The sequence below is a fragment of the Carcharodon carcharias genome, chromosome 2 (genome assembly GCF_017639515.1).
Source record: "Carcharodon carcharias isolate sCarCar2 chromosome 2, sCarCar2.pri, whole genome shotgun sequence".
Classification (NCBI taxonomy): Eukaryota; Metazoa; Chordata; class Chondrichthyes; order Lamniformes; family Lamnidae; genus Carcharodon; species Carcharodon carcharias.
Window position 1 is genome coordinate 217979681 of NC_054468.1, and position 72089 is coordinate 218051769.

The 72089-nt window shown below is 44.8% G+C and overlaps 1 protein-coding gene across 1 annotated transcript; it reads right to left on the bottom strand.

Annotated features, from left to right (window-relative positions):
- Positions 1 to 3885: 3885 nt before the first annotated feature.
- Positions 3886 to 56647, bottom strand: zgc:174356 (uncharacterized protein LOC100137120 homolog). The gene is made up of 6 exons (XM_041182696.1): positions 56511 to 56647; positions 44797 to 45529; positions 42906 to 43003; positions 15607 to 15745; positions 5304 to 5387; positions 3886 to 4046 (listed from the first exon to the last, which is right to left on the bottom strand). Exons 1-6 carry the CDS (start codon positions 56610 to 56612, stop codon positions 3886 to 3888), a joined length of 1317 nt encoding a protein of 438 aa, XP_041038630.1. The 5' UTR covers positions 56613 to 56647.
- Between the last annotated feature and the right edge of the window lie 15442 nt (positions 56648 to 72089).

A 72089-nucleotide genomic window follows, 5' to 3' on the forward strand; every position in this document is an offset into this window, starting at 1 on the left:
AAGATTCTGCTCAACTTCTCCATCTCAAGGTATACCTTCCCACAGCCAATTGGAAAGCCAGCAGACTTTTCATTAACTGGTCATCAAACAGCATCTGGTCAGACTAATAACCTTTTAGCCCCCCATCCAATATTTTTAAAACTCACAAATAAAAATTTTCTTTGCATATTTTTAAGAAACAATTTTTTATTGTTTCTATTAATTTTCTCCTAAGTTGTTCCCGGGGGATAAGTCATTAATTCCTGAGGACACCCGGGCAATGCTGGAGGGCTGGTAACCCTAGGGGTAGGGTGGATTATGATATAATATTAACAGGTCCATTGTTTGGTCTAGGGCAGGACTGGCAACTAAAAATTACTTATCTTTCCAAAATGTTTTTAACTATTAATCAAAGTTAACACTCGCCATAATAATGGGTGAGTAATTATTCAAAAGGAAGGCTGTAGCAGAAAAAATGGATAGAATAATGGGAGTGGACTTGTAGGTGGTGGGGGGCAGGGAGGCAAGGGTGGCAAAAGTCAGGCGACATGGTGGGGACACGGTGCCAGTCACCTGTCTGCCTCTGTTGGTACTTCACCAGTGGTGATGGAGGCATTAGGCAGCCTACAAGTCCTGGGGCAAACTGAGGTCCTTAAGTGCCAATTGATGAGCACTGAAAGGTCTCCTCTTGCCGCTGTTATTTTACCAGTGGCTGAGTTGGGGGGTGCAGGGTGGTTTGTGGGTGGGCGGGGCACCCTGCCCTGCCAAACCCAAGCTCCCACTCCCCCTCACTGGGAACTGCTGGTGAAAACTCCCCACTTACCTGGGTTAAAAGGAAAATACTGCGGATGCTAGAAATCTAGAACAAGAAGAAAAAGACCTGGAAAAACTCAGCAGGTCTGACAGCATCAGTGCAGAGAGGGATACAGTTGACGTTTCCAGTCCGTATGACCCTTCATCAGAACTAAGAATTATAGAAATGAGGTGAAATATAAGCTGATAGAGGGCGGTGGGACAGGTGGAGCTGGATAGGGGGCCAGTGATAGGTGGAGGCCAAGAAGAGACTGCCAAAGATGTCGTAGACAAAAGGACAAAGGGGTGTTGACGGTGGTGATATTATCTAAGGAATGTGCTAATGGGGCCATTAAGGGTAGCAAGCAGGACAAGCTAGTGGCAAATGGCCCTAGTAGGGGTGGGGTTGGGGGAAAGGATCAAAATGGGCTAAAAGGTGGAGATGAAACAATAGATCGAAATAAATTTAAAAATAGGTGGGAAAAGAAAAATATATTTGTCAAAAAAAATTATAAATTATTGAAAAAGGGGGATCGGAAAGGGGATGGGGATGGAGGAGAGAGTTCATGATCTGAACTTGTTGAACTCAATATTAAGTCCAGAAGACTGTAAGGTGCCTAGTCAGAAGATGAGGTGCTGTTCGTCTAGTTTGCGTTGAGCTTCACTGGAACATTGCAGCAGGCCAAGGATGGACATGTGGGCATGAGAGCAGGGTTTAGTGTTGAAATGGAAAGCAACAGGGAGGTCTGGGTCATGCTTGCGGACAGACCGAAGGTGTTCCGCAAAGCGGTCACCCAGTCTGCGTTTGGTCTCTCTAATGTAGAGGAAACCGCATTGGGAGCAGCAAATGCAGTAGACTAAATTGAGGGAATTGCAAGTGAAGTGCTGCTTCACTTGAAAGGAGTGTTTGTCTCACCTATTTTTAAATTTATTCCGATCTATTGTTTCATCTCCACCCTTTAGCCCATTTCGATCCCTTTCCCCACCCCACCCCACCCCCCTCTAGGGCCATCTGCCACTAGCTTGTCCTGCTTGCTACCTTTAATGTCCCCATTAGCACATTCCTTAGGTAATATCACCACCATCAACACTACTTTGTCCTTTTGTCTATGACATCTTTGGTAGTTTCTTCTTGGCCTCCACCTATCACTGGCCCCCTATCCAGCTCTACCTGTCCCACCCCCCTCTACCAGCTTATATTTTACCTCATTTCTATATTTCTTAGTTCTGGTGAAGGGTCAAACGGACTGGAAACGTCAACTGTATCCCTCTCTGCAGATGCTGTCAGACCTGCTGAGTTTTTCCAGGTATTTCTCTTTTTGTTCCACTTACCTGGGTGTCTGACTTCAGTGACGACTGTTGTTGGGAGCTGGATGCACTGTCAGGGTTGGGACTGGACTTCTGCTGAGATGGGATTGGAAGTCTTGCCTCAAGCCAATCAACGATCCAATGACCGTAAAATTGGCTCGGGTTTTCTGGGGAGCAGGGCTTCCCACCTTAGGCAAGTGGGAAAGAAGGTTTCTACAATATGTCCAAGCCTAATTTATGGATCTGTATGCTTTTAGTTGAACAAGAAAGAAAGCAGTGATGGATATAGTTCCAAAGATAGAAATGACGCAAGTAGATAATGTAAGTGTAAAGGAGTATCCAAGAAACAATGATCATAACATTATTAGATTCAATACACAAAAGCAAAAATATGAAAAACAAAAGGAAAAAAGATACTTGACTAGGAAAAAATGTATTTCGTATTAGATAAAAAGGGAACTAGCCCTAAACAAATCAGGAAAAGAAAACCTGGCAGATCAGACAGTTGTCAAACAATAGGAAACAAGCAAGAGATAATTAAGCAGTAAATTAGGTCTATTCCCACAGGCAGTAAAGAGGGTACATCAACGCACAGATAAAAAGTAAATGACAAATCTAAGATTCATAAATATAAAATACAACAAAGCAGAGTATAGAAAATGTAACGGAGAGGCAAAATAAAAGATTAGAAATGGAAGAAGGGCAAGGAGAAAAAAATCACAGGGGACTTAAATGGAAAATTGTGATAGAATGTAGTAACACAGAAAAAGACTTTTAAAAGTTTAAGATAGGGAGGGCCAGCTTAGAGAGAGAAAGAAAACCTTTCACGGAAGATGAAAGCAGAGTGGAAATATCAAATGAGAATTTTATCTTCGTTTTTGCAAAAGATAATGGAAATTAATGAGTAGAAGAGGATGAGGTAGAGCTGAACTGGAACAGCTGAGTCAGAGAAGTAGCTAGATGTGGTTTACCGGTATTCAGAACTACTACAGGCTAATATTAGGTGTGGGTAAGCAGCTACACAGCTTATAATTGGGATAAGATTACTTGCTTAGAAAAATCAAGTTTAATTAAGGACAGCCAATATGGATTTGTAAAAGACAGGTCACGAGTGACAAACCTAACAAAGTTCTTTGAGGAACTAACAGTCTGCACAGTTTTGGGCAGCATACTTGAGGAGGAATGTAAAGGCATTGGAGAGGTTGCAGAAAAGATTCACAAGAATGGTTTCAGGGATAAGGATCTTCAGCTTCATAGAAAGGTTGGAGAAGTTGGGACTATTTTCCTTGAGGAGTGGGTTGAGAGGAGATTTGATATATGTATTCAAAATCATGAGGAGTTTGGACAGGGTAAATAAGGAGAAACTGTTCCCATTGGTGGAAGGATCAAGAAAAAAAGGGCAAAGATTTAAGGTGATTCGCAAGAGAAGCAATGGTGATATGAGGAAAAACCTCTTCATGCGGCAAGTGGTTAGGATCTAGGATGCACTGCCTGAGAGCGTGAAGGAGACAGGTCCAACTGAGGCTTTCAAAAGGGAATTGGATCATTATTTGAAAAGGATAGATATACAGTGCTATGGGGAAAAGGGAGGGAAAATAGATGAACTGCTCCTTCACAGGGCCAGGACAGGCACAATGGGCTGAATGGCCGCTACCTGTGCTGTAACCATCCTATGATCCTGTGTTTATATTGAAGGGGCTGTCTCTTTCCATTTTGTTACCAATTATTTCATCTGGAAGAATTATTTACAAAAATTATATATCATACAGTCACACACATGGGGAGCTGATGAAAATAACTGTCTACTTACTGTATAAGGATCAATAGAATCACTTGGAAGCTTGCCATCACAATGAAGCTAAATCCAGGCAACGATGTGAGTGTTTGAGGATAGAGTGCACCAAATATAGTTGTCCCAATTATAACACAGATTGTTTCTGTAGAAGCCATGCAGGAAAACATTGCACCTACCAATAATTGAAAAAAGACACAAGTATTTGAAATATCAAATTTTCAGTCAGAGAACTAGTATTCAGTTGCAAGTGAACACAATAGCAGGTGAATGATCGTTATCTTTTAGCCTTTGTCGGTATGGTGCATAATTAAAATTAGAATTGATAAAAGCATAACACAAGGGGCCTGTAACAAAGATTGAATATTAAAATCTTGGCAAAAGTACAGAAATTGGTTCAATATTGATGCATAAGTGTCAAAGGTTCATCTACTCCACTGTGGTAAAGTAGCCATTCATTTCAGGCATTAGCAGTGGCAATTCTCATAGCTGGATAATTGAGTGGGAAATGATGCATTTAAAATCATACTGAATGATCTATAGCACATGAGTCAAAAAAACAAGAAAAAGTGAGGCAAAGCACAATAAGCAACATGGGGGTGGGGGGTGGTGGGGGGAGAAAAAAAACCTTATGTAAACAGAAGATAATTTTACAACAAAAAGAAAAATACCTGGAAAAACTCAGCAGGTCTGACAGCATCTGCGGAGAGGACTCGAAACGTCAACTGTATCCCTCTCCGCAGATGCTGTCAGACCTGCTGAGTTTTTCCAGGTATTTTTTGCTTTTGTTCTAGATTTCCAGCATCCGCAGTATTTTACTTTTATCTTAGTAGATAATTTCACAAGCCAATTTCAGTAGTGGGTGTACCGACACCACATGGACTTCAGCGGCTCAAGAAGGCAGCTTACCACCACCTTCTCATGGGCAACTAGGGGTGGGCAATAAGTGCTGGCCCAACCAGCGAAGCCCACACCCTGTGAATTAATAAGAACAAGAAACAGAAGTTTATCCCCAGTTTGATGAAAGCAGTTTAGTAAGTCTGAAGAAACGAGTAACAAAGCATTTTAGGGCCTTTGTTCATAAATGGACAACCTACCTGGAAAGCTTCTGGTTTTTTACTGAAGGGGTCAAAGTGTAAGACCTTCCTCTCAAATGGTTTTTACCTTCTTTGTGTAGTTTTGGTAAAAATGCAAATATGGCTACATCTCCATCTCTCTACAGCACAACAGAAAGGAATCACCCATGTCTCTGCCAGAGTTACTTTATAAGATTTATACAGAAAGTATTGACTGCTCATGAAAGCTTTAGTGCTTTAATATTAAAGTGAGATTAAGATCGCGTTTTAAACCATTTATAATGAACGCAAGTCAAACTGAATTATAACAAAATCATTAAATTTAATTATTTCACAAGCAAACCTGCAGTATTGACCTTGTTCATTTCGTTCCACAATTCTGGATGCCACAGATTGAAGCACAGCTCCAGTGAATCCAGAAAGACTATTCACTACAGCACCTGAAAGAGTCATATTTGAAGCACATGATCAATGTTCTTTTTTTAATTAGTGCACAAAAATAATTTTTTTTTAAACTTACGTGAGTACAAGTGGGAAGAGTTGTAAGGGCCCACAGAGAAAGAAAGAAAAACATTTTTATAAATTGAGGCACCATTTTTTGACTTTTCATCTTTCTGACTTCAGGATGTCTCAAACCATTTTACAACCAATCAAGTACTTTTTGAAATATAATCTGTTCTAATGATATTGCTTGATTGGTAAATATTGACCAGGACATCAAGAGAACTCCCAAACCCCCTTGAGCAGTGTCATGGGATCTTATATGTGAAGGGACAGTTTGACATTTTATTCAAAGGGCACATCTCCAACAGTGCAGTACTCCCTCAGTATTGCACTGAAGTATCAACATGGATAATGTGCCCATGTCCTGGGGCTGGATTTTATGGGAGGTGTACTGCTTGCCATCACCTCCCCCACCCCGAACTAAAATGTTGTGTTGATCGGAAACTGATCAGCACAAAAAAATTTGCCCCTTGGCAACAACGTGCTGCAGGTGGCAACAAAGTAAGTGTGGGACTTGGCCCATCACTGGATGGAAGTCCTGCCCTGAGAATCAGAGCTCTGTCACGGATGCTGCTGGGACTGCAAGCAGGCCCAGGATGAAGGACTTAATGCATCCCAGACTCAAGGATGCCAGGAGCATTGGAAAGGGAGGGTTCGGGCACCTTAAGGATGGGGGCGAGGAGGGTGATGGTGTGGGTCTTGCAACACAGGTGGGAAGGAAGGCAGGAATGGGGGGTGTATTATATTCAGGTGGGGCTCCGTCAATGTGCCAAGGCACCCCGCCCCCCCCACCTCACCCCCACCCTCTTCCCCCCCACCCCCCAAATAAAGATAATAACCTCCTTCATTCCTGCCCTTTTAAAAATCTTTTTGAAAGAACGGGCTGCCTACTCCTGCCTGCCTGCCCACGTCAATCATGTTATGTCATGGGCAGCATAACGTTGGCTTGAAAATAAGCTCAATTCACCCTTAATTATTTATTTGTATAAGGCAGGTGGGGCTGCCAACTGCAGTGCCTGCCCACCACCCGTGTTATGGGAGAACAGCTCGCGGGTGGACCAGATGGTGGTGGGCTAGCCACCCCTCATATTTTGTGTGCCTCTGTGCCGAAAACACACCCGGTTGGGGGGGCTGTAAACTCCAGCCTCTGGACTGTGACTTGAACCCATGACCTTCTGGCCCTTTATAAGTTGTCTAAACCATCCAGCGTTTTGCAAATTTTACCCAAGCAGGGGGTTTAGTTTCAGTTTATATAATGGTTTTGACACATTTTCAGATTCAAAAGGTTAACTCCCAGAGACAAACAAGCTACTTGGACCTTTGATTAGGATGGCTCCCAGGATGGGATATCAGACAAGTCAGCCTCCACAGACTTCTGACTGCTTGCTTTTACATGTTACGTCAGAAGGAGATTGAGAGCTTATCATATCACCTGCCTTTATTATACAATGACGTTCATTTATTATGGCCAGCAGGATGCTTAATTAAGAGACCTACTGGAAGAGATTTTAGCTCCATTTGTCCAGCTGGGGCAGAGTTAAAATGGAGGTGCTGTATTTACCCCTTTATTTCTGCTCCGCGGCTGACTTTTCCCCAGTGTCTTCCACTGAATAACCTCTGGAATCTGGTGGCCGCCTCATTAATCCATATAAATCAAGGCGCAATGAAATACTAAGTGCCCCAACGCCATTTCAACCACTTAACCCAGTTAAACATGACTTACAGCTGAAGCGGTTCAAGAAAGGTTAGTGTTAGAACTAGCTTGTGGGCCCATGAGGAACAAGAACGGGTGCCTATTTGGTGCCTGCAGCATACCCTCAAAGTGGAATGGACCTCCAGCCGGCACTATTGGGCGGTCACCAGCATACTCCACCCAACAGTTAAAATCTGCCCCAGTGATTCCACAAGAAAGGGCAGCTTTTCATTCATAACAGCAACTTTACTCAGCAGTTCAACAAGCCAACCCTCAGCAACTAGAATGTTGAGATCTGAGGGCACAGTTTTTTTTCACACCTCCCTGATGGACACACAGTCAGAATGTGTCAGAGGCAAAGATCTCTCCCTCTATAATCAGCCCAGGTGATTGAGGCCTCGGGTATGAATATGCATGTCTCTTAACAGAACTAATTAGGTGTTGAATAACTCAGGGACAGCTGGTAAGTTTAGCCTGTAACTGTTGTTTATTTTGTTATTTTTATGGTATAAAGAACAGTTGAAAAATTGAATGTTGTGGTGAAAACAGTATTCTGTTTACTTACATTTTTGGTGCAAACTAAAGTGGGTTTACAATTAGTGTGCCACTAGAGTGAAGACAAGAGGACTCACGCAAGAGCCTGTGCACAATTATAGTTACCAGCAATCACCCAATGTCATGCTCTTGGTGAAATAGATATCAGGCAATTAAAATTTGCAAATGATTAGAATAGGCACAGGGTCTGCTATTGTGAATGGCATGTGGCAGCGAGCCTGGGAGAACATTTACTATAGCAAAATTTGTAAAGTCAAAGATCCAAATATTCTGCAACAATTTTAAGCTTACATCTTGCTGATCCTGTTGCAAAATACTGGAAAGTAATTGCTTTAAATGACGAATAAAGGTGAGACTGTTCATCTTCCCTAAAGTAATGTTGGATGATTGTCAAGAATTTTTAGCTCATTAAATGCAAGTTCTTGCATGAAGATTCAGGTGTCTGTAACATACTGGTGGGACGAATAGCTGGGCCAAATGATGCAGCATTTTGGAATTTACAAGCCAAGAATTCCTGGTAATGCTACATCAATTTTACATTATAGCACATGAATAGGTTTAATCTATGAACCTATTCCTGTAATACAATAATTCGGCTTTCAAATACACTCCCTTCTTTTTCCTCACTGGGACTTGTAACCATCTGCACCATAGCACATATTTGACCTTCTGCCTCTGAAAAATCCATGGAGCATTTTATTGGTTACATAAGAAAATTATTCATGGCCCTTGTCTAACCTCAATGTTTTCTAATTTCATTCTCAGCCTGTGCCAAAATATCTTCAAAGTGTAACTTTCCATGTATCACACATTATCAAGTATCTGCAAGTTTGCCTTTCCTGAATATTCATTGCACACCAAGTTTAAAGTAAATTTAATCCATGCCAACAGGCTTCCAATGAATTCTGTAATAATAGGCTGAACCGGAAGAGATTCTTAATTAGATTCTGAGATATCTCACAGCACACCGTCCAGAACATTAGTGACACAGCAGCGTTACACAGGAAGTAGCTTGGATTTATCCATGACAAAGTTTCAATATCAACCTTCTCTTTCAACATCAGGCCATCTTGGCACAAGAATCTGAAACACATGTAAGAGATTTGTAAAGCCTATGCAATGCTAATGCAAGGAATTACAACTTTCCAGGATCTCAGCACTCCTCCAACTCTGGCTTCTTTCACACCCCCGATTTTCATTTCTCCACCAGGTGCCTTCAGCTGCTTAATCCTGGAATTTTGTCTTGAAACCTCTCCGCCTCGCTGTCCTCCTTTAAGATGCTCCTTAAAACCTTTCACCAAGCTTTTAGTCACATGTCCTAATGTGTGTTGTTATACAGAACTCTGTATAACAGAGGGATCCTATCCTATCAAGGAAAACCAGCAAAACTCAATAACCGCAAGAGGTGTTCCAGGGAACAGGAACATCATCTCAAAATTAAATAAAAAGGAGCGAGATATGAACTCAGGGACTACAAATCCACTAAGCCCAACATCCATAATTGGGGGAAAATATTAAGAGCATTATGCATAATGCTATTAATTTTCACCTAAGGAACGCAAAGGCCTTTAGATATTAAATGATAAATACTGACCAGGTCAGTAGAACTCTCTGTCCTTCCTCAAAAAAGTGGAATCTTTTATTTCCACCATAACAAGCAACCATAAGCTCAGTTTAACCTCTCATCTAAAAATCAGTACCTCCAATACTGCAGCACTCCCTCAGCACTACAATGAAGCGATGAACCTGACGTTATATACATTAGGCTTAAACCCACAAGCTTTTGACACAGAGCTAAATGTACTGCCACTATGTCATGCAGACACTTTAGCAAGCATCAAGGTAAGAAAAATTCCCCTTCTCACAGGTTATTGTATAGAACCTGTGCCCTACTTGAAGAAGGACTAACTTAAGGAGTTTTTGCAGGGGAGTGGTGAGGAGTGGAGCACAGTAGATGCAAATGTTCTGCAATTTACTGTGGAATGGGGGTGGTGGGGCAGGGGGAACTATAAAAGAGGCATTTTTAGATAGATAGTCCAATTATTTTTTTAAAAGTCGGGAGGTGTGTATCAGCCATGTTATACCCCAGTGAATTTGAAAATTCCACCTTGCAAGGTTCCACTGCTGTTAAGTCTAGATGTTTCCTAACTAAAATACTGGCTGTTAACGGCTCCAAAAAGCCAGTAATTTTAGTTAGAAAACCTCTGACCTGATTATTCCAAAGCTGTCCTCTCCTGGCTGGCTTCCCACATTTTATCCTCCATAAGCTTGAGTCATCCAAAACTCTACTGCCCTTGTCCTAACTCGACCCAAATCCCATTCAGACTTCACCCCTGTCCTTGCTGAACTACACTGGCTTCAGGTTAAACAACGCCTCAATTTTAAAACTCTCATCATTATTTTCAAATCCTGGCTAAGGTCCTCCTTATCTCCGTAATCTCCTCCAGCCCTCTGAGATATCTGTGCTCCTCTTAAACTAGCCTCTTGAACATTCCCGATTTTACCGCTCTGCCATTGGTAGCCGTGCCTAGGCCCTAATGTCTGGAATCCCTTCACTACACCTCTCTGCCTCAATACTTTGCTTTCCTCATTTAAGACACTTCTTAAAACCTATCTCTTCTGACCGAATACCTGACGTGGCTTTGTTTCATAATGCTCCTGTGAAGCGCCTTGGGACATTTTATTATGTTTAAGGCACTATATAAATATAAGTTTTGATAAACAGCACCACCATTGGCTGTTAAATGTGAGTAATTATTTTTTGGAACAATTAACTAGCATCAAAACTGTGAAATGTAAAATCCAGAACAATTCCAAAATAAAAACAAGTAGTTTTAGAAATGAATGTTGGCTGCAAACTAAATTTTTGTTTTGAACAGTGAATTAAGCAGGAATCACTGCATGATATATCGCAGACTATTTTTTATTTGAGGGCTCCCAGCACGAGGTCTATTAGTTTCTGCAATTTCTCTCTCCTCCTGCTCAAAAAAATACTATTTTAAAACAAAACTGTGAGAAACAAATTTAATAATGCTACTCATTCCAATTACACAATAGGAAAACAAACATTCAGATTGCCCAAACCCAAACCTCTAACAATGGAGGTTGCCTGCAATGGTACCGTAACCTGTGCAAACAATTGCTTGCAAATTGATCAGCTCGAATCCCTTGATGGTAAAATATCACTGGCCTCTCAGAACTTAACCAGTAGGCATTGTATAAGCTATTTTTTTTTTTTTAAAAAGAGAAACGCACATCTGCTAGTTCACAGGGCGAGCACATGATAATGCAAAAACAAAAGCAAACATTCCAGAGAGAAGGAAACACTGCAAAAGGAAAGTAGGAAGAGAAAAGCACTTCATTTATTTTTCCATTTGTTGTGAAAAACATTCTAAGATCCCATGGACCAAAACATTTTAAGTTGAGATCCCCATGCAAGAAATCCCTTGGAATATAATATGCAGCTCTAAGGGTAACTGATGATTCCTGTGTATCATATTTATTGGTTTTAGCCTCACACAAACATCTGTATTGTGTCTTTCCCAGCACCATTTCCACTTTTCTTCAGCTGCCTTCACTCTGACTCAACTCTCTATCCCTTCCATGTGCCTGTTGAGGTTTTCTTCATAGATCAGTGCTGGGAGATAAGTCACCATCAACCTGCAGTACCTTTCCCAGCCAATGTTCAAAACAAGTTTTGGGAAAGGGAAATCAGCCATTCCAATAGCAATGGCATGATATGGAACCATACAAACTTGGGAACTCCCTGGTTTAGCTCTAGGTCCGCACTGTGTTAGCTGGCTTCAGTCAGAATGGCAATGGGGAACTACGACTGGGGAACTAGAAAAAAAATCAATGACCACGGATTCCCATTCCTTTTACTACCCAGTAACCTGTGCTGGAAAGCGGACATCAGAAGGGGACCTGTCCAGGCTACGATGGCACCACAGACTAATAAGCTGTTGATGCTCACTAGAAGTAACTGCAAAACGCTAACTCCTGCTTTTGAAAGTGGACCCCAGCATGAAATATCACCTTCATGGATAAAAAAATAAATAAAAGGAGAAAATCAGGAGAAAACTAGCAGTGTAGTTGGAGGCGGGATCCAATGTACTGACACGTCAGATCTGACTCACGTCTCAAGGAATTGAATACGATGCTTAGTTGATCACAAAGCCCCCAACTCTCACTTTCTCTATTCTCCCTCATCTGATAGAAGTCTGTGTACTGCAAACCAGATTTTGCAGGCATTTCCTAATTCAAACAGTGAGTTCTTTGCAGCAGTAATAACTAGTGGGTTAGTCTCCTCTTTTTCTTGGATTTCAGAAATGTGTCAGACAGTCCAATGAGACATCAGTAATATTTTCCCCTCTCAGGAAACTCTCGGTGACCTAGTTTACCTATCTTCTCCTTTGGAATTATTAATGTTCCCAACCACAGACCCTCCAGTATCCTTATAGTTTGAAATGCCCATGCTACACAAGATTCATTCTCCTACCATCTGTCTCAGGCTACTTCTAGTGGGCCTGGTCTGTTGTGCCATCATAGTCTAGACTGATCTCCTTCGGCTGTCCACTTTCCAATATGGGTTACTGGGTAGTAAAAGGAATGGGAACATGTGGTCATTGAATTTTTCTAGTTCCCTAGTGCCCACCCTTACTAGGCAACACATATTATTAACTGTACCTCCAAATGTAACATCTCAGAACAAAAGCTCAGCGTATTCTTGTGGTAATCTGAGGTGCAATACACCTTTAAGAGAATGTGAGCAGATCAACCACGTGACTGTATGACCCAATTGCTGTGTAGCACGGGCTATAATGTTAAGAGTAGTTTAGAGTAGGGTCTGATTGGAGAAGAACTTCTCATGTCAGTGCTCTGTTATCTCTGTAAATAAACAGCACGTGCTTCATTTTATATTGGTCTCTGTGTTTGCAGTATATTGTTGCCAACTCACTAGCCATTAGATAGGTGTGCAACCGCATTTGTGAGCAAAGCAACCTAATTGTAGAACATAATTCTATTCCTACTATATATCAATTGTGAGGCTGATTTTTTCATTATGTCCACACTTTCACCCTTAGGAAAAGGAATAGTTGTTTCTTCCTGTTCACTCTCTTGCTCATTACTCATTAATCTGACATTTAAATGCATGTTCTGAAGTATCAGAATTAATATTAAATAATGAAACAGGATTAAACTGATAATGGGTTCACTTAAGATCACTAGCAAATAATGAAATTGGAAATCATCTCCCTTAAGTCATCCCATAGTCATTAAGTCATTGCTGATTTTTAAATTATTAAACCATTCTTCATTTCTCAGATGGTCTGAAGAGGTCATTTATTAGTTGCAATGGGGCTCGAGTCACTGCAGCCCAGCTCAGGTGTTCATCTAGAATCTCTTTCTTCTTAATAAAAATCTTTGCTCGCTTCACACTACTGTATTTTACAATCTCACAACTGATGCACATTTCTCAGCTGTAGCCCATTTCACTGGATGTTATTCCAAAGCACTGAATTCAGGAGTCACCTGAGTAAATCCTCTCCTTAGGAGGGAGGTCATTCTGCACTGACGACTGAACTAAATTTGAAGAAACCATGAAAACAATGATTCCATTTCTTTTCATGTCAGAATATCTCTATAGCAGAAGAAAATACCACACAGGCTAATCTGCAATTTATCCTTTTAAGAAAGTACTTCACACCCCAGATTTGAGTTACTGGAACAGACAAGTAAAGCCAATTTATTAATGATATGGCACAGGCATTAACATTTCTCATGGTTAATAGCCATTTGCATTGTACAGAAGGACTTAACAAAGGGAAATTCCAAGATTCAAAACCACTTCCATTTAAGGAATGACACTACTTCAAAACACATTTAGCTCACACCATTTGGTTTTAAATTTGTAGTTTCAAATTAGGCTTTAAAGATTTTCCACATACACGTGGAATAAGCTGGCTTTGCAACTATTCCCCATTGTCTATTTCTTTAATATTGCTGAAGCCTTCACCTACTGAATATATCAAAATGTTGCTTGCTCATGAGGGCGAAGGTTCACAGACGTTAAATGAATAATGGAACATCTTCCATTTATGCACTTCTAAAATCAAGAGGAGGATGGCCAGTAATATTCAGCACATCATCAAATGCCCCGTCCAAATTAATAGGTAACTGGCCTTATATGTGTCAGTTAATATACATTTTCACAATGGTAATATATCTATGTATACATGTATCTCACAGACACACATATATCCACACACAGACACACACACACACACACACACACACACATACACACACAAGGATAAAGGAAATGCATGGAGTGAAACAAAAACAATTTAGTGTTTAGAAACATAAAATTTCAGATAGTTGCACCTCAAGACATCAATTTCTGCAAATGGGATATTTGCAATAGGGCATATCTGATCAAAGAATCCTTACAGAAGATGATAATATTCTTTAGAAGTACAACTTATGAGAGCAGAGATCCAATTCTGAAAATTACTCAGGGCAATATTTCCATGAATGTTTGATGCATTTTACTGAATCCTGTGAAGGAACACAGCTATAAATATGATGTTATAACAGAGTCCAGCTATAAATACAGGGTTATGAGGTTAAAAAGAGTGATTCTCCTATGAAGTAGGAATTGAAAATTAAAAGCAAGAGTTCATCTGCTGGTCAAAGGTTTATGAGTTTATAAACGTGCCTGGGCATAATTTTGTGCTCAAGGACACTAACATCCTGTGGGATAGGATATGGTATATCCTCTAACACAAGCCAGTTCCTGGAAAAACAGAAACTGGCCTCTACACCACCTCAGCAAGGCACTGATAAATTGTAAGATATCACAACCTAACAATGGATAACGTTAAGGATAACCCTAAATAACTTGTCAACTGGAAACTGAGTGTAGCAAGGAAGTGATCACCATCTGCATCTCTCAGTACCGTGGTTGCTTGAAGGATATTGACTAAAACGAAGGATGTTGACTAAAATGAAGGATGTTTCCCAGCATGTGTGCTCAGCATGCTTCCTGCTGGTTCAGCTCCCTTATGGTATAAATACTGGAACCACACAGTAGGAATTTTAGATTCATTGGATACACTCCAGCATCTCTCAAGATAAAGGTATAGCTACTGTGCAGAGCGATGATAGCTCTCCTCTTAATTAGGATGGCAGTATCTCTATAGCCTCTGTAGCTTTCTACCTGGAGATTTAAGGTAAATGCTACTTTAAATATTGATGGATATCTTAAATATCTCTTATATGATTAGGATCTGGATTCTCTAATAGAAACAAGACTTAACTTGCTTTTCCTAGAACTATCAATGTTGCAATTACCATCAAAATTGAACTGCATATTCAGTTCTTTAATAATTTTATATAATTTAGAAAATATATTGTCCCATGTATCCAAACTTAAGAACCTATCACCATACACTCTTCAGTGGAGAGGCACATTGTTGAGGAGAGATGCCCAGAACCTTATAATATCCAGGTTGTTTATAATGTAGCTAAAACTTGTTAAAAGGGCTATTAGGAGGACAGTAATATTCTCTGGTGGCTCCTTTCATTCAGGAAGAGTTGGGTCAGTTCTTCTGACCCATTTAAGTGTCTGTGGGACCTGTCTATTTCAACCTTAAGTGAGATTGATCATCCAAGGAGTACACCTGATCCAGAATAGTCCCATAAAGGGGCTAGGATGATAATCCACTACAATCCCTTTGTCTGCTACTTTAGCAGAAGGCATGAATACATGTAAAATGAAATTCAAAAACATTAACAGCTCAATTAGAATAGCAGGACAGAGGAATTTGGTACAAATGTGTTGAAATGTTGATATTATCATACAGCACACCATAATTTCAGACTCTAGTTTTGGAATGCTTACTTACTTAGAAACACCATCCAGGTATGTGTGGAGAAGGCCAGCAGGAGAAGAGACATCAGCCTCATCAATACACCCACTTTGGCTAATGTCATTTCTTTGACGTAGCACAGCATAAATGGAAAAACACCAATCAAGGTAGCTCCCTATGGAGAGATGATATTGTTGAGAAGTGCTGAGATATTGGAACCTCAAAATTCTCTTCAAAAATATATTTTAAAAAACTTAAAAAGCTTTCGACAACATTTAAACCACACATTACAATTCAATGATCCAAATAATTCAGTTATACCTTAATGAAGGAGAACTACTTTAAAAATAATTTTAAGAGGTTTTGAATTTTGCCTGCATTGTTTCTCTGAGACTTCATCCCAGTTGTTTTAGCAGCTGTTGGACTCTATAGCCCTCACCCCTCACCAACCCCCATCCAATCCAATAGCTCCTCCATGCCAACACATGCCCTGTCATATCCCCGTGGACCCTCCATTCCAAAACATGACCCCACCCACAACCCACACCAACCCCTAGCCCCCCCACCCCCCACTCCAAGGCACCTCATCCCTCTATGCCACCTCTATAGCCATTCACCCATTGTCCACCATGGGCAGACCTCGGGAGCCATGCTGAGGTGACAAAATAAAGGAACTTCTAACAATCTAATACAGCTCTCACTCTGACATACTTGATTGCATACTAGTGGACTTGCACCAGATTAGAACTATCTCCTTCAATGTAACATTGATGAAAATAAAGAGAAGTGGACAAAGAAGAGGCAAACAGGAGGTGGAGGAGAGAAGCATTTGGGTGATACTGGATCTTCTCCAATGTGGTGGGAGAGGGGAACTGCATGCCTGGGTTCAGTTCCTGTAGGGGAAATGTCAATAACTAGGTGTTTGGTTCAGGACTGGAGCTCTAGTGATCAGTTACCTCTGTGTAAGGGGCTAAAAGAGGCCATATTTGTTTTTCTGCAGGTTATGAGGTAATTTTATTTTTAGATGTGGGTGCTAAGCTCAGGGGGGATAGAAATAGTTCTGAATTTTTGAGTAATGGAGGGGGGTAGAATTTGTTCTTGGTGTTACTCGACTCAGTGGTAGCTCTCCCATCTCATCAGTCAGAAGGTTATGGGTCCAAGTTCAACTCCAGAGAATTGAGTGCATAGTTTAATCTGAAGGCTACTACACTGTCAGTGGAACCTTCTTTCACACAAGGCACTAAGCCAAGTCTTCAACTACTCTCTCAGATGGACATAAAAGATTCTGTGGCATCATTTGCCCTGGCTAATATTTTTCAGCTATCATCACTAAAAACAATGATGTGGAATCATCTCAGTGGGATGTTTTACAGGGGAGCATATTGCTTTCCTCCCACCTCACCACACCCATTCAAAAATTTGGTTGAGAACTGACTGACTTAAAAAAGAGGCTGCTCCACAGCAATAATATGCATCCGCCCCTCAGTATCCCACACTCGAGAGCTAGCAGCGCCAGGACTCAGCAGTGGATGCTGCTGGGACTGCAAGCAGTCCCATGCCGAACACAGCATGGATACCGGGCTCAGGTAAGTCTAGGATTTTTGGGTGGGGAGGGATCAGACACCCTAGGGAGGGGTGGGAGGGGGGGCGGGGTATGGGTTTTGGCAGCCAGACAGGGGAGGAACAAAGGTGGGTACCATCTTTGGGGGTGCCCCCAAGGCACCCCACCCCCACACGCCAAAAGAAGCTACCCCTTTCTTTCCTGCTTTTTCACCAGCAAGTGGCCTGCCCACCCTCGTCCACCTTCCACAGCCAACCATGCTATAGCAGCGGAGACAGAATTAGGCCCTTAATTTCCCCTTAGGTGCATAGTTAAGGTCCTCACTAGGCCTAAGTGCAGTCGGGCTCGTGGGCGCCTTACCCACCCACCGTATTTTGGGACATAGGTCGGAGATGGGAGGGAAGGTCAGTGGACTGGCCAGACGTCATATTTTACGTTCACCCCTGTCAAAAACAGGCCGGCAGAGGGGAGCGGGCATGAAATGCACCCCCATCATGTTTGTAGGACCCTACCCTGCTCTGTGCAAGTTGGCCACTGCTTCATTCCAAACAATAACAGTTGTTAATGCTCTTTTTTGAACGTGAAGGTTGTAGCAAAAAAATTCCCACGTCTCCAGTGCAGTGGTGCAGTGTGCTGCATTGCCAGAGTGCTGCATTGTTAGAAATGCTGTCTCTTGGGTGTGACGTTAATCTGAGGCCCCTTCTGACTTCTCAGGTCAACGCAGAAGATTCCATGGCACCGTTTCAAAGAAGAACGGGTTCTTGCTGGTGTCCTGGCCCAAATATTTATGCCTCCAGCAACATCAGTAATGCATGGGCCAGAATTTTTACCTCGTCGGGCAGGCGCAGTTAATGGCCAGCCAGTGTGAAACACATGCTGCAGCGCTGAGGGGGCGGGGGGAGGGCGAGCGGCACAAGTTTGCGCAATGAAAGCTCCCTGAGGCACGGAGCTGGTTCAGGGAGCTGAAGGGTTAAAATCTCAAAAATAAAAATGCTGCCACTGTTAAAAACATAACAGGGACACATTACGACTGAAATTTAATTTTTAATTGCTGCTAGAAACCTCATCCCGCCTGTGGGTGAGGTTTCCTAAAAATCCATGGAGAGTGCAGGAGGGCATGCCAGGAGCAGCACCAGTCATACCTGGTGAAGCTGTAACACAGGACGACTTGAGCGCCAAACAGCATAAGCAGCAAGCGATAAACAGGGCTAAGCAATCCTATAACCAACGGATCAGATCTAAGCTCTGCAGTCCTGCCACACCCAGTCGTGAACGGCGGTGGACAATTAAACAATTCACTGGAGGAGGAGCCTCCATAAATATCCCCATTCTCAATGATGGAGGAGCCCAGCACATCAGTGCAAAAGATAAGGCTGAAGCATTTGCTACAATCTTCAGCCAGAAGTGCCGAGTGGATGATCCAACTTGACCTCCTCCGGAGGTCCCCAGAATCACAGATGCCTGTCTTCACCCAATTCGATTTACTCCACTTGATATCTAGAAACAGCTGAAGGCACTGGATGCTGCAAAAGCTACGGGCCCTAACAATATTCCGGCAATAGTACTGAAGACTTGTGCTCTAGAACTTGCCGCGCCCCTAGCCATGCTGTTCCAGTACAGCTAAATACTGGCATCTACTTGGCTATGTGGAAAATTGCCCAGGTATGTCCTGTGCATAAAAAGCAGGACAAGTCCAAACCAGCCAATTTCTGCCCCATCAGTCTACTCTCAATCATCAGCAAAGTAATGGAAGGGGTCATCAGCATTGCTATCAAGCAGCACTTGCTTAGCAATTACCAGCTCACTGATGCCCAGTTTGGGTTCCATCAGGGCCACATTGCTCCTGACCTCATTACAGCCTTGGTTTAAACATGGACAAAAGAGTTGAAGTCCCGAGGTGAGGTGAGAGTGACTGCCCTTGACATCAAGGTAGCATTTGACAGAGTGTGGCATCAAGGAGCCCTAGCAAAACTGGAGTCAATGGGAATTAGGGAGAAAATTCTCCACTGGTTGGAGTCATACCTAGCACAAAGGAAGACAGCTACGGTTGTTGGAGGTCAGTCATCTCAGCTCCAGGACATCACTGCAGGAGCTCCTCAGGGTAGAGTCCTCGGCCCAACCATCTTCAGCTGCTTCATCAATGACCTTCCTTCCATCATAAGGTCAGAAATGGGGATGTTCGCACCATTCGCGACTCCTCAGATAGTGAAGTAGTCTATGTCCAAATCCAGCAAGACCTGGATAATATCCAGGCTTGGGCTGACAAGTGGCAAGTAACATTCGCACCACACAAGTGTCAGGCAATGACTATCTCCAACAAGAGAGAATCCAACCATCGCCCCTTGATGTTCAATAGCATTACCATCACTGAATCCTTCACTATAAACAACCTGGGGGTTGCCATTGACCAGAAACTGAACTGGACTAGCCATATAAATACTGGACAAAGCAGCCCGCTTGTTTGGCACCACATCCACAACATTCACTTCCTCCAGCACCGATGCACAGTAGCAGCAGTGTGTACAATCTACAAAATGCACTGCAGGAATTCACCAAGGCTCCTTCGACAGCACCTTCCAAACCCATGACCACTACCATTTAGAATGACAAGGGCAGCAGATAGATGGGAACACCACCACCTAGACATTCTCTTCCAAGTCACTCACCATCCTGACTTGGAAATATATCGCCGTTCCTTCACTGTCACTGGGTCAAAATCCTGGAACTCCCTTCATAACAGCACTGTGAGTGTACCAACATCAAGAAGGCAGCGCACCACCACCTTCTCAAGGGCAACTAGGTGTGGGCAATAAATGCTGGCCCAGCCAGCGAAGCCACATCCCATGAATGAATGAATAAAAATGGATGTTCCCCCTTGTGGGAATGACCAGAATTGGGAGCACATTATTAAAAAAAGGAGGCATCCCATTTAAGACAGAGATGAGGAGAATTTCTTTCTCCTAGAGGGTCATGAATCTATGGAACTCTGTTCCCCAGAGAGCGGTGGAGGTAGATTCAATGATTATCTTTAAGGCAGAGGTAAATAGATTCTTTGCTAATAAGGGCGTCAATAAGTTTTGGGGGTAGGTAGGAAAGTGGAGTTGAGGCCACAATCAGATCTGCCATGATCTTATTGAATGGTGGAGCAGGCTAGAGGGGCCGAATGGCCTACTCCTGCTCCTGATTTGTATGTTCATATGCAACATTATATAAATGAAAAGGTGGGAAAGTGGTCGGATAAGCAAACTTCCAATGAGGAAATATGAAAGACATAGGAATCTGAATGAAGCACAACCAGTCAGCAAAGGTTATTAAGAAAGGAGAAAGAAAAAAATGGAATTTGTTCCAATTATTTGTTTTAGAATATTTTTGGGTGCCATCATGCTTTTTTCCACTAAATTGAACACTTGCAACAATTATTTAATGTTAATCTTATTGAAACAATAAAGATAAGAAAATAATTAAAACAAATGAATGCATTTTCTGTTTTGAGATTCCTGTAAACAACTTATGCCTCGGAGGGAAACAGTTCCATCTGTTCCTAGGTCCGTCACTGTTGGTTGATGAAACTTGTGCTATTGACCCGCAGCACCATACACCTGCACCTGTATCTTCCAGAAACTTGTACGATCGACAGCAAAGTTGACTCAACCCTCTTCTGCATTCTAGTGCATCAGTGGAGAGTTACTGAGAATTAACACTATGGAAAACCTTTATAAATCACTGATTAAGCTACGGTGTTGTGTTCAAATATTGGCACCATGCTTCAGGGAGGATGACAAGGCCTCAAGAGAGGGTGCAAAGGAGATTTACTAGAATGGTACCAGGGTTGAGAGACTTCAGTTACATGGAGAAACTGAGAAACCAAAATGTTCTTCTCAGGGCAGAGAAGGTGTAAGGGGATTTGAACTGAGACGTTCAAATTATGAAAAGTTTGACAGAGGTGATTAAAAGGAAGACAGACTTGCATTTATATGGCACTTCTCATGGTGTCTCAAAACGCTTTACAGACAATGAAGTATTTTTCAAAGGGTAATCACTGTTCTACTGTAGGAAGCTAATTTGTGCTCAGCAAATTCCCATAAACAACAATGTGATAGTGACCAGATAATCTGTTTTTTTGTGATGTTAATTGAAGGATAAATGTTGACCAGGACACATGGGATAACTCCCCCACTCTTCTTTGAAAGAGTGCCACCCAAGCAGGCCTTGGTTTAATGCCTCATCTGAATGCCGGCACCTCTGACCAAGTAATGCTCCCTCAGTACTGTTCTAGCCTTGCTTTTTGTACTCAAGTCCTGGAGTGGGACTTGAACCAGAAACCTTGTGATCCAGGGACAACTGAAACAGAGCTGAGGTGAGAAAAAATTGGCAGGAGGGTCGATAATCAAAGGATACGGATTTAGGATAATTTGCAAAAGAGCCAGAGGAAAAATGGGGTTTCTTCTTTTAGTGCGGTTAGTTATGATCTGGGACTCACTGTCAAAAGTGTAGTGGAAACAGATTCAATAGCATCTTTCAAAAAAAAATTGATACATTCCTGAAAAGGAAAAATTTGCAAGACTATGGGGAAAGAGCAGGGACACGGAACAAATAGGATAGCTCTTCCAAAGAGATAGCTTGGACATAATGGGCCCTAAACACTTCTGCATTCCCCACTCCCTACATCCCATCAGTGACAGCCTTGCTTTCAATCATCTGGGCCCCAGGTTCTGAAATTCTCTCCCAAAATCTATCTTTCTGCCTGTCTCTCTCCCTTTCAGACCCTCTATAGAACTTACCTTTTTGACCATGCTTTTTGTCACCTAATATTTCTTCTTTGACTTGGGGCCCGTATTTTTGCAGAGTCAGGAAGATTCTGCAGACTTTTAAAAATGGCAAGTGTGACCCAAACACAGAAGTCCCACCCTTATTTCAGAGATATCCAATTTTTGTCAGCAGGGGGAAGAGGTCCTGATTCACACACAAGGGAAACCTGAATTCAGCAGGCTATTTTAATTTAGTGCTGAGTTCAAACAGACCCCATTTTGGCAGTCCCAAGGATCTTAACCCACAATGGGAAAGTCACAAATTAATGAAGTAGACATAAAAGCTATTGAAAAGTGAATAAGGTTGATTGAATTTTTCGAGGAGGTGTCTAGTTGTGTAGATGGGGGTAGTGCAGTGGACTTCAGTAAGGCTTTTGACAAGGTCCCACATGGGAGAATGGTCAAGAATGTAAGAGCCCATGGGATCCAGGGTAATTTGGCAAATTGGATCCAAAGTTAGCTTAGTGGCAGGAGGCAGAGGGTGATGGTCAAATGTTGTTTTCGTGATTGGAAACCTGCAATGAGTGGTGTAGCGCAGGGATCGGTGCTGGACACTTGCTGTTTGTAGTGTACATTAATGATTTAGATGTGAATGTAGGAGGTCTGATCAGTAAGTTCGCCGATGACACAAAAATTGGTTCTGTTGTAAATAGTGAGGAGGAAAGCCTTAGATTACAGGGCGATATAGATGGGCTGGTAAGATAGGCAGAGCAGTGGCAAATGGAATTTAATTCTGAGAAATGTGAGGTGATGGATTTTGGGAGGACTAACACTGCAAGGGAATACACAATGAATGGTAGGACCCTATGACGTACAGAAGATCAGAGGGACCTTGGTGTGCATGTCCATAGAAGGCAGTAGCACAGCTAGATAAGGTGGTTAAAAAGGCATATGGGATACTTGCCTTTATTAGCCAAGGCATAGAATATAAGAGCATGGAGGTTATGTTGGAGCTGCATAAAACACTAGTTAGGCCACAGCTGGAGTTCTGGTTGCCACACTATAGCAAAGATGTGATTGCGTTGGAAAGGATGCAGAGGAGATTCATCAGGATGTTGCCCGGGCTGGAGCACTTCGGCTATGAAGAGAGACTGGTTGGGTAGGGTTGTCTTCCTTAGAGCGGAGAAGGCTGCGGGGAGACCTGATAGAGGTATACAAAATTATGAGGGCACAGATAGGGTAAATAGGATGAAACTTTTCCCCTTAGCGGAGGTGTCAATAACCAGGGAGTATAGATTTAAGGTAAGGGGCAGGAGTTTTAGAGAAGATTTGAGAAAAAAAATTTTCACCCACAGGATGGTTGGAATCTGGAACATGCTGCTTGAGAGGGTGGTAGAGGCAGGGACCCTCACAACATTTAAGTAGTGTTTAGATGAACACTTGAAACACCATAGCATACAGGGTTATGGGCCAAGTGCTGCAAAATGCGATTAGATAGATAGGAGCTTGATGGCCGGCACAGACACGATGGGGCAAAGGACCTGTTTCTATGCTGTATGACTTTATGACTAAAGTCTATTTAAGTGTCATGATATGAAGTATTTTTTAAATTCCTTAATCTTTAAACTTGAAAAGAAAACAAACTTAAGCAGTTAGTGATTGATTGACAGGCCAAGTGGTGTAGATTAGAAAAAAACATTACCATCTGTCCCTTCAATTTCAATAGAGTCCTTTGTGGAGATTTCACAAGGGATATTATGTTATTGTCAATGCTTGGCTGAGCTTCAAAAGTTACAATTATCTCAGCTGGGTGTTCAGAATTCACAGATTGAAGATAGAATTTAATTCCATCTCCACATGGCTCTGGAGGTACAATGGGTGAACGGGTTGGCAGGGAAGGGTCATGGGGGTTGATGGGATGTGAAGGGAGAAGCCTAGAAGGCCTAACAACTTCTAAATCAACCAGAAGCGAGATGGATCTTCTAACCAGCCCTCCCCTCGACACTCACCTGTCGCCATGGCCACCTATTTCCTGATTTGCTTCCAGGGTCAGCAAGCCTGAATCTGTTCCATGAGAGGCCAAAAATCTGTCTATCCCAGTCTTAACTGTATTCAATGATGGAGACCAACCACAACCCTCTGGGGTAGATAGCTCCAAAGATTCACAGCCCTTTGGGTGAAGGGATTTCTCCTCATCTCAGTCCTAACTGATCGGTCCCTTGAGCTGAGACAATGCCCCCGTGTTCTAGGCCTCCTCAACCAACAGAAACTCTCAGCCTCCCCCCCAACCAAGCTCCCCCACAATTCTGCAGGCTTCAAAGGAATCACATCTCACTCTCCCAAACTCCAGAGGGTACAAACCCAATTTACCCAGGCTCTGATCATTGGACCAATCCAGTGAACCTTCACTGCAACGCCTCCACTGCAACTATATCCTTTCTTAAATGCGGAGAACAGAACTGTGCACAGCACTCCAGATGTGGCCTCACCAAAACCCTGTACAATTACAGCAAGACGGAGTACCTTTTAAGCCAAAAGCGGTTTTGTACAACAGTTTTATGTCTGGGTTTTCATTATACCACAAAAGAATCAATGAAAATATTTCCCTATCACTTGTACCAGCAGTTTCAACTCTCAGCGGAACAGAAATGATAAATTTTGATGGAAGTTTTTTTTCCTACTCAAACCCTACTTAGCACATTTCACTAAACCATTGTAAAAGTCATAAATGTCTACACATGGGTTTTGCCTATACTTTTAATTTGGTCTTTATTCAATATTGCTATTAAACTTTGACAAATAAGCTTTTAAAACTAGGCAGATTAATGACTGGAACAATGGATTTTCAATCAATTGTTCAGATTGGTGGGCCCATTGAAATTAGTTGTTCTTTTGCTTCATCATCAAACAAGCATAGGCAATAGCTAATCTATCCAACAGTAATTCCATCTTCAGTGTAGTACTCTTCATCTCCAAGAATTTGGCTGGGTCAGCTGATCTACGTACAAGGATTAATATAAACCTGTTGCTCCAAAAGAAAATAACTAAACAAGAGCCGTAGAATGATTGGCCTCCTCCTGTGCTCTTTCGGCCCATAATATGCCAAGTCAGCTATTTGGTAGAGCTATCCAATTAGTCCCACCCCTTTTTCCCCACAGCCCTGCAATTCTTCAAGTATTTTTCGGCTCCCTTTTGAAACTTACTGCCAAATCTGCTTCCACCATCTTTTCAGGTAAAACATTCGCAATCGCAATAATTTGCTGTGGAAAAGCAGTTTTCCTCATGCCTGCTCTGCTTCTTTTGCCAATCACCTTAAATCTGCGTCCTCTGCTTACCGAACCTTCTGACACTGCAAATATTTTCCCCTTATTTACTCTATCAAAACTCTCCATAATTTTTGGACACCTCTATCAACTCTCCTTTTAACATTCTGCGCTCCGAAGCAAAAAAACACCAGCTTCTCCAGTGTCTCCACGGCCAGAATCTTCGACTCGGCAAGCGGGGTGGGGGGGGGCGGGAGGGGGCCTGCTCGCCGAGGCGCAAAATGACGTGCCGTATCGCCGGGTGTTTGTCCCAACGTCACCGCGCATCATTCAGGTTTCGGCGGGTGCTCACCCAGGTCGGCTGTGCGCCCACCAGACGGTCAAAGGCCGATTAGGGCCACTTAAATATCAATTAAAATAATAAAATGAGCTGCTCGTCCAACCTTAAGGTTGACGGGTGGTGGGCAGGCGGAGAACCCAGGCGACCTTCGCATTTATCATGAAACCTTGTCCACGGGAGGGATGAGGTTTCATGAAGGTGTTTAAAGCTTTATAAAAAATTTTAATAACGTTCATAGACATCTCCCAGCTCATGGGACACTTTCACACGAAGGGACATGTCTTAAACTTTTTTTTTCTTTATTAAAATTTTCAGAACTTTAACTAACCTCCCTGCGGCAGCTCTGTGCTTCAGGGAGATTTCTGCGCTCTTTTGCGCACATGCACGTGAAAGAGCGCACTCCCCGACTCGGCCTACTACCCATCCCCACCCCCCCACCCGCACAGGGAGCACTTAGTGCTTCTGGGCGCACATCACGCTGGGAGGGCCTTAATTGCGATCGGCTGCGTGCCCGCCCCTGCCCACTCCCACCCAACCCCCACAACGGGGAGAAAATTCTCCCCATACTGAAGTCCCTCACTCTTGGTACCATTCTATTAAATCTCTTCTGTACTCTCTCTGAGGTCTTAATATCCTACTTAAAACTTAACGTAATACTCCAGCTGGGGCATAACCAGTGACTTAGCATAACTTCCTGGCTGGTACACGGCTTTTCCCTATTAGTAAAGCCAAGGTTCCTGCATGCTTTTTTTCAAACAGCTCTCCAAAGCTATTCTACAGCTTTCAAAGATTGGTGTGCATATACACTTCCCGGTATCTCTGTTCCTACGCCCCCAGTATATATACCCCAATGGTATATTGTAGCATTTAGTTTATATTGCCAGCCCTCAATCATCCTGCCAAAATGTATCACGCTACAAAAGTCGTTTCACCGCTTTCAATAAATTGTTAATGTCTTTCTCTTCTGAGACCAAAACATTACGCAACCTAGCGTATTTACCAGGTTATGTCAGTACCCTGCCATTCCTGCAGATCAGCTGAACACACACCTGCTAACCTGGAAGAATTTGTGCTTCTAGCGGAGTTCTAAGGTACATGGCTGAGGATTCTGAGTGGAAACATGCACAGCAAGTGGGAATGTGTTATTCTTGGATTCGTGCCCCACAAATGGGAGACGGATATTTCGTACCAGTTGTGAGCATCGCCCTTCTGCTGCTACCACAGTGAATTCCACTGATCCTGCAGACGTTTTCAGATCGCAGAGACCGCAGAAAGGGTGGGTGGATGCACACACCTAGCTGTCAAAACTGTTTTGAAGAACGCAGCCATGAGGTGATAGTAAGTTAGGAATTTTCAAATTTTCACTTGTCAGTTTAAGGAACCAAGTAATTCTGAAGGAGCAAGGCCGGGTGGAGGGGAATGAGGTGCAGCTTTTTGTCTTAGTTCTGCACAATTGGTATTAATGCATTTCTGAAAATATAGTCTGGAGGCAAGCACAGGGTACCCCCCCCCCCCACCCCGGAGAGTATACCTCGCAACTCTGTCAAGAAGATATAACAATGTTATTGGAAATAATTTTAAAATAGAGTTCTAGTGGGCTCTATGTCTACGGCCAGGATTTTGCCCTTGCCGGGCGGGGGTAGTCGGGAAGCCGACCGCCGCCCGCGATCGGGGCCGGACCGCAATTTCACACGCCAATTAAGGCCCGCCCGGCGGGAAGCGCTCAGCGCTGCCTATGTTTGGGGGCGGGGTGGGGGGGGGTAGGAGAGCGAGCACAGAACTTTGTGCGGGCACGCAGGAAAAGCTCCCTGGGGCACAGAGCTGCCTCAGGAAGATGAAGATATAAAAAAATAAAAATAAAGAATTTTAGGGTGTCAAAAAACACGACCCCTCACGTGACTCAGCCACACGAGCAGGGGCATACTAGAAATTAGTATGAAAATGTTTTATCTTTTTTTAAAGGACGGATCGAAACCTCATCCTGCCCACGGATGGGCAGTAAGGTAACCGTAAGGTTGGATGGGCAGCGAAAAATTTAATTTAATTCCATTGTTAATGGCCTTACTAGGCCTGCAAATCGCCAGTGGGCACATTACCAACTCCTGCGTGTGCCCGCCAACCGAAATATCGCACTAGTGCGCGATGACATCGGGATGCTCGCCCAACGTCATCACGCGTCATTTTTACGCTCGTTTGGGTCAGGCACGTACCCACCCAACAAGCTAAAATTTCTGGGCTATGTGTGTGTCTTAATTGGATTAAGCCAGCTAGTCTGAGGTGCTTTGATATATAGAGCAGAATTCTCCCCCCGTTGGTGGGGAAGTTTAGGAGTGGGGGGGGGGGCGGGGGAGTGCTCATCCAATCGGCGCCCCCGATTGGGGACGTGCCGCCATTTTACGTGGGTAGGCCGATTAAGGCCCACCCAGCATGACGTCCGCCAGGAAGCGCTATGTACTCCCTGTGCAGGCGGGGGAGGGGGATTCCCTGAGCCAAGAGTGCGCTCTTTCGCACATGCGCACGAAAGAGTGCACTCATCTCCCTGAGGCTAAGTGCTGCCTCAGGGAGATCAGCTCCATAATGAAAAATCTGAAAAATAGAAAAAGAAATTTCCATGACATGTCCCCTCATGTGACACTGTTACATGAGCTGAGACATGTTCATCACTTTTAAATACACTTTAATTACATTTTTTAAAACCTACATGAAACCTCATCCCACCCATGGATGACGTTTCGTGCTTTTTCTAATGCCCGCCAGGGCCAATGGCCTACCTGTCCACATTAAGGTTGGATGGGCAGGTCCATTAAGTAGTTTAACGACTTTGTCAATTGCCTCAATTGGCCATTGACAGGTCAGCGGGTACACAGCTGATCCTGTTGAGCCCCCGCCTACCTGAAAATTTAAATGGGGCAGGGTGACGTCAGGAGTTCTGCCCAACATCATCCCGCATCATTTTACATTTCGGCAAGCGGGCCCCACCTCTCGCTCACCAACCGGGAAATCCTGGCCATAGTATTTTTGAGATGTTAAGTAGAGAAATGTAAGAAGGATAGAAGGTAAAGTGTAAATTTGCATTTGTTAAAAGAAACCATTCAAGACTGTGGGTGAAATCTTACACCTAGTCAGAATTTGCAAAGCAATGTGTTTATTTTTCAGCTCACTAATAAAATTGGTGGGATAAAAGGATGTTATTGTTAGAAGAGGCAAAGCTGAAAGTCTAGTGATACAATAAAAATGTACAATCAAAGAGAAAGGCATATATAAATGGGAAGGGAGATTGTGTGTCGAGACATTTTAAGATCCAACAAGTGTGAGAAGCCTCCAGCCTGTAAAGCTCAAGTCTGTCTGCAAGGACCCACAGCTGAAAGAAACTCATTTTGAATGTGATTTTCCAGGGTGTGCTTTGCCAGAGGTCTGTTAAATCTATGAGTTTTACTGTTGTCTTAAAGGGGGTGTAACTGAGAGTCAGATTAATTAGGGGATTTTGTCATTATTAGAGTAGTAATTTTGCAGATGTATGTATGTGTTTACAATCTTTCTTATATTAATAAATGTTTAATTTAGTTTTATAAAAAAAACTTCTTGAGACTCAGTGGTCTTATTACTACTGAGTTCAAAGCCTGCATCTCAAAACATACAAATTTCAAAAATGGGTTATAACAGTTGTTCCATGTTTCCCTCTGGGATTTGAACAACTCAGCCTTTTCCATCAGCTGCATCACAATAATACTAATAACAAGTTAGTTTGAAATCCTTCACTCTTCTCTTTTAACAGAAACATTAACTAATTTATTCCATTCAGATTAGCATCCGATAAAACAATTCGGAAGCGAATTTCAGACAAAAGTGCTAAGAAGTTCATTCATTAACTATCCAACAGTAACAGAGAGGATCCAGATAGAAAGAAGCATTTGTGTATTGCTGTCCTGTCACTTATTTAATACTGCAATATCTTTTGAAAATTAAAGGAATATGACACCTCAATTTCTTCCCAGTATCTACAAGGCTCAGGTCGGCAACCAAATTGGAAACTCACCATTCACCTAGCTGTGGACCATCGCAGTGCTCAAGAAGCTTGACACAATCTTGGGCAAAGCTGTCTACTACACAGTCTACTTGATCAGTACCCCTGCTACTGAACTGAATATCTACACACTATGCCTACAGTACATACCATTTACAGCAGCTTGCCCAACTTAAATTGACAGAACCTCTTAGCCTTGCAACATATACAATCGTGAAGGTCAAGAGCGGGAATGTCATGGGAACAGCATCATCAGCAAGTTTCTTAAGTCACACACCATCCTGATTTTAGCATAGATCATTGCTACTAGGTCAGAACCTTGGTGTTCCTGCAAAAACCATCACCAAATCACTACATACTTCAGGATAGTCAAGAATGAGCAATAAATGTGGGCTTACTAGAGTTGCCCATGTACAAGGACCAAAAAAAAAATAAGTTGCATAACTACACAACTCCTCTGCCTAAAACTTTCATAATAATAACATAAATATGACATAATTACTGCACCGAGGAACATCTTGGTATAAAAGCATTAGTGCACAATTCATGCAAAAAAAATCTACACATTAAGGACCATCACAATCTCACAAAGCAAGAAATCTTATAGGTTTTCTCCAAGGATTGTGCAAATATTGCTCAGACTAACTGCTGATTTTGCCAGATGGATGGACCGGGGTTGCCCTCTCCATTATGAAAATGTATAGCTTCTAATTGGGACTTTATATCTGATAGCACCACTGAAAGAGGAAATTCAGCTCATAGCAAACATGGTGCTGCATTTTATGTACCCCCAAAATCAGCAGCTCGCTTTAATAGATCATCAAGGGTCAATTAGTCAACTGACCCTAAATAATACGCTGCCCACGCCATAAAACAATTGGTGTGGACAGTCAGGCAAGAGCAGGCAGCCCAATTTTAAAATAATTTTGTGAAAGGGCGATAAGTAAGAGGGGGCGAGTGCTATCTTCGGGAGCTGCCCTTTGTGAACCAGGAGGCAGGCCCCCTGGCCCCAAAGACCACCCCACACCTCTCTCCACTTTCTTCTTACCCACATGCACCCTTAAACATTCACCCCCGCCCCACTCTCTGGCCTACCCAAACCCTCTCTGCCCAAGACCCTGATCTTACCTGGCCCTGGGATCCATGGGCCTTCTTCCTCCTACTGTTGAATTCCCATCAGCAGCCACTAACGCACTCTTGGTGCTGCCAGGGCTGATGGAGCTGCTGGCCAATCGATTGACCAGAAGCTCCAGAGAGCAGGAATTTCTTCCTAGTGAGGGCCAGAAGTTCCAATCCATCCCTATTTAGCCTGCCCGCAGTGCTTTATAGCTACGGGGTGGGAGAGTGTGGAGCGGGTCAGCTTCATGCCTACTTTGCTTCGGGGGGATGGAAGCTATCCACCCCCTGCCGTATTATTCAACCTATGACCACATTAATGGGGCAGTGATCAGACATGTGACCTTGTATTGATTGTGTACCCTTGTCATCCCCAAACCTCACTAGTTTGGTGATATTGATGCCAATGCTTAAAGAACAAAGGATTGAACCTGAAACCTTCTTGATTTATCTGGCAGAGTAAAATATTGCAGTGTTCATTTCCCACTACAAAGCCATCTAAGGAGCACATAATGGATTCTTAATGATAGCATCTTCATTCAGTAAGGGAATTTTAGAATAGAAGTTCAACTGATGAAAAATGCCATCGATCATGCATATTAGGAAATATCCAATAAATGCGCAGACAGCCTTGAATAGACTGATAACCCTGCATAAATACAATGGCCTGTCACTACAATACTATAAAACTACTACTTCTTAGATCTCTGCTTTTTCCTTTGATCTGTGTCCACTACAGCTGCTATTGCCCCTCCTCCTCCAGTACGTTAGTTTTGTTCTGAAAAAACCGGACCTTAGATCTTATGGAATGCAAACATTTTCCAGTCGGGTTGAGGAGCCATTCTATTTATTACTTTGGATAACTTCTTGAACTAAGGGATGTGGGTGGCATATAACCAGAACAGAAGTTTGCTGTTCTCACCCTTGTTTTAGCCTCTCATAGTAAAATTCCCCTAGGTATGAATCTTGGTGTAGTGGCATCATCCTATCCAAGTCAGAAAGTTATAGGTTCAGCACTGTAGAAATTTCAGCATAGGCTGGCAATGGAGTGCAGTAATAAGGGAGAATTGCACTGTTAGGGGTGTCATCTTTCAGGTGAAATGTTAATATAGGAACAGGAGAAGTAAGCCATTTAGCCTCCCAATCTGTAGAATCGCCCTTCAATGTGACACAGACCAACCTGTAATCTAATTCCATATCCACCTTTGCTTCATGTCCCTTAATATTTTTGCTTAACAGAAATCTATTAATCTTAGATTTAAAATTGACAACTGACTTAGCGTCAACTCCAGTTTGTAGGAGGGAGTTCCAAACTTCTTCCAACCTATGCTAGTAGTAGTATCACCCAAACCTCCCTCCTGAAAGGCCTGGATTTGATTTTTAAGCTATGTCTACTAGTTTTATAGACCTCCCAAGAGGCAAAAATAATCTCTTTTTCTACCTTATCTGCTCCTATCTGAAATAATTGATAAAATTCACTCCTAATCTTCTAAATTTCAGAGAATACAATCCTAGCTTGTGTAATTGCCCTTCATAATTTAACCCTCTGAGTTCAGGTATCATCAGGGTAAATCTACAATGCACTCCCTCCAAGACCAATATATCCTTCCTAAAGTGTGGTGCCAAGAGCCGAAGGCAATACTGTAAGTATGGTCTCACCAGAGCTGGCTCTCTCTGATCAGCTGAAAATTTTCAAGATGCTTACCCACTCCATCTTTAATTGTAGGCTTCAATAATTTGGAACAAAAAATGTTATGGTCTATAAATTCCCTGGTTGCACACTTTTCATCTTTAAGAAATGGAGGAGTGATAAGTACAATTTCCAAACAAAGGGAAATGGTTCCTGAATTGAGAGAACCATGGAAGAACATAACTAAGGCACCTGCAAAGTTCTCGCCTACTTCCTTTAAAAACCTGGGATGAAAACCATCTGGTCCTAGGGATTTGTCATTCGAAAGTCTCAAAGCCCAATTTGCCCTTGCAGGTGGTTGTAAAAGATAACATAGCATTATTCAGAGAAGAACATGTGAATTGTCCCTATATGCTGGCTAATATTTATTCCTCAGTGAACATTATTAAAATAGATTAGTTGGTCATTTATTTTACTTCTGGTTGTGGGATCTTGCTGTGTGCAAATTGACTCTGTGTTTTTCTACCTTAAAAAGAAACTATACTTCAAAAGGTACTCCGCTGGCCATGAACCACTTGACAACATCCAGGAGATGCTACGTAACTTTTTGGCGATGCCAGAATATTTGATTTCCTTGCCTGTGTCTCCCACTCTCAACAATGCTAATTCCTGTTGCAACACAATTCCACTTGTGCAGCGACCTTCCAGCCACAGTACACAACTTGCCGTTCTTCATGGGTAAGTCTGAATGCTAAGAATCAACAAGTCCACGACCATGAAGGCAATGTATCAAATGCAAGAAAAAGCAATCGGGATATAAAAAAATGGAAGGAGTTGAGATCATCATAAATCCCATCTAATATCATTCACCAACCTGGCCTACATGTGACTCAAGTCTTATACTATGTACAACACAAAAACAGAATTACCTGGAAAAACTCAGCAGGTCTGGCAGCATCAGCGGAGAAGAAAAGAGTTGATGTTTCGAGTCCTCATGACCCTTCAACAGAACTAGGTGAATCCAAGGAAGGGGTGAAATATAAGCTGGTTTAAGGTGTGTGTGTGTGTGTGTGGGGGGGGGGGGGGGGTGCGGGGGGAGTTGGGTGGGGGGAGAGAATTGGAGGGGGGTGGTGTGGTTGTAGGGACAAGAAAGCAGTGATAGAAGCAGATCATCAAAAGATGTCACAGACAACAGAACAAAAGAACACATAGGTGTTGAAGTTGGTGATATTATCTAAACGAATGTGCTAATTAAGAATGGATGGTAGGGCACTCAAGGTATAGCTCTAGTGGGGGTGGGGGGAGCATAAAAGATTTAAAAACATTTAAAAATAATGGAAATAAGTGGGAAAAGAAAAATCTATATAATTTATTGGAAAAAACTAAAGGAAGGGGGAAGAAACAGAAAGGGGGTGGGGATGGAAGAGGGAGTTCAACACCTAAGGTTATTGAATTCAATATTCAGTCCGGAAGGCTGAATAGTGCCTAATCAGAAGATGAGGTGTTGTTCCTCCAGTTTGCGTTGGGCTTCACTGGAACAATGCAGCAAGCCAAAGACAGACATGTGGGCAAGAGAGCAGGGTGGAGTGTTAAAATGGCAAGTGACAGGGAGGTTTGGGTCATTCTTGTGGACAGACCGCAGATGTTCTGCAAAGCAGTCACCCAGTTTACATTTGGTCTCTCCAATGTAGAGGGGACCACATTGGGAGCAACGAATACAGTAGACTAAGTTGGGAGAAATGCAAGTGAAATGCTGCTTCACTTGAAAGGAGTGTTTGGACCCTTGGACGGTGAGGAGAGAGGAAGTGAAGGGGCAGGTGTTACATCTTCTCCGTGGGCATGGGGTGGTGCCATAGGTGGGGGTTGAGGAGTAGGGGTTGATGGAGGAGTGGACCAGGATGTCCCGGAGGGAATGATCCCTACGGAATGCCGACAGGGGGGGTGAAGGGAAGATGTGTTTGGTGGTGGCATTATGCTGGAGTTGGCGGAAATAGCAGAGGATGATCCTTTGAATGCGGCGGCTGGTGGGGTGATAAGTGAGGACAAGGGGGACCCTATCATGTTTCTGGGAGGGAGGAGAAAGCGTGAGGGCAGATGCACGGGAGATGGGCCGGACACGGTTGAGGGGGCTGTCAACGACCATGGGTGGAAAACCTTGGTTAAGGAAGAAGGAAGACATGTCAGAGGAATTGTTTTTGAAGGAAGCATCATTGGAACAGATGCGACGGAGGTGAAGGAACTGAGAGAATGGGATGGAGTCCTTACAGGAAGCAGGGTTTGAGGAGCTGTAGTCGAGATAGCTGTGGGAGTCGGTAGGCTTGTAATGGATATTGGTGGATAGTCTATCACCAGAGATTGAGACATAGAGGTCAAGGAAGGGAAGGGAAGTGTCAGAGATGGACCACGTGAAAATGATGGATAACTGACTGCCACTGCTCTTCAAGAAATGCCTACCTTGAAGAAGTTCTGTTCGTCTCTGCGACAAGATTTCCATATCTCTCTTTTGCCTTGCTCACCTTCATTGCTTTCCATTTCTTTCCTGGTGTTTGACAAGGTGTTTACTAAAACCCGCTTTCACAGCCATATCTCCTTTCTCAGTGACTGTCTCCGTCTCCGACTTACCCCATGTGGATTTCAACTGAAATTCCACCCCTCATGTTTCGAACCCACCCAGGATTACAGGTATCTCCGGGACATAAAACGTTTCTCGGACTGCTGTTCCCATCACATTCTGAGATCCACACTCAGTGCCATGCGCAGCCATATGAACACACTCGACCTCTCCCTCCAGCAGCACCGCCGTACCCTTTTTCAAAGCTGCGCGTGCCCCCAGTTTCATTTTATTCTTCATCTCATCCGATGCCTCAACAAGAAACTTTTTCTCTTTCTCTCAAGTGCTAAGGAACGCAAGCTCCAACAACTCATCGACACCAACACCCATCTAGGACCCTCCACCCCTGCCTGTCCCTCCGTCTCCACCCCATCTTCCAATCCCAGCCCCAGCCGTGTATTCACTATACCCCCTGACCTTCCCCTCTCCAATGCTGAACGTTCAGTGCTCAGCAAAGGACTTATGCCCTCACCTCAATGAATTTCAGGCTCGGCACGATGCTGAACTCTTCTTACGCCGTCTTTGTCTCCGGGCTCACTTCTTTGGGCAGGAGTCCTCTCCCCGTTCAACGGATCCTTTTACCACCTCCAATATTCTCCCTCCACCTGGACCCCCACCTTCTCTTGATCTTTTCATTGAGAACTGTCGGCGCGACATTAGTCGTCTCAATTTTTCTGTTCCTTTAACCCATTCTAATCTCTCTCTCTCTGAACTTACTGCACTCCATTCTCTCAGGTCCAACCCTGACATTGTCATCAAACCCGCTGACAAGGGTGGTGCTGTTGTTGTCTGGTGCACTGACCTCTATCTCGCGGAGGCTGAGCGTCAACTCGCAGATACTTCCTCCTACCTCTCTCTGGACCATGACCCCACCACTGAACATCAAGCCATTGTTTCCAGGACTGTCACTGACCTCATCTCCTCTGGGGATCTTCCTCCCACCACTTCCAACCTGACAGTCGCCCAACCTCGGACGGCCCGCTTCTACCTCCTACAGAAACAGAGCTGTCCCGGTAGACCGATCGTGTCAGCTTGCACTTGCCCCACCGAACTCATTTCTCGTTATCTTGACTCCCTTCTCTCTCCCCTTGTCCAGTCCCTTCCCACCTACATCCGTGATTCCTCTGACACCTTATGTCACATCAACAATTTCCAGTTCCCCAGCCCCAACCGCTTCCTCTTCACCATGGACGTCTAATTCCTCTACACCTCCATCCCCCACCAGGATGGTCAGAGGGCCCTTAGCTTCTTCCTCGAACAGAGGCCCGAACAATCCCCATCCACCTCTACTCTCCTCCATCTGGCTGAACTTGTTCTCACACTGAACAATTTCTCCTTCAACTCCTCTCACTTCCTCCAGATAAAAGGTGTGGCTATGGGTACTCGCATGGGCCCCAGCTATGCCTGTCTCTTTATGGGGTATGTGGAACATTCCTTGTTCCAGTCCTACTCTGGCCCCCTCCCACAACTCTTTCTCCGGTACATCGATGATTACTTCGGTGCTGCTTCATGCTCTCGTCGGGACTTGGAAAAATTTATTAATTTTGCTTCCAATCTCCACCCCTCCATCATTTTCACATCGTGCATGTCTGACACTTCCCTTCCCTTCCTTGACCTCTCTGTCTCAATCTCTGGTGATAGACTATCCACCAATATCCATTACAAGCCTACCGACTCCCACAGCTACCTCGACTACAGCTCCTCACACCCCGCTTCCTGTAAGGACTCCATCCCATTCTCTCAGTTCCTTCGCCTCCGTCGCATCTGTTCCGATGATGCTACCTTCAAAAACAATTCCTCTGACATGTCCTCCTTCTTCCTTAACCAAGGTTTTCCACCCACGGTCATTGACAGCCCCCTCAACCGTGTCCGGCCCATTTCCCACGCATCCGCCCTCACGCCTTCTCCTCCTTCCCAGAAACATGATAGGGTCCCCCTTGTCCTCACTTATCACCCCACCAGCCTCAGCATTCAAAGGATCATCCTCCGCCATTTCCGCCAACCAGCATAATGCCACCACCAAACACATCTTCCCTTCACCCCCCCTGTCGGCATTCCGTAGGGATCGTTCCCTCCGGGACATCCTGGTCCACTCCTCCATCAACCCCTACTCCTCAACCCCCACCTATGGCACCACCCCATGCCCACGGAGAAGATGTAACACCTGCCCCTTCACTTCCTCTCTCCTCACCGTCCAAGGGTCCAAACACTCCTTTCAAGTGAAGCAGCATTTCACTTGCATTTCTCCCAACTTAGTCTACTGTATTCGTTGCTCCCAATGTGGTCTTCTCTACATTGGAGAGACCAAACGTAAACTGGGTGACTGCTTTGCAGAACATCTGCGGTCTGTCCACAAGAATGACCCAAACCTCCCTGTCACTTGCCATTTTAACACTCCACCCTGCTCTCTTGCCCACATATCTGTCTTTGGCTTGCTGCATTGTTCCAGTGAAGCCCAACGCAAACTGGAGGAACAACACCTCATCTTCTGACTAGGCACTATTCAGCCTTCCGGACTGAATATTGAATTCAATAACCTTAGGTGTTGAACTCCCTCCTCCATCCCCACCCCCTTTCTGTTTCTTCCCCCTTCCTTTAGTTTTTTCCAATAAATTATATAGATTTTTCTTTTCCCACCTATTTCCATTATTTTTAAATGTTTTTAAATCTTTTATGCTCCCCCCACCCCCACTAGAGCTATACCTTGAGTGCCCTACCATCCATTCTTAATTAGCACATTCGTTTAGATAATATCACCAACTTCAACACCTATGTGTTCTTTTGTTCTGTTGTCTGTGACATCTTTTGATGATCTGCTTCTATCACTGCTTGCTTGTCCCTACAACCACACCACCCCCCTCCAATTCTCTCCCCCCACCCAACTCCCCCCGCACCCCCCCCCCCACACACACACACACACCTTAAACCAGCTTATATTTCACCTCTTCCTTGGATTCACCTAGTTCTGTTGAAGGGTCATGAGGACTCGAAACGTCAACTCTTTTCTTCTCCGCCGATGCTGCCAGACCTGCTGAGTTTTTCCAGGTAATTCTGTTTTTGTTTTGGATTTCCAGCATCTGCAGTTTTTTGTTTTTATCTCTTATTCTGTGTAATTGATTCTTAATACCTTTAGGCCAACTACAGATGGGCACTAAATAATGCCAAGACAGCGTTGCCCACATCGCAAGCAGGATAAATATATTTGACCACCATTTTCGTGGAGGCAGGGTTGGGAGGGTGATTAGTGAGGTGGGGGTTGGGGGGGGTGGGGGGGTGGGGGGTGGCGGTGGGGTGGTGCAGCAACCCAGGCCCCTCCTGACAATGGTGCTCTGGCCATTTTTGTTATTTTAAATTTAGAAGAGTTGGAGTAGGGTGCCACCATCTTGAAGTACCCTATCAGTCCCTTTACCTTCCATTGAGGCCTGCTGTTCTTTTCATGCTGGAAGGCCTCTGCTTGTCACCCCGCCCCCGCTGCAGTCCATGTGGTGGTAGATCCACCCACAGCACTGTTAGGGAAGGAGTTCCAGGATTTTGACACAGCAACAAGTGAAGGAACCCCAATATAGTTCCAAGTCAGGATGACGTGTGACTTGGAGGCCAGTAAAACTTGGGAAATGACTGGTACTGGTCCGAACTGGTCTTGTATATCTTAAAAAGATTCTATGCTTCTAAAATGGAACTCCAGTTCAGACAAGTACCAGTCATTTCCAAGTTTTACTGTTTTTTTCTTTCTTGGGCATTGTTGGGGGAAGGGGGCGGCGGGTGGTGAAGCTGATGGTGTTCCATGCATCTGCTGCCCTTGTCCTTCGAGGTTGTAGGTTTGGAGGATGTTGTCGAAGGAGCCTTGGTGGGTTACTGCAATGCATCTTGTAGATGCTATACACTGCTGTCACTGTGTGTTGGCGGTGGAGGCAGTGAACATTTAAGATGGTGAACAGGATGCCAATCAGGAGGGCTGCTTTGTCATGGATGGTGTCGAGCTTCTTGAGTGTTGCTGGAGCTGCAATCATGCAGGTAAGTGGAGAGTATTCCATCACACTCCTGACTTGAGCCTTGCGAATGGTGGACAGGCTTCAAGGAGTTAGGAAATGAGTTACTTGATGCAGACTCCCAGCTTCTGACCTGCTCTTGTAGCCACAGCATTTATATGGCTAGTCCAGTTCAGTTTCTAGTCAATGGTAACCCTCAGGATGTTGATGGAGGGGGATTTCAGTGATGGCAATGTCAAGGGGAGTTGGTTAGATTCTCTTTGGTCATTGCCTGACAATTGTGTGGCACAAATATTACTTGCCGCATATCAGCCCAAGCCTGAATATTGTCCAGGTCTTGCCGCATTTGGACAAGGACTGCTTCAGCAGGTATGCCAATGGCACCAGGCCACAGCCAGTGAACAGAGAGGGTGGGGAAGCTCAAGAATCCTGAGCTGGGGAAGCAAGGGCATGTGGTGAGCAGGCTTTGGAGCCAAGTGACATCGGGGAGGCCGATGTCGGGAGTAGATCGGAAGCCATGAACAGATGAGAAGCTGGAGTTGGGGGAAGATCAGGTGGGTCAGCGGGATGTGATCTGAGAATTCTTGGAGAAGATCAGAAAGTTCAGCAGGAGGTTGGTGAAGCATTCACCTCCTGGATCCAGCTATCCTTAAACTCTCTCCTAGCCACCTGGTATCCCAACGCCCAGGAAACTCAGACGGCGAAGGTTTGGTTGGCAAGCAGCCTCATCATAATATTTAAAATGTCAACCTTCCTCCCAAAAGTGAGCTGGCTTTCATATCCTGTGGAACCGGACGTCGGCAGATAAGGGTCATGATTCAAAGTTCTAACATTCCACCCAACCCAAACCCTCCCATTTTCGGGAGTCAAAATTCCCTCTTTTGATCTCTCATCTTGAGACAGCAGCATTTTAACTTTCTAGGCATGTTCCCATTAAAGATAGCCCCAGGTGGTATGCATTATTCAAGTACTGTAACAAATTTTTTAAAAAAAACATTACAATGATGAAATCCAAGTAACGCGCCCCACCTGGGATCACTATTTGACTGGGAAATGAGACAATCCCATAAGTAGAACATTAGCAAGGTGTAACCAACCAGATGAAGAAAAAAACGGTTTAATGTGGATTTTTCCACCATGTCATTCGAAATTTGCCTTTCTTTGCATTTTTGATCAGGGAACTTTGTCTCATCCTCCTCTTTGGCTCCCCCCCCATGTCACATGGACCAGCCTCCAGCATGAGACCTGTTCGTGGGTGAATGCACTTCATTAAGATGTAAGCAAAGTTTCTCACTGGCTTTTCCATCTAAAGGAGGCACTTTCCTTCTACTTGTTGGTCTTTTTCACTGTGACTTTAAGGGATAGCCCTTAAATGTATTTAAGCAATTATAACTTTTATTGAGAGAAGGTCCAACAACTCTGTCCCAGTGAAATTCAATATCTGCTGCAAATGGGAAACTACTCCATTGTGATATACTGCACTACCCAATCCCCTAGAATAAATGTGTTAACTAGAACAAACAATACATGCATGCGCAGCTGTATAAGAACTGAAAGTGCCAGGCTAACTGCGTGCAATCTTATAAAGCATGGGGAAGAATTCTCCCCCCATTAGGGTGGGAAGTTTAGGAGCAGGCGCATGCGGGTGCACCTCTGCTTGGCACCCCTGATCAGGGGCGCGCCGCCATTTTACATGGGCGGGCCAATTAAGGCCCTCCCAGTGTGACGTCCGCCAGGAAGCGCTCTGCACTCCCTTTGCGGTCGGGAGGGTGTTCCCTCAGCCAGGAGTGCGCTCTTTTGTGCATGCGTGTGAAGGAGCGCACTCATCTCTCTGAGGCTAAGTGCCGCCTCAGGGAGATCGGCGCCACATTCAAAAATGTTAAAAATAGAAAAATAAAATTTCCCTGACAAGTCCCCTCATGTGACACTGCCACATGAGTTGGGAAGTGTCCATCACTTTTAATTAAGCTTTTAATAAATTTTTTAAAACCCTCATGAAACCTCATCCCGCCCGTGGATGGGGTTTCAGGCTTTTTCTGAAGCCCACCAGGGCTCCCGGCCTGCCCACCAACCTTAAGGTTGGACGGGGAGGTCCTTTAATGAGTTCAATCACTTTTTAAATGGCCTCAATTGGCCGTTGACAGGTTGGCTGATGCACAGCTGATTCGGCTGCGCCCCCCGCTGACCTGAAAATTGAAATGACGCGGGTGTTCCGCCCGATGTCATCCCGTGTCATTTTATGTGTCGGCGAGCGGGCCCTGCCCTCGCACACCGACAGGGAAATCCTGCCCATGGATACATCATATAGAGACACAGACAGGTGACCGTATTCAAGTACAATTGTAGATGGAAAAGGTGTTAACATTAGAAATTCACAGCCTTAGACTCTGCTATCTATCATTGTTAAATAGTGTTCTGCTAATGCAATGTTGCCAATCATTTTATTAATTTCTGGAACAGCCTGGAAATTTGAAAATTTTTTGAGTTACCTAGTCTAACATGGAAGCTAAACTCGAGTAACGAAACATCAGCGAGGACAGGAACAGTGGCTCTCAGCAGACCCCCTCCTCTTTCCGATGCTGGGTCCCTTGATCAGGCATCGTGCCTTTGAATGAAGGACCCCACCCCCCCCACCCCCTCGCCCCACCAGAGGCCGTAAGCAACCCCACACAGGTTTGCTAGTCATGCTCGCTCTACTTGGCGAGCCCACCACCCTACCACAGACCTAATCGAGGTGGAGGTGGAGGTGGGAAGGCGGCGGGGTCCTCATCAGCTGCCTGCCCTCCTGATTAAATAACCCCCGCCACCAAACATACTGGTGGGGGGGAGGGCATTAAATTCCGCCAGACATGTGAATAAATATTGGGTAAATCCAGAATTTGACTCCACTGTGAGTCAGCCCATGGTTCAAGGCATGAATAAGACAGAAGAGAGGATAAGGGAGGGAAAGAACACATGGGCCGGAATTTTCCCCCACCACCCCGGCGGGGCCCACCACAGAGGATGTGGCAGGCCGGCCAAAAGTCCATTGGCATTCTGTAGGACTGGAAGATCCCAATGGTGGGTGGGTCCAGAGAATCCTGGCCCATATGGTTGAGTTCATCTTCAGGTAGCCAATCAAAAGGCGGTGAAGCCAAAGAGCTGGGATGAGGCAGGCCAGTGATGGTGCTCATCACCAAAGTTAATGTTGGCTGATTAAATAGTGTCCTCTGGTCAATATTTACAATTCCCAATTTTGGTTTGGTGATGGGAAAATTTAGGCCGGGATTTTCCGGCCCCGTCATGGGCGGGACCCACCGCGGGCGAGGCAATGCCCCAGCCAGAAGCCCATTGGCTGGCGGTGGGACCAGAAGTTCGCGGCAGCGGCGGGCGGGCGGGTTTGGGAAACCCCGCCCTCCGAGCTGCCTCAGGGAGATTTCTGCACTCTTTCGCACGCATGCGTGAAAAAGCACAGGCCTTGACTCAGGGAATCCCTGCCCCGCGCGCCGGGCAGCCAGCGCTTCCGGGCGCACATCGTGCTGGGCGGGTCTTAATTGGCCCTACATGAAATGGCAGCACTTCCCACCCGCTGCCCCACCCACACCACCCCCCCCCCCCCAACCCCTGACGGGGGGAAAATTCTGCCCCATGAAACCATTTTCGATTGTTGTAAAAACCCACCTGGTTCACTAATGTCCTTTAGGGAAGTAAATCTGCCACCCTTACCTGGTCTGGCCTACACATGACTCCAGACCTGCAGCAATGTGGTTGACTCTTAAAAATACCCTCTGAATGAGGGCAATTAGGGGTGGGAAATGAATGCTGGCCTAGCCAGTGACGCCCATGTCCCATGAACGAAAAAAAAAATACATCCAGCCATATTAGAATTATTTTTCATGCAATATTTGACACATTGCAGTTACAACACAGAAACAGGCCGTTCAACGCAACCAATTCATTTTCATTGTTTAACCCTCCACACAACAGCCACTAATACATCCAAACTGGCAAGGGAGAATAAAATGCAAAGGAAGTATGCAATGTGCAGCCTTGGCAGACATGCTTGGTACTTACTCCCAGAAACATCTTAATTGCGTTGTATATTCCAAAAAGCTCAACTGAGAAGCTTTGCGGTGGATACGTCAGAAATAAAATCAGAATAGACTGTTCACCTGTGAAATAGAAATGTTCAAAACAACTTAAAACATAAGATTATCGGAATATCATCATTTTTTGACAACCCAGTTCGCTATAGGGTCGATAATAGGACACCATTTTGTGAAGGATGAGGAGAAAGACAGCAATTGCAGGTATAATAGCAGGAAAAGGCCTGGAAATATTTAAGGAACACAGATATCATAAAAGGGGAGATTAAATGGGAACAGTGGAGTCCCTCATCCATGTTTCTCTGTGAAAATAACCTTAATTTTATTCTAAACATTCTTGAAACATGTTTACATCATCTTAACTTGAGGATCTTGTTTTGTGTATGAATCAGCTAAACCTTACATAAGCACAGACTATGTGGTAAGGTTCAATGAAAGGTCACAGAACTGAAACATGGTGCTGGATTTTGTGCAGCCAACTGGGCCGGGCAAGGTGACAGATGCGCTCAGAGAATCGCCCGGTATAACGCGCGGCAAAACCCCCGCAGTGGGAAAATAGTTCACAGTTATGTCAGTGGCAGGAGGGAAAGCAAGCGGGAAACTCGCCCATTATTGACTGGAACCAACCACTTGCATCCCATTTAAATGTAATTCGCTGGGATTTTAATGCAGCTTCCCCAATTAAATGAAACTGAAACATGTATCCCATGCTTTCAATAACCCGCCCATTGAACGCTGGTGACTTAAATGTGGCTGACCTGACTGACTGAGAGAATTATTTTAACCTGCAGGACAGTGAGTCACAGGGAGCTACATTGTCTTTGGGGACCTTTTTTCTCTGTGTTCAAACTTGGTAGCCTGACATCCTGAGGGCCTCTGAGATTAAAGTCTTTGCCTCTCTGCACCAAAGGTCTAACACTCAGTTAATGATATTATGCGGGTAGGCTGGACAGGTTAGGCTTGTATCCATGGAATTTAGAAGAATAAGAGGCAACTTGATTGAAACCTTTAAGATTGTGAGGGGTCTTGACAGAGTGGATGTGGAGAGGATGTTTCCTCTTGTGGGAGAATCTAGGACTTGGGGGTCACGGTTTAAAAATAAGGGGTCACTCATTTAAAACAGAGATGAGGGGAATTTTTTTTTTCTCTCAGAGGACGGTGAGTCTTTGGAACTCTTCCTCAAAAGGCAGTAGAAGCAGAGTCTTTGAATATTTTTAAGGCAGAGCTAGATAGATTCTTGATTCACAAGGGGGGGGACGGTGAAAGGTTATGGGGGATAGGCAGGAATGTGTTGTTGAGGTTACAGTCAGATCAGCCATGATCTTATTGAATGACGGAGCAGGCTCGAGGGACTGAGTGACCTACTCCTGCTCCTAAGTTGTATGCTCGTATGTATGTTCATATTATAGAAACTAAGATTAAATAATCCCTGGTTTAGTAACAACCTTTGTTGCACAGCAGCACAACAACAACCTTTGTTTTTAAATCTGCAAATCAACCACAAACGTATCAACTTCCTTGCTTTCGTTATCTTACAGACTTTGCCACAAACCTTGCCTGACACAACTACTAACACTTCCTAACAAAAGTTGTCTTTTAAAACAAAGTAGGAAAAAGGTCAAAGTTTCTTCCTCAAAAGTACAACCAAGGTAGAATTATTAGACATCCCAAGCTGGAAAAGAATCTATTCAAAAAAAACAAAGTTTTTTAAAAATTTAAAATTCAGTCAACAGTCACCAAGGCTGATGAGCTAAGTACCAGGAGCCTGAAGAGCTCCAGCACAAACTCTTACACTTGCCGTTCGGTCACTCGGCTATCTCAAGCAAAAGGAAATATATATGTATACATTTGCAACTCACCTGCAGCACAAATATATATCAAGACAACGCAGAGGAAAATCAGGTAGAGCTTCAACTGGTCTTGTCCTCCTCGTACCTTTGAAAGGGTTTCCCATGTTCTTGAGGCGTACAAAAATATGTTTTTTTTCAAGATCCTATCACAAGCTGCAGGAGCTATTTCATCAGTTATATGCATCCTTTCAGTGCCACGTTTTGACTCCTGTAACCATAGCACAACATAGAAAATAGATACCACTTGGCAGCCACAATACACACCAAAAACATGTGTAAAGGTATAATTCTGAAGTAGCCATCCACTCAATAGATACCCAACGGTTCCCCCAATATAGATCATTGACTGCACAATGCCAATACGCTTGGTACGGTTCCCATCATGCGTGATGTCAGCCATATAACTGGAGACACTGAGGAAAACAGCAACATAATTTCCAAAGATCCCTATTAATGCAGAGGCAAAAATGCACCAGTAGACAGACATGCCTTTCACCTGCACCATCACTATGAATATAGCCCCACCAATTGATGCACCGATACTGGGCAATATCATGCCAAGCTTGCGACCTGCTTGATCGGACCAGGCACCAAGCAAAACTGATGGAGGTATGGACAAAATGGTCAGCACAGCAGTGTAGAGGAGTAGGACATAGGAGGCTTTGGTCTGGATGACTAGAGACTCTTCAGGTTGAAGTAAGAGATTGTTGCATATATCTTCATTATATTGGTCTTCACAAACCTGAAAAACAAAAACACTTCAGCTAACTATTCAACATTATGTTTAAGTATCTAAACCAAGTTAAATATATTTTGTTGATCTGTACTGCACAATGCAAAGTAATGAGAACTTCAACAAAAACAATATCATTTGCATAATGCAGTTCATTGCTGAACAAGCAATCAGTCTTATTGAAAAGGATTAAATCATTTTCAAAGAAAGCAGTTTTTTGCATTCAGCCATGTGTATACATCACATCCATAGTAATTATATTACTTCTCAAAGCACTAAATAATTAGATGGAAGGACAAAACAATCCACATTATTTCTTTTCAACACTTAACATATCACTGTGCTCTAATGCGCTACTGTACTTAATTGCTTTTTGCACCTTGTTCTATAGGTAAGTCAGAATTTCTGTGCAACGTACTTAGCAATTCCTTGCAAGCTGCTGTGCATTCATCTACAGTGATACCTCTGACAAACCTGGATGTTTTCTATGCCTGTTATGATGTTTAGATTATAAAAGCAGGCAATAATATTGCCAGCCATGGGGCTGTGGGTACATCATGGTTGCTGTCATAACTTTTATGCTACATTTAATGTGCATATTGGGCTGGATTTTACAGAAGCATCTAGGCTCACCACCGAATTCAAAGAAAGCTACACCCAAGACCTGGAAATCTCTGCAGAGTGTATGCCCAAAAAATGTTTAAATCTGGCACCAAATCAAGTGGATCTCCAGGGGCAGAATTCTCCCCACGTTGTGGGGGGGATGTTGAAGAGCAGGCGTGCAGAAGAATGCCTCCGATCGACGCCCCCGATCAGGGGTGCGCCGCCATTTTACGTGAGTGGGCCAATTGAGGCCCACCCAGCGTGATGTCCACACAGAAGAGCTATGTGCTCCCTGTGCAAGCGGAGGGGGGGGGGATTCCCTGAGCCATGAGTGCGTTCTTTCGCGCATGCACACGAAAGAGTGCACTCGTCTCCCTGAGGCAAAGTTCTGCCTCAGGGAGATCGACTGTACATTAAAAAATATTAAAAATAGAAAAGAAATATTCCCTGATATGTCCCCTCATGTGACACTGTTACATGAGTTGAGACATGTCCATAACTTTTAAATACACTTTAATTAAATTTTTTAAAAACCTACATGAAACCTCTTCCAGCCGGTGGATGAGGTTTCAGGCTTTTTCTAATGCCCGCCAGGGCTCCCGGCCTGCCCGCCAACCTTAAACTTTAATGACTCTGTCAATGACCTCAATTGGCCATTGGCAAGTCTGCGGGCACACAGCTGATTTTGCTGAGCCCCCACCTATCTTAAAATTTAAATGGGGCGTGGTGACACCGGGAGTTCCACCCAACATCACCCCACTTCATTTTACCCGTTGGCGAGCGGTACCCCCACCCCCTCCCCCCTCCCCCCCACCCCCTGCTCACCAACCAGGAAATCCTGGTCCAGAAGTCCAGCGCCAGTAATGTCATCAAGGTGAGGAAGAGGCCACTCACACTGAAACATACTCACAGACAGCAAACCATGAAGTTAACAGCACTGAATCACTTCACTTTTAATTTAAATTTTCTGATAAATGATCATGATTGCATTGAGATAAACGCTAAAATAAACAGATTTTTAAAATATTATTTTAAAAATGTGGAAGTTTATTACAATGGGGAAACTTTACATACCACAAATATAAAATTAGTTTTTCAGGGCAAGATAGGGTGTTTAGCAATCATTAAGATGTTAGTGTGCTGTTCAAAACCCAATTACAGTTCATTCAGCAAGGTGCATCTTTTTCATGAGTTTCTACAGTGAGACTGCCAGTATAAAAAATAGAAGTTTGCATCAATTCATGATTGCTTAAGGATATCCTTCTGGCAGAACCTCATGGAGAAGTATAGGATCACTGACAGTGACTTCTAGTACAGGGTAAGACCACATCTGAAGTACTGTGTGCAATTTTGGTCTCTAAATTTAAAAAAGGATGTACTTGCATTGGAGGCGGTACAGCGAAGGTTCAGTAAATTGGTCCCCGGGGTAAGGGAATTGTCCTATGAAGAGAGGCTGAATAAATTGGGCTTATATTCGCTGGAGTTTAGAAAAATGAGAGTCAATCTCATTGAAGCCTACAAAATTCTGAAGGGGCTTGGAAGGGTGGATGCTGAGAGGTTGCCCCATTGGCCAGAGAGTCTAAAGCACGTGGGCACAGCCTCAGGATAAGAGGCTCAATCATTTAGGATTGAGATGAGGAGAAATTTTTTCACTGAAAGAGTTGTGAATCTTTGGAATCCTCTACACCAGAGAGTTGTGTGAATGCTCCATTGTTGAATATATTTAAGGCTGGGATAGACAGAGTTTTGGTCTCACAGGGAATTAAGGGATATGGGGAGCAGGTTGGAAAATGGAGTTGAAGCCCAAGATCAGCCATGATCATATTGAATGGTGAGGCAGGCTCGACGGGCCCCGTGGTCTACTCCTGCTCCTTTTTTTTTATGCTCTTATGTTTCATGTTAACCTGAGCATCCCCGAAGTTGCTGTCAGTTTCAGCGGAGTAATATCGGCAACCACCATTGTTTCACCATTGTTACCATCACAATGTCTGAGTCATTATATTTTTGAGTCTTCTCTTGGTCTAGTTTATTCAACTTTTATGTCTTAGTGCACTGTCAGAGGTGTGTGTCAACTCCCGATGCATCACAGGATCGTCTAGTTTTGCCTTGAGATCTTGGAAAGTTTTCAAACAGCCAGATAAACAACCACATAACCGGTTTGGTAAGTGACTACGGCCCACCGGCTATTTTATGCCTCCATGAGATCTCACTGCAAAAGCACATCAGGGCCTTATTTAAAGTACAAAGCAAATTATTATTCATTATTTGTGCAAATGAAAAATCTAAGTGATTATTATAGATTTACAGCAGAAAGCTTTTGTCAACTGGCTTGGACAAAATAATAAAGAAATTGTAATTTTCTTAAGAGCCAAGCCAAATTGGTCAATAATTTGCAGATACATGTGGCATTTCATCTTGCAGAAATATCAACTTTTCCCAAGTTTTTTAAGCAGCCCCTTTGTCTTCTCTGGACAGAATACTTTTAGTATCCAAGACTGCAACTTCTAATTAACCAGCCAAGAAAATTTGAAAAGAACTTCAAATAAATAAAAACTAAACCAATATCTAAAATCTGCATATTCTTGGAAATCACCTTTAGACTCCACATCAAGCAACACTGTAGCAAGTTACAGAATACTGTATTAAGATTGACTTTGGCTTGAGCAGGCAGATAAACTCTAAGTACAATGGTGGTGTTTTAAAGATGGCTATTAAATTAAAACTTATGCATAAATCATCAACTTCATCATAGTGACTTGGAAATATATATACATAATATATATATGTATATAATATATATGTATATATATATAGCAAAGATTAAGACAGAAGCAGTTTACATTTGATAGAACACAGGATGTCAACCACAACCCAACTGTCTGCAAGTCACAGGCAGTTCTACCGATCCGCAGATAAGCCAGGAAGTTTGGTCTGACAACTAATCAGATTAAGCATGGTTGAAATGTCAATTGAATGCACTAAAGTGAGATATGAAGTGAGTCACTTAGCAATTCCGGGCACCCAAAGCACAACTGTGCCTTTGAACTGGCTTGATTGACCATTCACTCTTGGGCTTCCTGAACCAGAAATAAATACTTCTGTCTTTTCTGGAATTTTTAGCTCACTTTCAGTAGGTCTGTAAATTGCAAGTTACAACTGACAAATCTAAGCCGTTCTTTGAAGAAATGAAGGACAGAGGAAGTGCAATGGATGTTGTGTGCATGGACTTTCAAAAAGGTCTTTGTCACATAGAAGGGTAGTTGATAAAATTAAGACACACTGAGCAGTATTTAATGGAGATGAAGGGAGGGGGCGCTGGCACCATCGGGAGAACCAGCACGAGGCCCACATCACCTCTTTTATGCATTAAGTGCCACTCATGCATTAAACTGGACAGCGGCAGGCCTTCTCTGGTTCAAGGAACCTGGGAGCAGAAGTCCCATCCACTAAGATCTGATATCCACCATCCAATCAGTCACCAGCAGCTCTATCAAACAGCAATGCCACCAGGGGAGGTGGTGGCTGCTGCCAGTAGGATACCCGCCCTGTAAACTGTAAAATAGCATTTCAGGCTAAGATGGCCATGCAGAATGCAGTCAATAGTTGAACTTAATGCTAGGAAATCAGAGCTAACTAGAACTCAGGAGGTTGCTTTAAAGAAAATATTCTTTACTGCTAATAAAAAGGCAACACAAATACTGTGCCTAGGCACAGCTTGTTAGGATGGGACGTAGGGGTGGGGGGGTGGGGCAGGGTTGGGGGTGGTGTGAGATATGTGAAGCCTTGGCTGGTCCTGTGTAAGACCAATTTGTTAAAGAAAAGACTGAGAAATTAATGGTGTAAAAGTGGAATTTTGCATATCTAGGCATTCATGCCTAATTAACATGAGATTTTTCAGGGCATGGGACTGTGAGCAGTGTTTGACACCAAAAACAAGTGACCTCTCCTGCATTGTGTCACTCAGAATGGTCAATGGAATGAAAAGAATTGAACTTGATATACAAATGAGTAGTTGGCAAATCACTCAGTAGAATTCCAGATTCTCTAAGCTAGTCAGAAGACTTTTTCTCGTCTCCATTGGTGGTCATCTTTACCGAGGAAATGTACCTTTATAAGTACAAAATATATTCATGGAAAGAGTCTAAGAGACCTTACCCACGTTAAATGATGGGGCTTTATCAGCCACTCACAGGCAGCAATTATTGTGTCATGTACAAGTTATCTGAGGTAGAGCAAGATGAAAGTTAAATCAGTTGGATCACTTGTGTGCAAATGGGGTTCAGCCAAATTACAGGATAAACCAAATTTAACACCATTACCTCAGCTGATTATGATCAATTTGACCATATAGACTCCATCTCCACAATAAACTGGCTAACTAATGGTGTTAAATTTGTCAGCTATCTATAGCATTTAGCCTAATTTAATCTCAGTTTATAACTTGCACAGATATTGTTTTACATTGTTAAGGAACTGAAATACTTAACTGAATCGGCAGTCGTAGGGCAGGGACTTCAGTTCCCAGTGGACCTTAGGTCTCCTGCACATGCGCTGGCCAGGGAGTGGCCGCACGTGTACAGTTAGTGCTTTTTTTCCATTCCTCAGGCGGGGAACTGGCCCTGCATGCCTGTGCAGAAGAAAAGAAGAGCAAACGGTGTGGAAAGCAGGTCAAGTAACCTGAAACGGATAGCCATTCCAGAGAAGATCTTCCAGGGAGCAGGATACGGGGAAGGGAACAGGGAGGGGTCCCAGAACAAAGCTCCAGGCAAGGACAAAGACAGGGATCAGGAAGAGGTCTCAGAAGAAAGTCCCGGATAAGGGGCAGGGACAGGGGTCAGACTGAGGTCCGGAGAAGTCAAGTTAAAGAAAGGAGCTCAGCTATTGGATCCAAGCTAGAGAGCTGTGAGGAGCAGACTTGAAGCAAAGCAGGCTTGAGAGAAGCCCTGAAGATCCAAGGAGGCAGCCAAAGGTTGGTGGCTTCTTACTGCAGGCCTTGAGGGGCAGTGGTGTTCTGCTTGGCGCAGCCAAAGATTTGAAATTGTGCTTGGAAGCTGAAGCTTGAGTGTACTCAGAGATCCAGGGGAAAGGAATTTCAGAAGGCTAGACTGAAATCCTGGAAATGGATCCTTGCTGATGCCATCCGAGTCGGGGTGACATTTGGGAAGAATTCCAAGATGAGTTCTTCAAATGTGGAGATTGCAAACCCTTGTGAGAAAGACAAACATTCCATGAGACTGCTTAGCTCACGATGCGACAAATGTCTAGGTGGGTTGTTGAAAAATCCATGGGATCTGCTTTGGTCGCATCTGTCATTTACGCTGGAGTGCGGTGTGTCTGACCACAGTTGGCTTGTGAATTCACATGTACCTCATACTCACCCTGAATATTGGAGTGTAAGAAAGGTGTTGTAAATTATTTTATCATTCTGAATTTGTGTGTGTCTGTAAAGACATTACTGGGATAAAGGAATAGTGAATGTTTAAATCATCATTTTCCGTTTGTATTGAGATTTTTTTTTTAACCTTTCCATCTGGTGTAATTTTTCTAGTTCAATAAATGTTTTAGACTTTGTGTTAAAATTTTGTCAGCAAACTCCTGTGAATTTTCAGTAACTTCCTCCATGGTTTTGAAAAAGAAAGGACGGAATGTTCCCGTCCAGTTGGCGTCAGGCATCATGGTGGGCCGGGAAGTTGGGGGGCGGGTGGGGGGAGGACACAATATGACGAGAAGGCCAAAAATCAGTTTTACGCCATTGTAAAACCGGTTTGCCATCGTCCGCTCCACCTGTCAATGGTGGGCCGCATTTCCCACCGCCGCACATCACAAAAGTCATTTTAATATGTTTGCATCTAATTATGAGCCTGGCTGACTGGAATCATCGCCCCACGTCAAGTTTACTGCCAGAGTTGGCGTGACTTCAGAATAGCGTGCTTCACGACTGCCTTTAAAAGGCGCGCACCTGGCGATCTGGACACTGAGGGGCATTCGGAGGTGAATGCACACAACCTTGCGCAGAGCTTGTGAGCATTGCCCGTAGGACACCAAGAAGCGCTGCGATTTTGTTGGGGGGCACACAGGCAAGTTGCTTTATTCTGGCTGGCTTTCAGTGCGGTCCTAGTGCGGGTCGGACTCGGGGAGGTTTGGAGGAAGGCAGCGCAGATAGACTAAAGGAAATACCCAAATACATGCTGGGGGGTGGGGGGGTGGGGGGGGGGGGTGTGCAGCAGGGTGAGGGGGGAGTGGCCGCACACTTGGAGAAGCTTGTCAAAAGTGGGCATTTTTGTGCAGCTGAAACCGTTCAGCTGCAGCTCCATTGATATGCTTGGAATCGGGCCTCTGAAGCTTTTCTGCCCACTCAAACAACGCAAAAGTGTGAAAGTGCCACCAAATGCTCTAGAACTTTTCAGCCCTCGGGCGTAGGCTGCAAATTAATGCGCATTTTAGGGGGCAGCGGAGCAATTGGCCGACAGGACAAGTTGCACAATTCCCTTGCTAGAGGTGGCCATGGCACAGTCACGGGTGGAGGCGCTCACAGCCCCTTGCAATGTCTATCTTAAGGTTTGGACCAGTATCCATTACGGTTGAAGCTAACAGCGCAGCCTTGCACTGTGGGTTAGGAGAATGCCTGCGCCTGAGCTGAGAGCACAGCCTGCAGTCCAGTGGGCAAAGCTGCCGCCAATCAGTCAAGTGGAGTGAGGCGGAGGTGGGTGGCTTTTGGACTACACACTGGCCATCCAAGTTGTGGCCAGCACTCTCCTGCATGAAGGGGCCTTCAGACTTAACCAAGAGAGGTTCTCAGTACACCAATGCTAACCCACGCATTTCTCTCTTTGAACCTGCAGGGGGAGAACATCAGGATCATGGAGCCTGGTGATTTAGCAGCATGCCTCATATCTTACTGGGAGCAGAGAAGAAGAAGAAGAATGTGGTGGAGGCGCCTGGCTCAGCAAGGAGAGGAGCACCTCCCCCAAGATGAAGGGGTAGCAGTGTCTGCTGCACACGCAGCTGAAGATCCACAGCAAGCTGTGGCTTGTAGGCACCTCGCTAGATCCAGGGCCTATAGACAGTGCCTGCCATTCCTGCAGATGACCGAGAACCAGTGTTGCCGAAGACAGCACATGTCCAGTGAACTGGTCAATCACATATGCCACCTGCTGCAGAATTTGGTACCACGGGGACATGGAGGGTATCCACTTCCTGTGGCTGTGAAAGTGATTGCAGTGCTCAAATTTTATTCCAGTGGCTCCTTCCAGGGTTCCACCTGTACGGGATCTCGTAAGCCTCCAAACACAAGGTGTATCCAGGAGGTCACAGGCACCATCTTCACCAAGGTGCAGAACTTTGTGCATTTCACCCAGGATCAGAAAAACCAGGAAGTAAGAGCGCTGGGATTTGCGCAGATCTCAGGTTTTCCGCAGGTGCAGAGTGTCATCGACTGCACTCACGTGGCGCTTAGAACTCAGTGGCAACAAGCAGTCAGCTATGTCAACCGCAAGGGCTTCCACTTTCTGAATGCTCAGCTGGTGTACGACTATCACAAACACATCCTGCAGGTCTGCGCACGATACCCAGGCAGCATCCGTGACTCCTACATCCTTAGCGGGTCTCACATCCCTGACATCTTCCAGGATCCAGAGAGGCTGCAATGTTGGCTCCTCGGGCACAAGGGTTACCCACAGAGGATGTGGCTACTCACACCCATCCAGCAGTCTCAGGCTGCAGCAGGGCAACAGTATAATGAGACTTATGCCTGTGAGCCCAGCTTTGGTGGAGCAAACAATAGGCGCTTTGAAAATGAGGTCTGCTGGAGCACTGCAATACAGTCCCCAGAGGATGGTGCGCACCATTGTCGCTTGCTGTGTGCTCCACAGCCTGGCACTGCAAAGAGGGGAGGACCTGGCTGAGGGGTAGATAGAGGAGATGCACATATCCTCCAATGAGGAGGATGTCGAAGCCGATGGTGGAGATGAGGTCCTCGAAGGCAAGGATGCCAGCGATGAGGCCATTGCACTGGCCAGACAAGACAAACATGCTCAGGAGGCCCTCATAGCCACAAGATTCATGGTGGATGATGATGAGATGCAGTGAAGACAATCCTGAAATCCTCACCTTGCATCTGCAAATGTTTGACTCCTGTGTGGTTCATGGCAGTGCACATACCTTCAGTGCTCAGGCTCATGTCATTGGAGATGCAGTGGATGCTCTGATAGTTGCTAGATTCCAGGAGGATGATGACAGCATGCAGTGAGTACAGTCCATAGATCTTCAGATTGCCTCTGTGGATGTCTGACTCCTGTCTGGCTGATGGTACCTCGCTTGTGCTCTTTGATCAAGGTCATATCATGGAGACGCAGCCGTAAAACTTTAAATACACCTCGTCTTTTGTCAGCCTTCAGCACCTGACCCCTTCAGGAGCACAACGTCACCATTCACAGATTCTGAAGATATGGGGGAGGCCAGCCCCACCTCAAAGGTGCTGAGCGCACACAGAGAGAATGAGGGAACTCTGTGACACCTGCCCACGACATTCTGGCAGCAATGACAAGCACCATCGAGGTGCAGGCATCACTAATGTGTCCAGTGAGTGTGAAGCCAGACCATCACTTTGGTCTGAAAGTTTCACAAGGCACAGGGAAGAGGCCCCAGATTGAGACAGCTGTCTTTATTTTGTGCAGAAACCAAGGTTTCACCTCTGGTAAACAATGGTCACCAGCCAGCTGGACGATTCTATTTTCAAAGTCAGTGAGGACCCTGATGTCAGGCATTCCTCCACTAGTCTGCGACCTCTCACTTTTGTTGTGTGCCAGCTTGTCCCTGCATGAATATTGATGGAGAGAGTGCCAGCAGGACACCAGCCAGGCCAGATGTGTGGGTGAGTGGTTCCATGGATGGGATGAGGACACAATCCACAGGGCAGATGAAGCTGTGTGTGAGAGAGTGAATGGTGATGTCCCTTGAGCTGACAGTGATCCCTGTGGATGTGTGAGTGTGTGAATTGAGAGTGATGAAAAGAGTGACTTACCCTAGAGGAGATCATTCATCCTCTTTGGCACTGGGTGGCTGTCCTCTTTTGCAGGGCATTAGTGCTGACCACCGCTGCCCCCACCTCCCAAGCTGGATTGGTGACTTTACTTGCAGGCCTTCATCCGGAGCAGGGATAGAGGACTTCATGGCAGGTGCCCACTGCGTCTGATAGGCACCCGAGGGAGGTGTCGCTAAATTTGGGAGCAGCATGTTTCCTCCCTTTGGCAGCCATGACATTGCAATAGCTTCCGATGCCTTAGAGAGTGCTAGCTCTGTGAAGGGCCGCCCTTTAAATATGGTATCCAGATTACTGAAGGCCTGAGATGACAGTGGAGCAGGCAAATCAGAGGCCACCCCGCCAGTGACCTGATGTGTTTCCCAGGAATGCATTGTTAATGAGGTGCGATGCACAGGGAGTGGGACGATATAGTGCGTAAACCATGCACCTTAGTTCTAGATTTCTCCCAGGAGGGGAACATTGACATGGAACGATCGGAGAAAAAAGTTGAAGTTACCAGTTTCATTAACTATGAAATTAATGAGTGGTGATCCAATTGATTCAGCCCAACTTCAGAGCAACTTTTATCAATCCTAGCCTTACTTATAATTTTAAGAAAGGGTCCAGTACAGGCAGCTTTTAAGGTTTCTGGTGGTTATCAACCTGCCATAAGGGGGGTTGAGAACGATGGACAGCAAGGCTGGTACCATCACTTTAAGTAATAAAGCACTTACTGTATTTTTCACAAGCCATTCGATGGACAGGCCCAATTAAGGAGCTGTAACATAAATGATCCCCACAGCTTTGGACCCAATTTCCAGAAACTTGCAAGTGCAAACCCAAAAAGTTTGAGAGCTCAGCAATGTCGTTAAGAGAAAATAAATTATAGAAATAGAGAATGCAGGAAAGTTGATGTTAAGGGGGATGCAGAAGGGGCCTGCAACATTAGGGAAATAACAATTAATATATCATGTTCTGCAGAACATTTAAGGTGTGGCTGTTTCAGCATGGGGACAGAAATCCAAAAGTACCTGGCAATATGTTGACGCATGGAAACTGCTAACAACTCTGAACTCACGGAATCTTCACTTAATTTTAGCTAATCGGACAAACAATTAGCTCACAGACGGCCAGCAGGATGTGGGTTGTCGACACGCACAGATACAGCTACAACTAAAGGAGCCCCGTGGTAATAAAGTGCACTATGAAAGTATTTTTGACAGTCTGTAGACGAACAACACAAAACACCTGTAATCAGTCAAAATAAACCTGCCATTTCTTACACCAACTGACAGAAACCCACACCCCCCGCCCCCCCACCACCACCCCCCATCACAATAATATAACAGACAATCTGTAACCCACCTTCACCAATACAAGCCGCTGTAAAGCGAATGTATTTAAAAAAGTCGAAGCCAAGTACAGAAAGATCACCGGCTCCACCGTGACAATGGTCCTCGGATCCATTGGGGTTAAAACTTAAGTCAAAACTAGAGGGGGCTTGAGGATTGAAAGACGGTCAAAGTTATGAGGCGAACTGAAAGAAGTGGGTTCTAAGCTAAACTGCTCATGGGGTCATATGATTATTGGTGAAAGTGCGGTGGGGGAGGCGTTTCTTGCAAAATGTCATACTTTGACAGGTCAGTCCTGCAGCGGGTGGAGGGAGGGTGGGGGAGGGGCGCGCGGTGGGGGCGGGGCGCGCGGACAGGTGAGGCCAGGTGAACACCTGGCCAGCACTTGAGCGTCCCCAGATTGTCCCTCCTTCAGCCCCATGGCTGGTGGGGAGGGATGAAGACGTTGGCTTTCTTCCAGCGTGGCTTACAATTTTGGGGGGATTTTTATTTTTATTTTTTGGCACTTCGGGTGACAATACTTTACAGTCAAGAACCTGCCCTTGCATCCTGGGAAGAATTGTGCAGAGATTGTGAGTTGTATTTTTGTTTTAAATCATATGAAACTTTTTTTCTCTCTCTCGCATTTCTGGAGGGCCGGGACAGAGGTCAGAGAATTGTGGTTCCTTATATGTGCAAACACGCTAATCCTACAAAGTGTCACTGTAGAGGTGACAATTGTTGCTCATTTCGGTTGCAAGGGCCTCCAGTTTTGACCTATGTAATTCTCTCAAAAGTACAGACACGACTCTCGGTATGAATAGATTTGTGATCCGACTTGCTCCTGCTAACATCGTAACTTTCATTTCCTTGATATTACAATAATCACGCGACATGTGCGTATATCTATCGGTCAGTTTAACGTCGGTGGTGGGGAAACTTCCAGAAACAATGCTCCAGGACAAAATTAACAATCACATGGACAAATGGGGGTTAATTAAGGATTATGGATCCTGGATTTCTTAAGGGAAAATCATGTTTAACTAACTTGCTGGAGTTCCTCTGAAAAGGAAACCAAGAGGGTTGATAAGGTCAAATGCTGTTGACGTGTACATGGGCTTCCAAAAGGCATTTGGTACAGTGCCAAACAACAGACTTGTGACTTATAGCTTATGGAATAAAAGGACAGGAGCAACACATATGAAATTGGTTGAGTGACAGGAAACAATGAGTAGTAGTTAATGGATGTTTTTCAGTAGGAGGAATGTTTGTAGTGGAGTTCCCCAGGGGTCAGTATTGAGGCCTTTGCTTTGCCTGATATATATTGATGACCTAGACCTTGCTGTACAGAACGCAATTTCAAAGTTTGTGGATGATACAAAACTTGGAAGCAGTGTGAACTGTGAGGTGGATAGTGTATAACTTCAAAAGGACGTAGACAAGTTGATGAAATGGGCAGACAGGTGGCAGATGAAATTCAGCACAGAGAAATATGAAGTGATCCATTTTGGCATGAAGAACATGGAGAGATAATATAAAATAAAGGATACAATTCTAAAGGAGGTGCAGGAGCAGAAGGACTTGGGTGTATATGTGCATAAGTCATTAAAGGTGGTAGGACAGATTGAAAGAATGGTTAATAAAGCATATGGCATCCTAGGCTTTATTAATAGGGGCAGTGGTATAAGAACAAGGAGGCTATGTTGAATCTGTATAAGGCACTAGTTCAGCCTCAGCTGGAGTATTGTATCCAGTTCTGGATGCCGCACTTTTGGAAAGATGTTAGGACCTTGAAAGCATGCAGAAACAATTCACAAGAATGGTTCCAGAGATGAGGAACTTCAGTTATGAACATAGATTGAAGACATTAGAACTGTTTTCTTTGGAGAAAAGAAGGCTGAGAGGAGATTTGATAGAGGTATTCAAAATCATGAGGGGTCTGGACAGAGGAGATAGAGAGAAGCTGCAACAAAAGCAGAATTACCTGGAAAAACTCAGCAGGTCTGGCAGCATCGGCGGAGAAGAAAAGAGTTGACGTTTCATGACCCTTCAACAGAACTGTTCCCACTTGTGAAAGGATCAAGAACAAGAGGGCAAAGATTTAAAGTAATTGGCAAAATAAGCAAAAATGAAATGAGAAAAAAACTTTTTCAGGTAGTGAGTGATTACGTTCTGCAATGCATTGCCTGAAAGTGTGGTGGAGGCAGTTTCAATCAAAGCATTCAGAAAGGAATTGGACTGTTATCTGAAAAGGAAGAATGTGCAGCGTAACAGGGAGAAGGCAGGAGAATGCAGGTGAAATGGGCTGAATGGCCTCCTTCTGTGCTGTAACAGTTCTATGATTCCGTGAACATGTATTTGTGTATCTACACCTATACAGTTGGCAAGTAACCTGAGCTTCTAACCTATTTTCAGAATGAGGGCGGTCACTTGACCAATAAAAATGGCAAAGCACCAAAAATATGATGAGGGAGACTAGACAAATTCATTAATATATTAGAACATTAATTCTCTCAATCCTCTTCCATGTCACTTGACGGTTTCTCAATCTTGTTATTTTTAATTTGTGCTGCACATTCACAGTGACTTGTCAATCCACATAGCACACTAGCAGGGTTTACTTATCTGTTGTTTTTGAAGGGGAAGAAAAGAACCAGCAGTGTCCTTAAGATTAATCTTTTAATTCCTGGAGACTCCAGAGCAATCAAGAAGGGTTACAGCCCTAGTTTTTACTGTTGCTCCCAATTATATCCTACTCCAATAGACCAGATTTCTTAAAAACACACATTACAAAATTGCTTCAATGCCCACATAGCTTGCCAAATGACAGTTCTGGGGTAATGATACCCTTCATTTGACAGTAAAGCTTGATGACTGCAAATGCATTAGGCAAGGTACTTGGAGACCACTCCTTAATGTTGACATCAACCATCATTTTTGCAAGATTTAGAAAAAACTATTTGAGCTTTATTTGATCTTCTGTCCAGCCAATTGTCTTGTCTCTCATCTTATCTGCCACTTCCAGTTTGTTTCTCCTTCACTCTTTTGGGCCTCAGTGTGACTATCATACTTCAATTATCTCGGAGTTATCGCTCTCGCTGTCCTTTTCTGCAAGTCTCTTTTCCTCTGTCTCCTTTCTTTCTATTTCTCAGCACACTTCATGAGCAAAATTTAATCCAAACTGTCGTGGCGGGGATTATGGTGTCCAGGCCCGCTTCATCGCGGGGGAGGCTGCGCTCAGTCTCTCGGCAGGGGAAAGCCTCCTGTGATTAAGTCAGAGGTGGAAAGGGGCCGATGCAGGAAATTTGCCTCCTCTTAGTGGAATGTCAATTAGGTTCATTAATGAGCCAATTAATACCAATTAGCCCTGAGCGCACTTGAATTTAGTGGTCACCCCGGGATTAAGTGGGAGTCGCAGGCTTTCCTGTGCTACCCGCAGGACACCCTGTGAACCCTGTCCGGTGTGCCAGCAGCCTACTGGTGTGGTTTCTCATCACCAGGCACCCTGTGCCCGATCGAGGGACCCAACGACAGGAACGGGGAGCTGCTGAATACCTTCCCCTCCACTTCCAATCCCGGCTGCACTTCACACTCCCCGCGCTCCTCCCACGACCCCTTCCCCACGACCCCCAGCCTACCCTCACCTGGGGGAGTGAGACAATCCCTGGAGCACTGCTGGCAGCAGCCACCGCTGCTGATGGCACTGCTGGCAATGGAGAGCTGCCGGCCTCTGATTGGCCAGCAGCTCTTGGCAGGTAGGGTTTCCGCCACCTAACTCGTGGGAGTGGCCCAATGCTGGCAAGTCAAATGCCTGAGAGGCGTGTATTTCGGTCATGCCTCGCCCACAGAAGCAACTTGGGTTTCCCACCAGTTCTCCAGTTGGCGGGCAGGGTCCACATTGGGGGCATTACATTCCGCCCATTTTTTTTAACATTCTCTTCCATGTAGACTGCAACACAGCTCCCATGGTAGGGCTGCAGCTGTGATTTTCTGAAACCTGCAAAAATTAAATGATCTCTCCTTCTTGATGGAGAAAGGAGTGGGGGGGCCCGGGTCTGGTAACGTTGGGGGTCAGGATGAAAAGTGGTGGGAAGGCTGAGTACTGGGAAAGAGGAACAATAGTGCAAGCTCTTTTAAATTTATATCTACATGCTTGTATAGTACTGGGCAGCAAAAAAAAACTTTTGAGGGTTTTGCAAAGCTGAACTCAACACAAAAGATCTTAAAGGTGCAACAACTGAAAACGACAATATTTTTTCCCTAGTTTGACCCTGAGTTCTCTGTAGCTCAGCAGCTTGTCGTTTGTAAGTTACTGCAGCATCTTACTGGGTTGCTCGTGAGAGTCTGCAGCAAAAATCCATACAGTTTTATCACACAATTTGTGCAGTTAGCACCATTTGACTGTATTACTCAGCACTTCCTCTCCCTCAGAATTTATGAAACTTCAGGCTTCCACTTTTTGAGCATAGCCTCACAAATAGCTACTGCCCCATCTGGAGATAATGAAGAGGGGTCTATGTTAAATAATGGTCAGGTTTCTGGGTGAAAGTGGACATGAGGTATCCTTTGTTACAGTATAATATTTTGGAGAGTGACTGAATGGAAAGCAATATAGTGCAGAGCCTGCACTGTGAATGGACCATTCCTTTCAATGCTTCTAACCAATAGCGCAGTGCCAAAGAAGATCAGAACAATTAGCAACACACTCCACAACATTGCAGTGTCCTTAACAAAAATGGGAATCACCAGAGTCAATTACCCTTGAATCAGCCATTTTATATCATGGGCAGGGGTTGTCATGAGCAAGAATTGTCATTCTTAGCAAATGCAAAATACTGTGGGATGCTAGAAATCTGAAACAAAACAGAGAATGCTGGAAACACTCAGCAGGTCTATTAGCCTTTGTGGAGAAAGAAATAGAGTTCTGGGTGGAATCTACCCACCCAGAAGGGGAAAAAAAACAGTAAAAACTGGGAAATAAAAATGCTGGTCCGAAATGGCCTTGTATACCTTTAAAATGGAACATCAGTAAAAACTGGGAAATAAGAGTACTGCTCCGAACTGCTTTTCCCTTCTACGCAGTCATGTGGAGATAGGTTTGGAGGGTAAAATCCGAAGATAGCGTCCTGGTCGACTCCCCAATGTGTTCCCACCTCCAAGCAATCTTGTCGAAGGTAGGGTCAATGCAGCAGCAGTTACCCGCCTATCAGTGACCGGTAACCAATTAGGTACCAGTTGGAGGGGAAACGCCACCACCAGGATCTTCCTGATGTTGGGTGGGCCCCATGCCGAAGTCAAAGCCCAGTATGTACCTGAAGGCAGTCTCCCAGCAGCTGACCAAGGGAAAATTGATGCTCCCTCTAAATCCCCCTCATTGCAGAGCTGCAAGGATCAAAGGGCCACAACCACGGCCCCCTCCACAATGATGGCCTGACAGCTGTGGGCCTTCTTCATTTTTAAATTTTCATAAGACTTCAGAGTATGCCTCCATTTTGGGGCCTTCACAGTCCCCTGCCTGCCTCTGGAGCACATGCCTCTCCTGGGGGGGCTGCCAGCCATCCAGCACTTCGGGCCCTCTGATTGGTCTCCTGCCTCGAGAACCTGCCCTTTAATTGGACAGCAAATGCAGAGATGGCTTCTGCTTTGTATTGCCACTATGAACAATGTGCTCTTGGCATGGTTACTGGTATGCATGACCTATCTTTCTTAGACAGACTGTAGTTTTACTGTGGTACTGCTCCAAACTAGTTTATAAACTCTATATAAAGAACAGCTTACAGAGTGGGTGCAGTGTGTTCCATCCTCCCTCAAGAGAGTCTAGCACATGACTGCCTAATGTCACGGATACATCATCATCTACATCACTCATTAGCATATTCATCTATTAACCTATTATACTACACCTCCCCGCACACTCCCAAGAATTCAACCAACTTCTTAACAACAATTTGAAACAAGGTTTTAACTATTTACGTTGCATTTCTGTAACTCCCTTTTACTACTACAACTCCTAGTCCCACTTTTCCCCTTCCCCAAATCACAGTCCTGAGGGATTCAGTCTCCCACAGTGTTCTCAGCCTTTAGCGAAGATGTCTTGGAGACATACAGGTGTTCTTCTTTTCCTTGGAGGTCATCATGGTGAGCGAAATGGGTTAGGAACTTTGCAGCATTGCTGGTAATCAGAGTGTAGACTTCAGGGCTGCTGAACTGTAAGGCCAATAGCCCTTTGTCAGCAAAAGACTGATGCAAGAGAAAAGACTGAAGGACAGCAACCTTTGGACTCTCTTGAACTAGAAGAGAAGAAATTAGGACTCTCTGAGGAATGTTCTGCTCCCACAAAACAGACTGGGGAAAGAGCTGAGAAGAGGAAGGATCTTCAACCCCAATGAAGACTCAGATGTATCATTTACTGCTTCATTATCGAAGATCTGAGATTCTATCAAATCGAGACAATGAGAAGAAAAACAACAAAATTCCTGAAGACATTACAAGAAATGAAGAAGAGATGAGTTCCTAATAGCATTTCGGAAAGATGTCTACTTTCTGCAGGTGATGGTAACATTGCTACAGTTTTCTCCCTGTGAGGCTGCTCCACTTTGGGCAATAGGAAGAACTTCTGTGGATATGAAGATAAAATTTCTCTGAAGGTAAGAAAAGATATTTTCTGCAATCGGATGAATCTCTAAGACGATATGAAGGCTAATTTCCTGTAGACAAGTGCCTTCTACAGGAATCTGAAGCTTTAGAAGCTCTGAAGATTCTCCCTCAATTTCTTTGCTGAAGAACAGTTCAAGTAGGAAGAAGATTTTCAGCTGGGCCTGAAGTATGGGCTTCAATTTTCTATCATCCCTGGAAGTGGGTGCAACTAACTCTGGTGGTGTGATCCTCTGTGGAATCTAGCATAGAATTAAACATGTTTTTCTCCCTGGAAGATCCTTCATGGTTAACCAGCAATATACCAGGCAGTGCATTGGTAGGTTCACTGAAATAAAGATCTCAGTGCTGCTCAGCCTCAAGAGACACAACTGACTCCAAAACAAAGAAGCCAGGAACTTCGCCTGGCTCAGCAGTAGACTGGAATGGCGAACCAACCTCTTGGACGTCGTCCTTCAACAGGTCTCTCAGTGCTGCAACATCCTCTTCCTCATTACCTCCTTCAGGAAAGAGCCAGTTCAGGTCCAAAAGGTCCTTGTGCAGATGGCTGCTGTCTGCTGTAGTACCTTCTATATCCGTTACCTCTGGCCTAGCTTCATAAAGAACTGAGAGATCCATGACCTCAATATCTGCAGCGTCTAGTGGGTGGTGCCTCTGAAATCACTGCTGATTGAATAAAACTTCTCGGTTGCTGCGTGGTTCTACATAAAACTTATATATATCAGGCAGTCATTGATAACCTCTTCTGGAGAACAGGGGAGAACGTCCACTTTGAGACAGACGGCGGGATCTTCCATTCCGGGACTAGGTCCCATGGTTTGGGGTGGGGGGTTGGGGGGGAGGTGTGCGGAGACGGGGAGTATTTCCTGCTCCGGAGATCACTGGGAATTCGCACCACATTGCGCACCCCTGGCCTCGTTAATTATGTAGTCGGGGGTTTCCTGACATACAGTGCCGTGGAGCAGGCTGGATGGTACAGCGGCCATCATTACCAGGTGCCATATTTAAAAAGCTCCTGGACATCAACTGACCCAACCTTCAGGGAGGAGATGGCCCGAAGGAGGACCGGGTGCCCTGGCACCTAAATTCAGCGATGCCTCCTCAGGCATCCTGCTCGACAAAGGGGAGGCCAGGAGGTACGTCCTCTATCTAGAGGAGGAGGCCAAGCAGGGAGATGAACCCAGCACAGGAGCAAGTCTCCAGGATAGTCAGTGCCCAAGGTGTGCACCAGAGGACTGCCCTGCAGTGCAGGAAGCAGATGAATGACTTCATCCACTCCAGCAGGGTAAGTGAACACTCAACTGCGCTCACTCGCTTCACAGAATGGTAGAGATGACATGGGCCTCAGTGGCAACGTTGTAAGCTGATGCCTTATAGCCCCATTGCAGTCCACCTACCTGCAGGCGAGAGGACACTATGGGTCCTTGACCCTTATACACATGCTGCCTGGCAGGGGGGGGTGGGCAAAGACATTCAGACATTGAGGGCACCAACAAGCACAACTAATGACACGCCTCTGTGAGCCTTATCCTTATATCTGCATGAGCTCACCGCTCTGGAGGCTGCTGCCCCAGCAGCCTGCAGTGCATCATTCAGATGGCACACAACCCAGTGGGTTATTTGTAAGACTGGAAGCATGAGTAAGATACCTGAAACCTAACTGTTCTCAACACCCTCTTCACTCTTTGTGCAGGAGAAGCTAACCCATATTAGGGGTGGGAGGGAGAAGACGGGAGGGGGCCTGCCACATTTCAAAGACCTCAACGACTTCGAGGAGGGGGCAGCTCAAAGGGAAGGGTGGAACAGGACAGAACCTGGATGGAGAGGTCAGTGGGCGGCCTCCATCCAGTAAGGATCTGTGCCTGTCACATTGAAACGTAAGAGTCAAGCGTTCCTCCATACTGGAGGCAGCTCATGCTCTCTCTCACTTACAGGTGGCAGCAGGAAGAGGGCAAGGCCCAAAGAACATGAAGCCCTGTCCAACACTCAGATAAGCCCGGAGAGGACTAGGACATTGCGGAAGAAGAAAGTGCACCTCTAGAGGCATCACAACAGTCACCAGCCCAAAGGCACAAACCTCAGTTGGTATTAGATCTCATTTAGGAAGGAATTCATTCTGGTGGGCACTGCACAGACACATGTCAACAGCAGGAGGAGGCAGGGTCAGCCAAGCACTCGGAGGACTGCTGGGGAAGAGGCATCAGCCAGCAGGCGGACAGACGCCTCTGCCTCACGCGCCACTCTGTTGAGCGCCTCCGCTACCTCCGCCTGATGTTCCCCACCTTTTGCTGCCTCACCTGCTGGGAAGAGGCATCTGAGACGTCCGTGTCGGATGAGGCGTCCCTGGAATCGGTCATCCACAAGGTGCTGGTGAGACAGCAAGAGGCGGGAAACATCAGGAAGAGGTGGTGGAAGCGCTCAACAGAGTGGCATGCGAGGTTGAGGAGTCTTTCCACCTGCTGGCTGATGAAGTGGTGCCAACATGTGCACTATGAAGGTCTCCATGGGGAGGGTGGTGAACTCCATGGAGAACCTGATCCAGGTTCTGCCAGAGATGCGCACAGACTTGCGCTCCATCACTGTAGCCATGGGTGAGCTTTTACAGTGGCTACATGAGAGGGGGACAGGGCACCTCAACCTCCCTCCAGGTGATCCTTCCCCTCAAGGAGTCAGGCAGGGGCCCTTAAGCACCCAAAGGGAGGAGAAGCAGCAGTTGAACACCCCTGGGACCTCTACTCAGGGCTATCTGAGGGTGTCAGGCCCTTCTGAGTCCCCTGTCTGTGACCCCTTCAACCTTGTCCTTTGTAACTGCAGAGGGAGCAACTGCACCACAGCAGGACTGCCAAAGTAAGCTGGGGCCCTCCAGGCCTCGTGCTACCAAGGTCATCCAAGGCAACAAGACCAACTGGTCAGCAGCCTGCCTCCACCCCTACAGCAGATGTCAGGGGAACATTAGAAGAAATAGCAGGGAAAGACAAATTAAGACATTTGAATTTCATATGTGGTTGCACGGGTGCATTAAGATTGTTAAACTTATCGCGCTTTTGTGAATATAGTTCACTTGCATTTTAATCATGTCTGGTGTGGTTTATTTAAAATAATCCTTAAGCCTGTGTGCACCCCCCACCATCTTCCTAAGAACAACCCATGTCCCCCAGAATCAGGCACGTGCAGAGAGGCAAAGGTATTCACCAGGGCCCTTGTGAGCCATGTGCAAGGAGACCCCCACACACCATGAGCCTTTGCCCTTCACACTCTCACCATTCGCAATGCCCTAGCATTGTAAGTACTACATGCTGCGGGTTCCCCTTCAGTTGTCCAGTTGAGATGGCCTGCATCTCCAACCACCCCCGATGACCCAACTCCAGTGCAGCATCTTGAGATCACCACCACAAGGCTTTGCATAGTTGTGAGCAGCCATGGTGCGAGTAACAACCCAAGTTGAGTTGAATACCTTTTCCATTCCACCCCATAACCATTGACCCCCCCAGGAATCCCTTTTAACCTCCCCACACTGATTTTTCAACTGCCCCCCATCATCCTCTGACTCGCGCAGGTTAATGTTGACATCCCCTACCTTCCCGAAGAACCCACCTGCTTCACAGTAGATCTGCTCCCCCCCATTCTTCTGATTCCCCCTCCCCCCAGAGTCTATTTCTTGTTCTGCCTCCCTTCCAACAATCCTCAGTGCCCCTTCACCTGGCATCACAGGACCCTCACCCTCCTACACTACCACCTCCCAATGCCCCCTTTAACTTTCATCCTCCCTTCCTATCACCGATTCCATGAGCTCCACTCTCCCCAACCCCAGGATGCATCAGTTGACACCACGGACTCCTCCCTCTGAACCCTTTTCCCCTCTTATCCCCCCCCAATTCCTGTTCACACTTACAAACTACCCACATGCCCATTCACACCACCCCGACCCCACTGCCACCCACACTCCAGCACGGTCCTTCCCACCCTCCCACTCCATACCACCTCACTTATTCCACAGACCCTGTAGAATCCTTCTCTTGCACCTGCCTCCCTGGCCCCTTCCAGTTTCCATGCCCACCCCATCTCTTCATCCCTTCATTCCTCTCCTCTCTATCTAATTCCTACCACCAACCCCCACAACCCCCAGCACAGACCATCGCCACCCATTGGTACCTCCAGCAGCCATCCATCTGCAGCTTGAAGATCCACCTCCTGGAAGAAGCTGCCTTGAGTAGATCCATATGGTTGATGCTCCACCCACCCATTGCTGCCCGGGGTGTTCCAGGGTCCGATCGATGGAGGCCTCCATCTTCGACTCCGAACTCCGGAGGCTGCCGCAGGTACCTCTTCAGGTAAGTGCCAACATGTACACACTACGTTGGCCCAGGCGTGTTCTGGACTGGCGTGACTTCCCGCTGGCGGTGCAGACGATCAGACAGGGGGTCGTTTCGGTTGGGCCTTCACCTACGTCCCATTAACAGAACGTGAATCAGTCCCATGCCGGCCTCTGGCAGGAATCGCAACCTGCCGTGGCGGGTGGGAGCGCAAGATCTTGCCGTCATTTTACATCGGCAGGAAAATGATTTTCCAGCTCCTGCCGCATTGTCTCCGCTCTCCACCACCTGCTGTTAAACCCCCTGCAGTGGGGACTGGAAAATGCCACCCAACGAAGCCAGCACAGACACAGGTCTGTGGGGTTTGCAGTCGTCAATTGATTCCCTCAGGTCCAGAGGTGCATAAACTGTACCCACGTAACCGTCAAGGCCAGTCAGCCAGAGTCCTGAACAGAAAAGGCTTTCACTCAATTACTGTCCAGCTGGCCTGTATGTCCAGGAAGTGCATCTTGCAGGCCTGTGCTCAGTTCTTGGGCAGCTGTCATGCTGCTTTCATCCTTCATGAATCCCAGGTGCCGGACCTCCTTCAGGCCAACATCCATACCCCATGGGTGGTTGCTAGGGGTTGGGGGTTATCCTCTGAAGAGGTGGCTCCTGACCACTGTCTAGTACTCAGCCACAGTTGCAGAGAGGTGCCACAACTCAGCCATCTACTAACGTGTACCTGCAATGAATAGACCATTGGCATTGTAAAGGTGCACTTCCATTGCCTTGACCGGTTGGATGGTGCCCTCCAGTACAAGGCAGCCAGATTGTCTCATATTGTGGTCATCTGCTGTGCGCTGAACAAAATGACAATACAAAAAGGTCTGGAGCTGGATGTAGAGGAGGACATGGAACTCCACTCTTCCTTGGAGGAGGGAGAAGAGAAGAATGAAGCTGTTGCTCCAGAGGAACCCAGCACCCAGGCATTGGAGGAAGGCCTCCATTCCATTCTGACCACAAAGTAAAAGAAAATATGTTTAAATTAACCAGAATATCAGGTAATTAATCTTAGCCTGAAGTCATTACCATTTCTGGAAGTGAAATCACCATTCGGTTTTTTTAATCAATTGCAGAACAAGGTATGATTGGCTTTGCCATTAACACTGTAAGCACAAACCTGCAGGGAATCACACTCCTCAGTAAACAAAAAATATATTATGTTAACTAGAATTTACAGTTTATGGAACAAGTTATCATAAATAACAATCTAAGAGAGAGGAATATAAGATTGAGAAAAACTGGACTTCATAACAATCAGGACGTACAACAGTAGATCTTGAATGAATACCTAGTTGGGGGGAGTAAAAGAAAGGTAAAAGTGCAGTCAAAAAGGAGTAATGAAGTTTTTTAATAAGAAGTTGGTGTCCTAGAAACAGACAATACACACAAGGAGATATGGTTTGGGAAAGGCGCAGGGATAAGGGTGGCTAAGATCATGGAGCAATTTGAAGGTGAGAATAAGAATTACAGAGACCAAAATAACTTTAAGCAAGATTTTCTGTGGCTTCCACTACAAATCCTTTTTCTGGTTTTCTTCTTCCTGTACCATCCCCTTCAAGCTGATGACTCTTCCTGGGCAGCGGTTCCAAGGGCACCAGAGACTTACTGCCTTATCCAAGTGGTCATTCTTATTTTGCTATTCATTTTCAGAACATGGACATCATTGTCAAAGCCTGCATTTTTTGCCTATTCCTTGTTGCTCTCAAGAGGTTAAGCTGTCTTCTTGAACCACTGCAATACATATAAAGGTATTTCCACATGCAATTAGGTGGGAACTTCCATCATTTGGACCCAACAGCAATAAAGAAACGGTGATACATGTGCAAGGAAGATGGTGCTTGACTTGGAGGGGATAGAGTTTTTTATTTTATTTTATTTTATTTTTTTGCATGGTGTCCTGAATGTCTCTTTGATGAATGTTACACAGAATCACAGAATTTTAACAGCACAGAAGGAGGCCGTTCAGCCCATTGTGTCTGCACCAGCCCTCCAAATGAGCATTATGACCTAGTGCCATTGCCCTGCCTTTTCCCCGTACCTCTTACCATTGTTTCTATTCAAGTAATCATCTAATGCTCTCTTCAATGTGGTCATGAAGCTATTAATGTACATATTACTGGAAATTATTTTTCTTTTAAAATAGAGGTTTAGTCTGTGGGTGTGTCTTAATTGGATTAAAGCCAGCTAGTCTGGGTGCTTTGATGTGTACTAGTTTTGAGATGTAAGAGAGAAAGAGTGCATTTACATTTTTTGAATAGCGCATTCAAGAAGGCGAGTGAAATCTGGCACCTAGCAAGCAGAGACCAAGCAATATGTTTATATTACTAATAAAATTGGTACTGCGAAAGGGGTTTTAATGTTAGAAGAGATGAGTTCAAAGAGACTAGTGATACGATGAGAGTTTACATTCAATGAGCTGCGCTAGGCATAACTTGAGCAGTTTTCTGTGTGCGGGGCAGAGGCAATGTAAGATCAAAGGAGCTGTAAGCCTACACCTGTATCCACAGGAACCAAAGTGAAAGCAACATCATTTTGAATTTGGAAGGTGAAAATGCTTTGCCTGGTGTCTGCTGAAAGTTTATGGGTACTTGTTGCCTTAATGGAGATTAGTCTGGGAATTTGTTAAAAGTTATGATGGTAGTAATTTGTAGCCATGGGGAGAATTTTCTCCCCATTGGGGGGGTTGTACGGGGGCAGGCTTGCAGTCAATTGGCACCCGAATCAGCTGCGCGCTGCCATTTTACATGAGTGGGCCAATTAAAGCCTGCCCAGTGTGATGCGCACCCAGGAGTGCTGAGCGCTCCCTGTGCAGGTGGGGGTGGGGGTTGGGGGGATGGGGGGTGGGGGGGGTTGCTGTGGTGGGGGGGTGGGGGTTGCCTTCAACGTTGTGAAATGTGTGTTTATCACTCCACAGAAATTAAATTGCATTTGGCACCAGCACTCGATTGACAATGAATGATTTCATATTCTCATTCCAATTTATCATATGATAGTTTGTGGATTGACTTTGAGTTCATTTGAAAATATGTTTGATAACAAGCTCCCTCAATTGTTAAGGGGATAAATACATGGTTTGTTGGGGTTTTGAAGGATACAGACCAAAGGGACTCCACATTCCATCTCTGATCTGTGTTGAGTTATCTGATCATTGCTTGGGCAGCAGCCAGTGAGCTACAATTGTGCTCTGTGCCTCTGGGCTGGGGTAGATATAAACGTTTTGATAAATATTCAGCCATGGTTTTAATGACCTCTACTGGGAAATGTGTATTAAGGGGCTAATTTTCAACTTCACCTGGCAAATCAGCCGCTCATTGTACCACCCAAACCCGATTTTCCTCTCCATTAAAAAGCCAAAGCAGGGTTCCCACCAAAATTCAAAATTATGTCCTTTGTGAATAATAGCCTTGCTTTGTTGTGATGCTCTCCATAGTGAATTAATCTATCATCACTCATTCTTTAAGCCATAAAAAGAATGATGTCTTATATGAAGCACACATGCTATCAATTTAAAATATTAACTTGATAGATGATTCAGTTCAGTCGATGCCTTCTGCCAAATGAGTGAACTATTTAATTTTTAAAAGGTACTTAATTCAATTGCTGAGCATATTCATCCCATTTTTGGAATATAACCACTCCATGCAGCTCCTAAACCACAGTTCTGGTGAAAGATCATAGCCATGAATGGATACAATCTTATTTGCTATTTGGCCTAATGGTGACAGTTTATAGAATGTCAGAGGCTGCAACATCAGTGAGGTTGACTTGTAGGCCAATATGTCGCTTTTTACATAATGAAATGTAGAAACAGCAGGCGTGAAGCCAGATCAAAGGTCAGAATGTGGGTGTAGAAACACGCTCTGGGAGGCTTCTTAGTCAAACAAAACAAACTTTATTTACACGAGAGCTTCCATGGCTGCTTGTATCCAGCCAGCCCCTCCCTAGAATTTATTGTCCCCGCGCTAGCCACACATTGGTTGAATAAATCACGTGACCCCTACTCATTTGAATTGATCTTAAAGCGACAGTCAGCTAATTTGAGATCTGCCCCTTCTTTTCCCAGACTGATATCTAAAATTTTTGCCCTCCATCTCTGCTCCTAAATAAATTTACATCTCTGAAGAGCCTGGAGCTAATTGTTTCAAGAAGAATGAGGTGGCCTTGGTAAGGTGCATATAAAGTTTCACTTGATCTGTGGCCAACTATAAACCCTGTGCCTCACAGCTGAAATGCAGTCCCAGGTGGATGCGCCAGTATAACCGCTTTGGTTGAAAGATCCTTGATCACATTTCAATATGCTGCTGTAGTCTTCATATTTATATGTAAATATATCAGAACAGCAACTAATTGTATAATTAGAGATTGCAGCCTTACAATAATTCATAGTCATATTTCCTCTTATTTGTGATGCTCCTGCTGTTAACATAAATTATTTTACAAATTCCAGAGTCCAAAAATCTTCCCTCAATGCCAATTTTCTAAGGATATGTTATGTTCGTCATAATAGCATCTCCCAATAATGAGTGGAGAAGAACAGAAAATCCTGGAAATACATAGGTAAGCGATCAATGCTTAAATTCAACATTGACCCATCACTTGTC

Excerpts from the sequence above, each read along its gene's own strand:
- zgc:174356 (XM_041182696.1), bottom strand. The coding sequence starts at position 56,612 with ATGGATCCGAGGACCATTGTCACGGTGGAGCCGGTGATCTTTCTGTAC. Across the intron at positions 45,530-56,510 it reads AGCGGCTTGTATTGGTGAAG|GTTTGTGAAGACCAATATAA; the intron begins GTGGGTTACAGA and ends TTTGTTTTTCAG. Across the intron at positions 5,388-15,606 it reads TACCTGGATGGTGTTTCTAA|GTGCTGTAGTGAATAGTCTT; the intron begins GTAAGTAAGCAT and ends TGACTCTTTCAG.